Source organism: Eurypyga helias, unplaced genomic scaffold (assembly GCF_000690775.1).
Source record: "Eurypyga helias isolate BGI_N326 unplaced genomic scaffold, ASM69077v1 scaffold13833, whole genome shotgun sequence".
NCBI classification, from domain to species: domain Eukaryota; kingdom Metazoa; phylum Chordata; class Aves; order Eurypygiformes; family Eurypygidae; genus Eurypyga; species Eurypyga helias.
This window is the reverse complement of record NW_010243177.1, coordinates 18,763-90,851: the sequence shown is the minus strand read 5'-3', so window position 1 is coordinate 90,851 and position 72,089 is coordinate 18,763. Positions and strand designations below refer to the sequence as shown.

Sequence of the window (72,089 nt, the reverse complement as noted above, 5' to 3'; positions counted from 1 at the left end):
TCTCCAGGCCTGCACTTGGGCTGAAGGCTCCAGGTCCTGTCAAGGCACTGAGAAACTTGGTTGCTTGCTTGGCCAGCTGTTTGACTTTCCCTCTAAATATAAATTTTAGCTACATCTCTAGAAAATCCAAGATCCCCTTCAGCACATACCACCTCTCCCCTCCCCCCCTTTTTTTTTTTTTAAGCCAGCTAAACTGATAAATATCTGTCAACAAGCAGTTCATCAAATACCAGTGTGAGAAGTTTTGGTATATCAAAGGGAAGGAGATCATAGAACAGGCATTTGTCTAAAATGTAGCCAGATTTTCCAAAGAGCTCAAGGATAATTTTTTCAAGTGCTTAGCATCCACCTCTGTAGGCAAATTTTCAGAAGTGCTCAAAGCCATGCTTGCTGAAAGTCTCTAAGGATTCTGCTAGTTGTTTTGGCTCTTAAAAAGAAGCCAAGCTTTTTGAAAAGACTGTCACCTTTGAAATATTTCTGCTAAAGGATATTACAGTATCCCTCAGTTATTATTTTGGGTTCTATATATATATATATAAATCTCTATAAAATAATAATGTTGTAAACCCTATTTTTTGTTAAATAAAAAACCAAATGAAGATACTTTGGAACACAACTCTTTCATTTTGTTATTTTTGAGGTGGATTCCTAGGTAGTCTTTGCATGAAATACTTCATCCTTGTTTTTTGGAAACTTTATATCATAAGGATGTGTCCCTTTTTCACTGCATCTATTTATAAAGCAGGCATTCTATTTTGTTCCCTTTTCACACACATAGCTTCCTAAACTATAGCCTATTTTCCCCACTATATATCCTGTGACTTTTACAAAACAGATTTACATCGGGCATGTGTTAATCAAATTGTTCTATTGGTTTTTGGAATACTGAAACTTCATTTTACTAAACCCTTACTTCTGAATAAAATAAGAACAGCCCCAGAAAACAGTCCTGACTTGTAGTTATGGCTAAGAAAATTCAAGAAACTGGAAGAAAAATAGAATACAATTTAATAACAGGGTCAAGTGGAAGATGCTACACTTACACAGATGTGTTCAACTGTACAAAGACAGAAATGGGAATGAATGAATGTCCAGAAAAGTGTTTTGAGTACATGAAGGCAGGCGATCTCTTTGAGCAGAGGCTGCACTTGAGTGAACATTATGCTACCTCGACAATAAAATGAGAGAGGCTAACATCACCCTTGGATGTGTAAAGCAGAGCACAGCCTGACAGGCACATGAAATATCTGTTTTCAGTGTAAGTAAGACTTCAGCTAGAATACTAAGCCTAGAGCTGAGAGCCCCACTTCAACAAATGTGGCATCTGGAAGTGACATATAGGAGAGCCAGAAGGGGCAGAGGTCTTCAGAAGACTGCAAGAACTAGAGCTTGTTAGCCAAAATAAATAAATTTTCACTACACTTTCTGTTGCAAAAAGAATAGGTATTATCTCTTTAGCAGTGACACCTGCAGCTGGGAGGAGTGCAATTCCAAGGTGATAATCAAGTCTGCCAGAACTGTGAGATATATTGATATATATTTCAGGAAGGGGCACCAGTAGGTGACTGAATTATCCAGGAGATGAGAAAGAGAAGGGTTGCACTAGTGAACTAGAGCTGGGGAAGGCTTGGTGTCTGCTCATCAGTAGGAGTGTCAGGAATGAAACATGCAATCATGGTAACAGAGTTAGAACTAACACCAGGGTCTGAATCCCCTTAGGGGATGTCACTGAGGTGATCTGGTTTAGACATTGTGACCAGGAAGAAGGTTATTTCTTGTGCAAGATTCCAATTTTCATACAGATAATGCAGAAAGACTGCACAGTGTCTCTAACGATGGTTATGTAATGTTAGGTATTCCAAACAGCACAAACTTTTCAACAGTTTATGAAATGTCTCTCATAATATGAATAATTTCTGAAGTGTTTTGAACACAAGCAGATTTTAAGCATGTCTTTACAAAATCTTACACCAAATACTATCTTTTTCAGCTTTATCATTTAGGCAAATTAGCAGTGGGCAGGAAAGCAAGTCCAGAGAGGGAAGGTAACTTGACAACGCTGATCTGACCCAAAACTGGAGAAGTCTGTGCTGCCTTTCACAGCTCATGAAACATTTTTCATGCTGTCACCTGTCCCAGTTACAGTTTCTGCTGAAAATCGTACATCAGATGTAAGATGAATCCCAGAAGACTATCAAATACAAGATTATTTTCCCACTGAAATTATTTTTTTCCTTTATACCCAGTCAGAAACTAGAGTGTTTGAACAGGTCTCCAAGTAAAGCTGGGGAATGTGTGTCCTTGAGGGCTTTCCAGACTCAACTGAGCAAAGCCCTGTACGAAGTCTGCATTCATAGTTCACCCACTTTGCAATGGGAGTCAGACCAGAGACCTCCTGGGGTCCTTTGGTCCTTTCCCACCTTTATGAATCTGCGCTGACCCTATGAATACACTTTTCCTCAAGGACACCAGCTGTGGAGGTGCCTTTTCTAACTGGAAAAAGAAATCAATTTGTAAGAGAATGCTTCATTGGTCAGTGGGTACCATGGGGGAGCTGTCTGGGGTAAGCATTTCGTAAGCACACATCCACGTGTACTCCACGAGTGTGTCCACGCACTGGCATACATATGGACACAGGGCAATGAACAGAGGCTACATTCAAACTTGGAGGCTCTCCGAGGCCCAAACATCCATCATTTAGATAGACTTCAATGAAAGATTAAAAGAAATGCTTGTGTATTGCTTGGCTCAGAACACCCAGGAATAGAGGAACTACTCCGAATTGCCTGCAGGAGTTTACAACTAGGAGCAATGGGGTAAAGTGAGGTAAAGGAAAACAGTTTGAACATCAGTAAAATTTCCTGAGAGTGTTATTAGACTGGAATAATCTTCCCTAAGGGAAGCAATAAAAACAACGTCATTTGCATCTTTGCAAACTAGACCAGACAAAGCACTGGGAAATATACTGTGGGGAATAATCCTGTAAAATGATTGCACTAATTTTTCCCATCTATTCTTTCTTCATAGGATTGCTTCATACATGGAATGTGCCTTACTCTTCTTCCTATTACTTTATTCCCTTTCCTGTGGGTTAAGTAAAAAAAACCCTGAAGGAAATTATACCATTCTAACTGAAAAGTAACATATTAAGACAATTTGCATTTTTATTTTTAAAAAGACATCTTTTCTCTTTAAAATATAACCAGTGATAAACACAAGAGCATGTTCGCTAGGATAATGACACACTTCAGTACACTAGGCAATTAGGTTTGCCTTAAATTAATTATTGTTTGACATGCAGCTCATAGAAATACTCTGTGTAACAGGAGGAAGTCAGGTTGACCTTAATTATTGTTGTAAATAATCCCTGGGTTGTAACTAAGTAGTGCTTTTTAAAATGTAATTATAATAATACCAGAGTTACAGAGCTCATTGATTTATAATTACTTAATTGTTTACACCCATTAAACCACAGCCGTGATAGGTTCATCATGCCTCCATGCACTAGCCTGGGAACTGATGAAGCATGGCCACAAACTCCGACTAACGTTATCTCCCACAGCTAAATAATCATTCCAGTCTAGTCAAGGTCAGCAGCGGTCATCAGGTGGCTGATACTGTGGGAAACGAGCTGGTCATTTCAGTACACATCCTTCAGAACAACAAGGAGGGGGGAGCAGGATACAAAATATAGGCACCTTAACAGTCCTAAGCTCTTAGCAGCTAATTCAGACAAAAATCTACGTCTTTGAGTCTGATTTTTACACCTTTCGGGTCATAATGTATAATGTGCTATTTTAAGTACTCAGAACTGTACTACTAGGAAACAGAATACCCATGTAATTACAAATTTTTGTAATTTCTGTAAACAGACCACTCTGTTGTATTACACATATTTCTCCATTCTGAGTGGGAAAAAAATAGGAGATATAAATAATAAAGCATTTAAAATTAGCCAGCATGACACACTTTCACTTAAATTGTAGATCCCACCTGTCAGAGGAGTGGAAAAGCTAACAGCTTTCTCAAATCTTAATTGTGAGAAACTGAAATCCTGTATTTTACTGTAAAGATCCTAGTTTATTCTGAGCAAAATATAGTAGTATTTAGAATAATTTTTGTGGATTTTATAGCGTTAAAAGTTTGACTTAAACCAAGTCTTTTGCCATCCTGCAATGTAGTCAAAGCCACCAGCTAAGAAGCATGTGAATTCTACGTTACAGAAGTAGACCCTAGAAGGAATGGGAGAACTACGAGCTGGCCACTCAAATACCTATGCTAGCTGTAAGAGTATTCACAAAGCAGGTGTCAGGAATAGGAGATTATGTGTGTTCTCAGCATGCATTCAAATTCTTACGCATTTCTTAAAAGTACAGTATATTTTGAAAGCCTGAGAAAACTTGTTCTGAGTTACACCATTATAGAAGTTTCTACTATGAGTTTCTTCAGAGTATGCCCAAGACACTGAAGGTGAAATTTTTGTGCAAGCTGTCCCTACAGTTGAGGGGTTGAAGCAATTAACCCTTTAAGGATTTGAAGACCCTGTCCAAATCTCAAGCTTTCCTTGTATTACATGGAGGAAAAAAAAAAAAGAAAAAAAAAAGAAGTACCAGCGCTGTTAGTCTCAACTTCTGCACTCCTAAAAAAGGAATATTAGTCATGTATGTTCGTCAGTCAGGTTACGTCTAAATTCCCCATGGTAAATGAGACTAAAGAAATGCAAACTATTCTAGTACTGTACAATCCAGATGGAGTGATAATGCCCTGCTTGTTATTACCAACATTCCACAGCAATTAGGGAATTGCAGCAGAATCCTAAATCTATGGGAAGAAAATCAGATTGCCTCAAAGTGTGGTCCTGTCCCATCATGTGACTGAAAGTGTAGGATTAAAAGAATCGCTATATCAGTGTTTCTTGTGTACTTTTTAGTTTATAATTGAAAGAGTTTTTTTTTAAAAAAACTGTCAGTTATGCAAATACAACACAGGTCCTTGCCCTTCTGCATACCCTCACCAGTCATCAAGACTTTGCAGCCAAACCCTGCTCCCAGTTCTACTTGCACAGACCTATTCCTTTCAATTTTTCTGTGATATATCAACAATAGACAAAGAACAACTTGCTTAAATGAAGAGGCCATCCATTCCTGAGTGCTGATTCCCTTGGAAAGCTGATAATCTCTTCTTATCTATTCTACTTTTTCAGATACAACATGAAGAAAAAGGAAAAATAAAATTAAAAAAAAACCCCAAACATCATTCATTTAGGAAAGTTTCATTTATCTTCTTCAGCTGCAATGCCTACTGAAGAAAGTAATGTTTACATTGCTTGCATTTCATGATTTTCTTCTATGATCTGCTGGCATTTCTTATCTCAGACTATAAGCTCTCTAGTTCAAGCACCATATCGTTCTGTATTCCTCCATCATTTTAGCCAGAGCAAAACCAGTAAGAAGTAACTTTTTTTTTTCTTTTAAACAGAAGTATTTGGATGACTAGTTGATATGGGGAGTGTATCCTGAAAGTTAGAGTTTTATTTATATAATATGGACAGCTGGACTTTTCTTAGCTTCCAAACTTCTGAGTTTATTTCCTGTATTATTTTACCTTGGCAGAATGCAGCACTTAGCTGAGACAATCAAAGGAACTTTAGCCAATAAATGTCACTGTAGATCCAAAAGCATAAAATGCTAAAAGTTAAAATTGGTATCAAATTTCCCCCATGTAGGAAGTAGCAAAGACTCAAGATGTAAGCAAATTAAAATACAGTACGGATAAAAAGATGCAATTGTGAAGAACTGGTAATTAAATAATCACTATAATGCAAAACAGAGTTACTTCTTGACATTCAAAGGACCAAATGAAGGAAAAAGTAAATACAAAAGCTCTTTATGAAAAGAAACAGACTCAATTCTATGCTGGTAACTCCAACTAAGCCCAATGACAAGAGCAGCAGAGGTTATAGTTTTGTTCTGCAGCACCTGGTGAGTTTATAGTATTTTTGTGCGATATTTTAGAACAATAATTCCTAACTAATATCTAAGGGTGGTTCTTAGGTGATCACTAGACCTGCAACAAACAGCATTTTTTGTGAAAACTTAACTGAGTCAGTGCAGGATGGCCTTTAAGAAAACCTGAGAGTTGATTTTGATCTATCAAACCACAACATTCAGGAACCAAAGGAAACTAAGGAAAAGCAGGGAACTTGGAATCCTTGTGTTTTGAGTACATGCACTGAAATACTCTAAAAACCTTTTTTTAGTGATGACTACTTGAAGTTAAAAAACCCCAAACAAAAACCCTACCACATCAACACACAAGGACTGTGAACACTCAGAAATAAAATTTCCCAGGTCCACACCAAACCCTTATACTGGGATAAGTTAAACAGATAACACATTCCCCAACTTCCTAATAGAAGTCAGATACTAATTCATACAATATTTCCTTCTTCCCCACTGAACAAAAAGGACATAACAGTAAAGCATTCCCCAGTTCTGTTACCAGTCCCTACTCCAATATTTAGCCTATATCTAGGCAAGTCTTTATCTGTTTCTTCAACACCCTGTCTAACAAGGGGAAAACCTTTCTTCTTCCTCACCGCATGTGGGCATGCATGTGTAGGGTCCTGCACCTGTAACCCTCCCTATTAACTGTGTATGTGGAAAACCAACAAATGTATTGAAACCGTCCTCTTTTGATGGCCAGTCACATCCTTAGGGAATGCTATTCCACAGGGTGAAACCAGGCAGAGCGACTGCTGAAGGGATGTCCACAAGTACAGACAGAAAGACCAGTAAGACCATGTAATCCATTCCTAAGCTTGAACAATATGTGTCCTAGAGACCTGCTCATTGAAATGCATCAGCAAAGGTTTGATTTCTCCTGTTCCGGTACTGCATGAACTCAATTTTTCAGAAACATTATCTATATACAAAAAAGATAACCTGTTCACAAAAAGCCCCAATTGAATTACAGTAATACCAACAAGGTAGGGCCTTAGTTTTTTAAGGGATTTGTGTACATAACAAAGACACAACCCCCACACGAGAAAAAAGTATGATCAAAGCATAAGACTAGTTTTGATAATTGACAGTCTTACTTGAGGACAGCAGAGACACCTCCCTGTGTTTCACTCCTCACTTCATTCTCCCAGAGGGGAATTTCTGCAGGCATAACACCCTGTCCGTACAAGACCTATTAGTACAGGGTCTGGCACATCTTTAACCTTCTTCTAATTGAGCTCTGTAAGTAGTAAAATACAGATTGGTGTTGCTCCTAATTAAGTACATCTGTTTCCAATTTTGTGTTGCTCCTAATTAAGTGCATCTGTTTCCACCCAGATCACTTCTCTGTCAGCTTGAAAGAACACCCAGGACTGGCAAAACAGACTCTTTGAATTAGCACAGAAGTCATACATGCTGATATGCATATTATAAGCAGATTGTCCCACTTTTCCACCCACTGAATTCTTGTTGTTAATCTAATTAATACCCTCTGATTATTTCAGATGGTCATTTGGCAAACAACAGCAAAGATAAAATGCTCAAGTAACTTGCGACACATACCTGACTTTTTGTCTGTCCTATTTCCAACACACTTTTATTTCTTCTGTCTCTCTCCTCCTTCATCTCCCTCCTTACCGTTCACCCCTTGCAAACATGGTCCTTTTGCTTCCCAGCAGAAGTACTGAGATACAAAGAACCTGGCTGGACTGGAAGCCCTGTGTATCTCTCTCTTTTCCCTACATTTTTCAATTGATTGACTCTGTTCTCCTCTGTGTCCCTTATGCTTTTGCATTCCTTCTCACCTCTCCCATCTCCGGTACTACCTGCTCCTCACTTTGCCTGTGGGACTTTCATGCACTCCTCACAAATGCCTCCACCACTCACTGGTGTGATGTTGATGGAGAGGCTACAGAGGGCTGAGGGCCGCACTAGGGTGGGTTTAACCCATGGAGCAGGATAGTCCTTGCCTAGAGGTCTTGCCAACCAAGTATTTGAAGACACAAGGAGTGAAGCAAACAAGGAGGAAGCAAATTTGGTATGAAGTAAAGTATTTATGTTTACCATATTCTTGGCCATTTTCATGTGTTCTGGGAACAAGTAAGAGACACTGAATGTGTAGGGTGGTGGCTCCTTTGTTGAGCAGAAAGATAATATATTTTTCCCTCCTCATTTTCCCACTCCTTCACCTCAGACTGAGCCTAAACAAAGCCAAACAACCATGGTGAAACAAGCAGGGAAAATAGTAGAAGTTTTCAACTTGACACAACGTGGAAATTTTTATTTAGCATTAACGTATTTTCAGTAATAACAGCACACACACACACAAAAAAAAATCCCAAAAGGCCCTTCTGCCAAGGAGGCCTCTTCCCAAAAGGAGGGATACCAAACAACAAAACTCCAATTGTAATCCAAGAACGATAGTTAATTATTATGTAGATCTGTAATAGATGTCATAGAAAAGGCTCTTTTAGAGGTAATAAGTGAATGAAAGCAGTGCTTTAAAAATCATACTGCTCATTTATGGAGGAAACAAGAAAAGCTGCACAGACATAGTGTGGGAGCAAATAAGAGTGTCTCTGCAGAATGGACAGGTTCAGGAAAAGCTAAAGACACAGGAAATGGAGGGAGGAAGTGAATCAGAGCTTCTTTGCATGAAAACCTGTTGATTGTCAGTCTTTTATATCCACCATTCCTGCACTCCTCACAAGTGATTCTTCTCCATTCAGAAAACACTGCCTGCATAACGAACACTATTCTTACAAAATGTGTGATCCAAATTCAACCTAACTCAGCTGGGAAAATAAAGAAATTGTGAAGACATCCCAAAACGTTAAGCAAAATCAACTCAATGAGTACAGGGAATAAATCCAGTTACTATATTTTTTAACCTGAATTTCAAGTATTCCCATGGCAAGGAAACATAGTATGACTAATCAGGTTTGTATGAAAACATAGCCCTTGTATTATAACCTTGTAAAAAGGTCTTTCCTTATTTAGAGAGGACTAGTATAGCTGTGCATTTTCTTTTATGCAAACCCTACTCTAGTAGAGCAGAATTCCTTAACAAAAAGACTGAATGGTAAAACTCTAACTGTAACAAGCCCAGTATTTCACAAAGCTCTTGTTATGTGGGAACAATTTAACATGCTGCTGGCAATAAATACCATAACTGCTTTCTGTCAGACAAAAAAATAATGAAGACCATCATAGGTCATACTAGATCAAAAACATTTCCTTGTTAGTTGCAACATCCTATTTTCTCTTTGGGAAGTCACTAGAGGGCATCATCACCTACTCAATCTTGCCTGCGGACCAGGTCAGGGCGTTCATGCCCTGCTCTCCAGAAGCTCACCAGGAGACAGGACGGGTGAGACAGGATAGCACCTACACTGCTCCCCGTAGGATTGCCCTCTGCAGAGCCCAGAAAACTCAGCTTTCCAGTTGTTCTCACAGCCCTAGCAGGGAGGGACCTGTAGGGCACCATGAAAATTGCCTATTTCGGATAACAGCAGAGAGGAGAATTCAAGGCTACTTGGCTCTCACCACACTTTAGCATTCAGCACACACACCAGAGGAGCCTGGAACACCCCCTGGTTAGAGCTGTCACGTGTTTTGTGACCACCCCTGCACAGCAGCTCTCTTTCAAATATCTCTTTAAAATGGCACTACTAAAGAGAGATGACCATCAACTGCCTAATACTCTCACTTCCTGTAGAGTTATCTGTGAAAATACATCATGACTTTTCCAAATAGCTCTGGAACTTTGAAAAGATGAAATGCTGAATAGACCATGAGAAGATGATTAGCTTCGTTAGACTGAGGGCAGGAATCATCTCCCACAGACTCATCATAAACTATGCAGCAGTCCTACAACAACGCAGGTCACATTTTCACACGAGGGCTCTTACGGTGAGCATGCCAGTGGAAAGATCTGGGTGGTGCATGAACACAGGGGAGAAGGTCCAGACACTGACTTGAGTATTTGCATACAGCTGCTTTACCTCCATTTTTTATTTATCCCTTTCTCTCTCCCTTCTTGTGCTTCCTAAGTCCCAGGTGGGTAACCTCCATGGCGTTGTCTTTATCACCGTGTGTGTTGCAGACCAGATGTTCTTTGTGTGTTAGGCTGGCAAGCCGAAGTGTCAAAGGTTAACTCTTAGAATAAATATTATAGCAGTTGAGATGTTTTTCTGTGTCTTAACCTGTTTTGACGATGCTGTTTTTCGCTATGTTTTTTCTGTGCACACTGCTAATTTGATCAAGAAAACTCAAGGTTTGAAAGGTTTGATAACAAGAGATGGGCTTCCTTGCTTATCAAAAGCGGGAGGGCACATGCTCTTTAGTACCTCAGCAGTATCCTTGTAAGCTGAGAGGTTTTGGTAAATCAGCAGATGTTTAAAAATATTGTCTTTTTTGTGAACTTTGCTCATTAAAATGTCATTATAATACTAAAAATCACCCCCGTAGGTCAAAAACACCCTTGCCCAGGTGAAGACCTTTCCCTGAGCACGTGTAATAGTGGAAGTAATGTGTCTCTATTATAATTGTATGTAAATCACTAATCATTGTAGAGGGGATGGACTTGGAAAATTACAAATCCTGAAAGCTTTCTGTATAAATATAGCACAAAGAACTCTGGTGTGCATGCTAGGAGGAGATATCCCCCATGCACCCAGCGCTGCAGTAAATCAGTGTCACCTTTCTAAACTATCATTGGCTTTAGACAGTTTTCTTGGCTACAATTTTCAGTAACAAAAGCACAACCCCCACTATCCCAGGATTCCTTAATAACATCACTACTTGGACAACTTTGCTGGTGGTAAACCTTGTACGTGGAAATTGTGAGTCAGGGTGAAACCCAGGTACCTGCTGTCCCATGCATATCACTGCCACATCCCAGACCCACAACCTAGGAGTGGTGTGGGCATGACGCAGCCATGGGACTTGTGTTCCCCTGTCTGTGTCAATGCATGGCACAGGGAGCATCTTCTCCTCCAAAAAACGATGACCAGGAGAGTTTTCTTTCATGTCTCACTGCCTATATTTTCCAAATTAATTTTTTCTGTGGGTGGAGAGCTGTAGTGTCTTGAGAAAGGTTTTCATCTGTCAAAGGACATGGAATGAAGCATCCCTTTTTTCAGGAGATAATGGAGAGCATGGACAAGTGACACAATGGTTCACTGCATGCAAAATGCACCTGTTTCCTACTAGGGTCTTCCAAACACAGTTTTGGACCTTCTCCAAAGCCTGGAGCAGTGCCAAAAGTACCTGAAGTTCCAGTGTTGGAAACACCTGTTATACAAGGAACAGGTCTACAGGTCATAAACTGTTCGTGGCATTGGATTTTTACCTGGGATTTTCCCTTCAAAGGGTGGGTACCTGGAGCTGCTCTATCCAGGCTGACTCCCAGGTGTGTGCTTTAGTTTGGAGGGATTAAATAAATAGTAGGTGTATAGCATCCCTGCCCTACACTATTAGCACTCGTGTACCATGTGCAAGAGAGCAGCTTTATCAACTCGTTAGCAAAATTGATTGACTGTTGGAAGCACAACAGGAACTGGAGGAGGGGAGTTGGAAGGGGACATTGATATTTATCACTAAAACAGTAGAAGAGCAGTGGTATAAAAGGCAGATAAGGTAAGTAGGTGGTAGGAAAGAGAAAGAAGGGGAAAACATTGAAATTAGATCTCAGTTAAAGGGGTAATATATTCAGATTGAGGCACAAATAATTTTAGTTGAGTGTGAGGCCTGGAAAAGATGACACATTTGCATTATAAAAATCACAAAAATGAACTCAAGTGGGGTTGTAAGTCTTAATAATTTTGGATATCAGAAACTCCAAATGTGCTTAAAAACTTTTGTGAAAATTTCAGGGACTTTCTGTGAGGAATATTATCTGTGTTTTCAGGGAACACCAAGAGTAATTAACTTTGGAGCAAAAGCTTGCTTTTTCCTATATATAGTGAGAGACAAAGATTTCCCTGTACAGAAAAAAGTGGTTCCTACCTTTCTGTATATATACAATGGGAGGATACTTGGTGATTATTATTCACTACAGCTCCTGTACTAGGCAAAGATACAGTCTGAGTCACCCTAACAGAAACCCACCCATTCCCAGGCTTACAGCACTTATTCACAAGCCAGCATTTAGATATGCAAATAACAACATATTGTTATCAGCAGCTTGTCCAATAATATTCCCTTTGTTTCATCAAAAAGGCGTATCAGTTTTGTACAGTTGGCAGTGAACATGCAAAGAGGAATTTGAAAAAACAAGACCAGCCAGAACAACAGCCTCTGCCAGTCTGATTGCAGGCATCGCTGATGTCAGATGATGCATCAGAAGCTTAGGGTGCTAATGACTTGTTGATGTGTTTAACATTATGCAGCTAGCTATCCCTTAGCAGATATTTTCACAGTAGGTATTATTTTTATAGATGCTGCTATATTGCCCATAAGCTGGAAGTTTAAAGGGAAAATTTTGAAAACAGGATGAAAACTTGAGGGGACAGAGAAGTGAGAGAGAAAACTTGTCTGAATCCTTACATATACTTAGTCCAAAACACAGAAACTTAAAATAGCTTGTCCTTGGTCAAGCCTGCAATAGAATCAGAATACAGGACACCTGATTTCATCTTCTCAGCTGCAGTAATTTGTTTATATTCATGTATACGTACGTATATAATCAGCTGTAGTCCTTGAACAGAAGTTAAAACATATTAAAAAAAAAGGAGAAAATTTGAAGTGAAAGGTCTAACTAAATTACCATCCTGAAATAATCTGGCTAGTTTATCTTCTTTGCTGTTTTGTCTGTCTTTCCTTTGGAGATTTGCAAGACAATTTTTAGAGCCTAATTAACTTCTTGCATGAAGATGTACTTCTTTCATTTTGGAGAATTAATCGCATTTAATCTGCAGACACTAGCAATTATAACAAATCTGTCTGTCCACTGTGACAGATAGATTATGAGAAAATAAATGGAAAGTGACATTCACATTAGCCTGAGAGAGTTTTTGGCAACCATCAGCTGGCTTTTCTAGTTACCATGACTTTAGCCCATCATCACTTTTTCATTACAACTACCTGATTGAGTAGGTTAGGTTGCCAAGTGGCTTTTCCAGGCATTTATTATGACAGAAATGTTGTTTATGTTTGAATTTATCAACCCCCTTCTGAGTGAATTGCTTTCTTAAATACAGCGTATCTTGCTGTCAGCTAGACTGACTGTGTGGGGCAGTTTTGGAGTCAAAGCTCTTTAGGCATGGCTGGGCTACAAATCTAATTGCAAACAGGAGAGAAGACTGAATTAATGAATTTCGGATTTGCATATCCAAGGAAGTTTGTTCCAGTTTTGAAGGTGCTTGAAAAGATGACATATTCTTAAAAGGGACTTCGTATAAAACGAAAAATCTGTGTCCCTGTATGGGCAGGTAACTGAGCAAGAATACCAATGAAGTGAAATACGTCGTAGAAAATGTGGGGCAGGGGAGAACTATATCTTTCTAGATAAAAAGATGAAGAAGTATGGAGAAGATTTCCGTAATCATGCCAGCGAAAAAGAGGTACAGTTGTGGTTTTCACTTCAGCCAGAAACGTGATCAGTGCTTTGCAGAATACATGCAGAAACAGGGCTGCTTAGGAGAGCGTGTGTTCTAGGGTGATTTATATCAGCTAAAGACATAAAGGACTGAAGCAGTAAAAACGGGACTGAGCTATTTAACCAAGTGTGACAGCTTTGCATGACTGATTATTCATGAACTACTCCTAGGTAGTTAAGAAACATCAAATGTGATTCATAACATCTAGAAAGAAAACAAGCTATTTATTAAGAAACCTAACTTTGTGAGACTCCTAAAACTGGTATAAATATTTGAATTCCTTTCTAAAAACTTTGTTAAAGACAAGAATAAATACACACATTCACATAATACACACACACACATATATATACATACATATATTTCCTAACTGGCAGTTAGAAAGTAGGCACCAATGTATGCAAAGTAAATGCACATTCCAAAAGCATTACAGAATCAATTATAATTTCTACCAAATTCTTAGCATGTATTTTTATGGAGATCAACCCTATCAACTAAGGAATGCCAAATTAGCAGGCCTTTAAAATAGAGAAATGATCCACAAAATTATCCTCTGATCGGGCTGAAAGCTCCTCTTCACAGGTATGTAATTAAGTAGTGCACTAAATGATGACTGTAGACTGTATTAACAACTCTTCATTAACTCTTTGCATGCAGTAATTACATCTTGTGTACTCCACCAGTTGCACTGCAAGCATATATACGTGAGGGGTGGTTAATTTGAGAGCCACTACAACACTATGAATTACCAGGTCATTGCACAGTACCTAGGAAAGCCCTAACTACAGCTCACAATTCGGTAATGAACCAAACATATATACTTCTGCAAAGCAATCTGTTAATGGACAAAGTGGAAAGTATTTCTTGTTTATTCATCTGGGCATCACAGCAGAAAGAGTGAGAAGTGTTAATTTCCATGGATTGATTTGGGGGTTTTGTTAAATATTTTCTTTTTATTTTGTTTATTTGTTTGTTTATATTTCCCTTAACCTTTCTGCTGCTAAGTATGACTATTTCTCTTGGCTTCTTGGTTTTTTTCTTTTGCATTGAGGAGGTACAGTATGTAAATATATATAATTATGAAAAGTCATGGCATTATGAGCATGCTTTATTATGAGCCTGATTTAAAGTAAACATAAAACAAACACCAAGGAATTGCTATCAAAGGTAATTACCATAAAATAATGTTGCTTGACTATCGAATGTTGTAATTGCTACAGTTGCCAGTTCGTTTGCAGTTGAACTATTCAGGTATTATGTAGAAGTGATTTTCCTGGAATGTCCATCTGAAGCAAACACCGAATTTCACAGACTAACTTAAACATGGTTATGCCAGGTTTTCTTTCAAGGTAAAATCATGGCACAACTTCTGCAGAATCTCTTTTGGAATCGCTGCATTGTTGCTAGGTTTTCCTTCGTCCTATGTTACTCACATTTTACTGAAGACAAAAAAGATATTCTTAATGTACGCAAGCACCAAAAAAAAAACCCCAAACCAACCAACCAACAAAAAAAAAAAACCAACCCCACCCAAAACTCAAAAACCCCTTCATATTGATTTTTGCAATTATTTTCAATCTTACGTTGTTTCAGTATTTCATTAATAATTTATAGTAATATTTCTGACATTGCTAGATTTGTTCTGTTTTGATTGTAACTATGAAGTTCCCTGGAGCAATTTAAAGCTTACATTTAAAAATTCTTTATGTCATATGAATATAGAAGTTACTTTTAAAAATGCAGTGGCCCTTTATATGGTTGCTGCTATATTGTGACTCCACTGCAGCCTTGCTTTTCTTTGCCTCCATTTAACAGTTACAACTAAAGGAAGAGGACACATTTTGCAGGGAATTTGTGTTGGGATGTTCAGCTTTCTCTCCTTTCACTAGCTAAAGTTTTCGGTTCTCTTGCTGCAGCCTGGGGATAAATAGTCATTATAAAGGTATATATTCTCATTTTCCTCCTGGTAATTCTGTAGAATTTCATGGCTAAATTTCTATTTTCTTTAATAATCTATGAAGCTCTGCTACAGAAATATTGTTCTTTTAAATTTAGTAGGATGGATTACAACATCCTTCCAAAAAAAGCTATTTATGCTTGACTTGAAAATATTTCTACTGGATTTTATATGATTTACTCCCTTCATCCCGTCATCTTTTCAACATAACTTATCTACAGTGCTTAAATGCAGGTTTGAGTCCATGTCCCGAAAGATACTAACAGCTGTAAAACAGTGTCAGTAAAATCAAGGCAGACATACTTCCAGTAAAACATGCACGGTTATGCAAAACACAAATTAATGATATGCTCATAGCATTAGATGTGGGCGATACTCATGGTGGTTGTCTAAGCTGCCTCTATTTATGAAGGCTTGAAACATCTAGAGACTAATATAACCAATACCAGGGCTGGTTAACCTCGTGTGGTATCTGTTCCTCGGACAGCTGATCTTCCTGTGTACTGAGCACCTGCTCTGAATTATCCTTCAAACCTGCTTTGTTTCAAGAGGCCTTTGTAATAGCAGAACAATTAGCCTCAGTGTTTTCATACTGCAACATTGTCAGCCCAAGAAAGGAAGATACACAATGCAAATGATGTCCTGAGGACTTGGGAATTTAATAAGCAAAACCACCACATGCAAACTCTGGTGGGTAGAGATTCCTCTAATATGTATGAGTGTTGGTTTTAGAGCGAGGTAGAGTGATCTCGCTGGAATAAATAGTTGCATAAGCATGGAACGTCTCTGTTTGACCTACTGGTTTTGGACAGCCTGGCTCTGGGCCCACATGTGTTGCTTTGACCCTGAAGCTATTCTGCGGATGAACAGAAATACTCTGGAAGAAAGCCAATTGTCCAGTTTTTAGCCGGAGTCTTGGAATTTAGGCTGTATGACATAAGTGTTTGCATTGCATGATAAAAAGAGTTTGTGGCATCTAATAAGCTCATTGTCTGGTTCATTTAGGTACTCACTGCTGTTATTACTGTTGTGGTTAATAGTAGTAGTGCTAATTTCAGAGTAGCAACTGCCAGGCTCAGTAGAAACTGGGCTCTGTGAAAAAAAATAACTTAAAAGTCAGAATCAATCTCAAAAAATTTATGCTGGAATTAACATTTCAACTTCTATTTAGCTGCAGCTGAGGAGTCATGAATCACCGCTTCAAACCAAAAGCTAAAGAGTAATTTGTGTGCATTTATCAGTCTATGACCTAGAGAGCATCAGAAGCTGATCCTCTGCCTTGTTGTCACCCCTGATGCAGTGCAATAACCCCTGGTAGACAGGTGTGGCAGCCCATCATACTGCTAATCTCTTCGATCAGCCCAGTATGAATGGGTAGAGCTCATGAATCAGAGTCCAAAGGGCGGATGTGAGAGCGTTATGTTGCTGCTACCTAGAGAAATGGAGGTGGCATTTCTCCTGTAAGCAGGACCATTTCATCTGCATTGGTTCTTGCCCTCCAGAGCACATGGACCTCCTTCGCTAGGAAATAAAAGCAACAGAATAAATTTGGCACCTTTAGGGCAAGAAGGAGCTTTGCACTTTGCAGGGGAAATGAACTTCATATTCTTGCCATAAAGGTTAAAACCCCAGTGCTGCAAGCTCACTAGGGGCTCAGCTAAAAAGGCATCCTGGGATGTTCAAGTGCCAGATGATTTTGTCACCCCAGCTTCCCTGGGACTGTGAAGCCCACACAGTTTTCAGATCCTGCCACTATGCTGTTACAGGCAAATTAACCCTACAGTCCCTGGGACCATCAGACTCCCTTACCCCACACAGGCTGCTAGTGGGGAGCGGCTACTCCTAAAACATGCTGGGAACTGCTTGAGAAAGTGGCAAAAACATGTGCCAGGGATATTGTGAAAGTGTAATGGCACAAATGATCAAGTGAGGGGTGTTTCTTCACTGTTTAATTTAGTAGCTCAGATATAGCGACAGAGGCCATAAGCATTTAGTTCCCATCAAAGCTTCCAGGGTGAAGTCCAAGTCCAGCTCTGTGCAGAATGAACCAAATCCACTTCTATCACCCTATTCATTTTGGCAGAATTAGCGGAGTTTGGTTAGGTGAGAGAAACTGCACAGTCCATGCTGGCTTGAACTGTTCCAATTCTAGAGACTATACTGAAAATACCTACTAGGAGAGACACTAGCTGCTCTAAAAATTCTCATCATTCTCCCCTCTAGCCCTGGTTAGATGTGCTTTCTGAAGGGGTTTTTGGTGTTTGGTTTTTTTTTTTTTTTTCATTATTGTTTTGCTTCAGCTTGAAATTAAAACTGAAAAGGTTTTTTTAAAATGTCTTTGTTTCTAGAAACAGATGAATGCATAACGATAGAGTGGGTAAAGAAAGAGGGGGGTTTTCCTTACAATCAGCATGCCAAAATTAATTTTGCAGTGAAATTATTCTTTCTCCAATTCTGCTTTCTTTAATTAAACTCACACTGAAATAACATTCTTAATCCCCAAGAAGCATCAATATTTTTGCAGCAAATTGTTGCACAACTTGTGGTATGGACTAATGCCATGCATTAGCCATGAAGCAAGGTTTGACGTAGCTAAAGAACATCAAGTACAATACCACATTTTATCAAAACCAAACAGCAGAACAATGCACACAAGGCTCTTGCAAATATACCAGACCCATCAGATTTCAATCTGATAAAGTCAATACAGAAAGAAATATAGGGTACAGTTTGTCTTCATTAACACAGAAATAGGCCTAGCTGTTCTACTCTCCTTATGCACTGTACTCTTAACCCAGCAGACCTGGTGACCAGCCTCTCGGGCTGAAATACTGGGATTTTGGAGTTTAAATTTCTGTGCTTTTTTTCACTAGAGCACACATCCCTCAGAAATGCCAATAAAAGGATTTGCCCAACTTCTCCCCCAGGCGGAAGGACCACACAGTGTCTTGGTTTCCTGGGAGTGCCCCTCTGGAGACCTTCAGCATGGGACTGACCTCTGTCCCCAGCTCTGCCCGCAGCTAAAAGGGAGGCACCCACATGGATAATCAGTTAGCTGGAAGAGGCTTAACGTCTGCTGTATGACTTACCACTTCTTAATGTACCTTTCCTAATTAGAAAGAAATATGTTAAAGAAGAATGTGGGATGCACCGGAGTGAAGAGCTGGAGAGCAGTTGTAGGGGGTCAGGCCGAGCTCTGGATGTTGATCGTGACGTGAGGTGGCTCATCAACACTGCAGCCGTCCCTCGCCATCCTGCCATGGCTGTCAGCACCAGGACCACCAAGGGGTGCATCCCAAGGGTGTTCACCAGCTACTTTCACCTGCAGCTTGCAGGTCTAACTGTGGTTGCATGGAGAAAAAACGTGGGCTAATTGCCATGGGGTTTACCCCATTTCCCAGACAGGTTTGGCTGTTGGCCACACACTCCCAGTTCAAATGGCACCAGTACCTGAACAAGCTAAATGAAAGCCACCTCGAGTTCATCTGCATGCCCAGCTGACATATTCTGTTATGACATGGGTTGTTTACATTGGCAAGTTAGAGGAACAAGTGTCCATGTGCCTTTTATTGTCCCATTACAGGGACAAAAGATCTAATCATATGGATCAGTTTGTCTGTCAGAGTGCAGGGCAGCACCACACGAAAGTGTGCAAGACAGTCCAAACCCCAGAAACGCCATCACTCTCAGAGCAGCAATCTACCTAATGATGTAAGAGATGTACCTTTCTAACTAGGGAGCTGCAACCACCCTGAGCAGCAAGTGTAAGATCACCTGGGATGCATTTGTGCTGTACCGGGTGCTGTGCACAAGCAGTTCAGCAGAGGTGCTGTGCTAATTTTGTGGCTAGCCTGCTGCTAGCCCAGCCTGGCTGCTCACGATGACCCAGGACACATCAGCGCTGCACCCTACCCCAAGCTACACCCCAGCTGAACCTGCTGGCTCTGACACAGAGAGAACCTCAGTGTACCACAACACTTCTCTTAAAAACAGAGATCTTGCCAGCATCACCAGGTTCCTCACTCACTTTTTCTGCTCGTTTTTGGGAAAGATGTATGGGGTGCATGTTTCAGAGGGGCCTGACTGCACTGTATAACCCGGCACAGTCCATGCTGGGCTGTGCTTCTCTTTGGTGGAAACCAGAGGTTTTGGGCTACATTCCCTAGAATCCCATCTTTGTGAATTGTGTTCTGGTTTTTACCTCCAGTTCATGGCCCAGAAGGTAGAGGGATGGAAGGCAAAGTATTGACTCCCAAGACTGGAGCCCAAATAATGTAATGCACCACTGACGCGTATAACAAAAAAAAAAGATAAATCCTCAATTGGTATGTTAGGCACATGGTGATTGGAAAAGCTGAGCAGAGACTTATCTTAAGGTGAAGATAAATGAGGAAGCACACACTGCTGAAACTCATGCTATGACTTGTTTACAGTAGAGCCAAGGTTTTGCTTAGTTCAGTAAATATCCCAATTTAGACACCAATCTAAACCTCCTTTAATTAATGACACAGATGGAAATCTTGCAATAGCGTTCCAGTACTCCTGACTCCGGAGAATTTGAAAGTTATACTGCAGGAGTGATTTTCCCCACCATGTATCCTCTTTCAGTCACGGCTGAAGCTAGATAACACAAAAGGTGAGTGCAAATATTTTTAAAAGGAAGAGTTTCTAACCTTTATTGCATTTGTTATGGGCAAAGACCTAGTGTGCCTGAAATGGATTGTACTGTGCACTAACCAAAATTATTTATTTTCTCAAGTCTCATTTTAAAAGGCAGGTAATGGACAATTTGCTATTTCATTAAAGAAGAAATGCACATAGACCAAAGGTTGGCCTGATTTATGGTTGAGCTGTCTGGTATATGCTGTGTCTTGGATTTATATTCAACCATTGTGACTTAGAGTAAATTAGAGACCATAAATGGAAAATATTTAAAAGACCATTAGATAACTGAATAAATAGGCTGAAAAGGTTGTCTGCATGCCTCTCCCACACACATTAGCTGAGGATGATGGCTTCATCTGAGATTGAATCTGATCTGTTGCCGCTATACATATTGCCAGGCTACAGCAAATATTACAAATCACATATAATTATGTTTTAAAGAACAGTGAGTGAAAACAAATACAATCAGATAAACTGGTTCCTTTTGCAACTTCACCGTCTCCTCATTAAGTGTGCTCTAGTGTCACTACATGTAACATAAAGAGACAAGAAAATGACAGATATAAAGGAAATTACCTTTTTATATACAGAAACTAGAAGGGACTGTTACTGGGGGTCAAAGGTTTACCTCCCAGGTGCTTGGTTTAGCACCCACATTTCAAGGTAACCATTGGGTTGTGCCACCAGCCACCAATAGAGCAGCCAAGAATTTCACAGCTTACATGGAAAGAAACACAGGGTCCAAACATGAGGGACTGAGAGCACAAAGCCACCAGCTTCACCTTCTGCACTACGCAGTGCTGCCTTGCTGCCAAAAGCATGCGTGACCATAACCAAGAGAAACAACGTCACCTCAGGAAAAGACTCCAGCTATTTTTGGCCCCCTGATTCAAAAGCAACCATAGCATTGCTGGCCAAGCACCAGGGGAGGGAGACAAGCTTGTGTGACCTACAGGGACTCTGCAGCAAACACCATGGAACCAGAAAGTGCCCAGCCTCCACCAGACACTCAGTGCTGGGATTTTGTCCAGACGCATCCAAAAGACTACAGAGATACATGTGTTATTCCTGGGCAGCTCACCAGTTTGTGGTCACTTGGCCAAATCTTTCATCCTGGCATTTAAAAAATAGTGATTTGCTCACATTTTCTTGTGTAAACCTCTCAAATGCTTGATCACCTGCGTTTATTTTTAAATTCTTCCACCTCTATTTTGAACTGCCTCATAAATTTCACCCATCCACCAGGTTTTTGTTTAGACTGTATTCTTGCATACGATGAACAGAAATGTATTGGATTAACAGAAACAAACCACAGGAACATCCTTGCCCCAGCGCTGTCAGCATGGCCCAGGACAGCCCCTCTCCTTCCCTGTGCAAATGTGCAAACGAGCAGATCTGCCTTTGGTGAGCTACACTGTTGTCTGCCCGGCAAGGCTTAATAGGTGATGGGTGCTGTCATGTCAGCCGTGAGGTGCTAAGATCCCAGCTATAAGGCTCATTTGAGGGTGGTTGCTTCAAGCATCAAAGTGCATCACCTGGCATTTCTGTTCTCCCCTTCTTGTCAGTTCCTGGGAAGGGTTTAAGGTCTCTCACTCAGCTGTGATGACTGATTGTCCCATGTGTCCCTACAACTTCCTTTTACAACAGCAAGGTAGATCTGTTATTGGTACCCAATTAAATAAATATTAAACTACTATTAATTTAATAAATATTAATGACTTCATATGAATGCTGTTTGTGAAGATTTCTCCCAGAAGATCTATAAAGAAATCATAAGCAAAATTTCACTTTAACATTTTCTAGAAGTAGAACATTTAATGACAAAATATCATGACTGCTGCTGGTCTGGAGCAGGGAAGGACAGGGGAATTCACAAGCTATAAATTTTTTCCCAGATTGTCAGGTAAAAAGTAACAGAGTCTTAAAGCTGTGAGAATCATAGTATAAGAAGATAAACAGTCTGTTTTTGAAGTGAAACAGCAGTGCTGTGAGGAGTAATTTTATTTGGTAATTCCTCCACTTTCTTGTATCTTTGAAATGCTTCTCATTTACTTTCAGGATTTCTGCAACTTTTTTGGCAAGAGTAAGCATATGCAAACGGGTTTTCTGCTCTATTAATTCATTAGTAATATCTAACTCTGCCAGCTTGTGTGTTTAAATCTGCATCTATAGCATAGTTTGTGGTCAAGATGCCAACTGTTCTTACACATACATTTAATTGCCCTGGATGAAATGCTGATTCAAGTGGACTCAAAGAAGTAAATCATTTAAGCAATGGAAATGAAGCTGTTGCATGTGAGAGATCTTCTCCAGTCATCTCACTACTGCATATTAATGGTGCAGTTTAATCTCTACATCTTTTGTTTGGTCTGATTAGGCATATCCTGGTTCTTATTAGACATCAGGAAGAGAGCAAGTTATCCTTAGAAGATAGCAGCATGAGGCTCAGTCCTTGCTTCCTGACACACCCAAATCCCACATCATTTCATGTGCCTGAGGATGACAGTACCAGGTGCGAAGTCATTCTAGATATCCAAAATCCTTTTTGCTGTTGTCTGGCAAGTTCAGTAAGACGTTTCTATCTTTTTAAGTCTTGGCTCATCCTCTCTTTTTTGATTTTACACTGATGTTCTCCAAACACCAAGGCAGAGAGGGGTATGTCCTATGTAGTAGGACTAAGTAGGACTAACTTAGTAGTACTAAGTAAACTGATTGTCAGCACTTGCCTAGAGTTGCTACAAACTGATCTGGTCTGACATCATATATGTTTTGCACTAGCGTATGTTTTGTACCCCTGGAGTGCTGCGCCGTGTGTGCCGCTTACCTGCGGTGAGTTTGCTGACTCTCCCGACGCCGGCATTACTTATCCTGCATGTCCCAAACACAAATGCAAACACGAAGCTTTCATTGACTACAGACAACCCTCGGATGATTAGTCTTAGTAGGCTATAGCCAGCCTTTTTTAACCACCTTCCTAAATACCAAGCATTACTCAGCTTTGAAGATTGATGTGGTTTTTCTTTTTTTTTTTTTTGTATCGTCTGTATTCTGGATGGCTAGGTCTCTTTTCTTGTTGCTTTGTTGATAGTGATATGGAAGTTCAGTAGTGGGTAAGATTTGGCAGCTTCTTTTCTGTTTAGCTACTTATTGACAACTCAGCTGAAGACTGAAACTGGAGAATGAACTAGAGAATAAAGGATTTTTGCAGAAGAGATGATCTACTCTTGGTATGTGACAGGAAAAAATAGCATTAACTCCTTTCACCCTTACTGTTTTGTTTGAAACTGTTTCTTCCACTTATCTGCCTTTCACTGGGACTCCTTTGTCTCCCACTGCTCAACAAGAAGAATGGGATTGGTCAAAAGTTTTAATTTTCCTAATTTAATTTTCCTCTTGTCCTATCACCAGTTGTCTGGGAGAACAGACCAGTACACTCCTCCCTACAACCTCCTTTTTCAATAGAGGCAGTTATTTCTAGTGCATGATGCTGACAGTGTAGAAGTAGTGGTTAATGCTCCCCAAAATCTAATGACATTAAAAACCTCTCTTAATTACTTTTAAAACTTGAACTTGCTTTATCAATCACCTGCAGGGAAACAATACACAGTAAGCAATTACCGTAACAGGTTAGATAGGTGAGGCTCAAGCATAACTCAGAGTAGGTCATTGTGATTTGTTCTCCACCTTGTCCTCTGCAGCCAGTTTGAATTTTGCACATATTCAAATTTAAATGGTATGTCTTTTTCTGTCTCAGAAACGCCTATAATTTCTTGCAGAGTATAGAAAAAAATGACTGAATACAACAGGGAAATTGTAGCAAAAGGCAACTTTAAGAACTGTTCATGCATGCAGCTTGGCCAAAATATTTTGAAAAAATATTTTTTAAAATATATAATTTTTGAAAAAAAAAAATCTATAGAGACATTCTTGTTTCATCAAAGCCTACATGACTCATGAAGACATATTGCAAAGTCATAAAAATCCAAGCTGGAAGAGAACTAAGACTGTGCCTGTCTGTCCGCCACCAGAAGAAAAGCTCAGGCTTCTTATTTCTCATTTTGCCTCACTGGGAATAGGGAAAGGTTTATCCCCTTTCTGGTAACGTTTTATATGTTTGAAGACTGTAATAATCTTTCTGTAAAATAATCCTGATTTTCTAATCTTTCCTCATAAAACAAACCTGCTAGATCTTTAGCTCTTCTTGCTACATTACCAGGCCCCTGGTTTTGTTTTGTTGGTTGGTTTTGTTTTTGTTTTTTAAGTATAGTGTCCAAAGCTAGACATGATATTGTAGATAAAGCTAGTCTTACTGCTACTGGGAAGGCTGGAAGGGCAGTGTTGTTATCTCACAGTTGTCACACCTATTTATATGCTCTCCTATATTTTTTTCACAACAGCATGGCACTGCCCACTCATGTTTAACCTGTGTATGTTTAATCCACTGCAATGTTATAGAATCATAGAATCGTTTGGGTTGGAAGGGACCTTAAAGATCATCTAGTTCCAAACCCCTGCCACTAGACCAGGTTGCTCAAAGCCTCATCCAGCCTGGCCTTGAAGACATCCAGGGATGGGGCATCCACAGCTTCTCTGGGCAACCTATTCCAGTGCCTCATCACCCTCTCCGGGAAGAACTTCTTCCTGATAACCAATCTAAACCTCCCCACTTTCAGTTTAAACCCATTACCCCTTGTCCTGTCACTACAGGCCCTTATAAAAAGTACCCCCCAGCTTCCTTGTAGCCCCTTCAGGTACTGGAAAGCTGCAATAAGGTCCCCCCAGAGCCTTCTCTTCTCCAGGCTGAACAAGCCCAATTCTCTCAGCCTTTCATCATCTCATCTGTGGATTATACTGGTTCCCTTTGGCAAACTATTGCTTTCTGCATATTAGTACAGAAAATAGAGGTGTATAGATTAAACAGAAAAGGCATTGCAGAAATAATCTTTTCAAGCATATCACATTCCAGAAATAATTTAGTGAGACTAGGTGTTTCAGCTAGGTCTCTCACTTCTCGCACATATAAATTTGTCGTAAGTCAGCTTTGTGCATGCAGTGCTTCAGCTACAATCACATGGGGCATGGAGAAAGATTTGTGTCTGGAATACAACCTGGCACAGCGATAAACTGGAGAGCCTCTGAAATGGCTGATACCATCCACTGCAAGATGCCTCCAAGTGATCAAAACCAATACAGTACATTTTATGTTCCCACGCACATAACAAGTCCCTTAATAAGTAACCACATAGCAGTCCACAGAGGTATGAGCGTACTACCCCGTTTATCAAAAACTGGATCTATTTGGGAGAAACACATTTGCAATTACACTGAAGAAAAAAAGAATGAAGCTTCCAGCTCCATTATCTTAAGACAACAGCTGGAGAAAAAAATTCAGACGTTGCCGATGAGAAAATGAGGACGCATGCTGGAGTGATTAACAAGTTTGGACTTCATAGGTAATTGGTTTTTCCTGGGAAACCACTCATGTATGATCACATGGGTATATTTTCACATGAAGGCAATGATACAGGTCATATTTCTGATTTATGCTTTATTGCATTTGGTAGATAAAAACAACGTACTCAAGAACATCTTAAAATAATAAAACTTTAACTCTTTCAATGCTATCCCTTTCCATTACAGGGCACCCTCAGTGCACTTGCCTACTTTCTCACGGGAACATAGTAGGCATAGGAAGATGGACAGTGTTGCTGGACTATCTCAGCATCCCTAGCTTTAAAGAGGTCCGCTTTCCGTTAACCAAACATTTGAACCATAGACTTCTTACTGCCATGTGTTCTTTATGTAGAGTGAAAAGGATACTTGTACCTATTTTGTTTCAGAAGAAAAACCCTCAAATTTATTCAGTGAGGGTTACATTTTCTTTGTGGCCTTCTCCTGGGAGCAAGTAACATCTTTTACTCCTCAAAGGGCAGTTCCCATCTCTCCTTTTCCACCGCCGAGTAGTACCGTGATGCCACCTGACTCCTGCACCCTTACTCTTGGGAAGGACATGCTTCATTCTGCCTCACTCCTTTGGACACATGTGTAAGAGCAGGGAATAATCTAGCCAAAATAAATTAATTGTCCATAACTAAGCCTTTGCGCTGTTGTGATGATCCACTCCACTTGTGGTTTCTTTGGGTTTTTTTCAACCAGGCCCTTTGAATGGGCTGGGGAATGAAGGTGTGGGAACTGATTGAGGAACTTTTTATTTATTAAACAGTGTCTTTTTTATTATTATTATTGTTTCAACTAGCATGTCAGGTGAACACATACAGCCAAATAATACAATTTTGCGATGGAAAAAACCATAATAGGTCACACCTATCCTATCCATCTGCTGGTACCAGATTGTTATCTGCAGTTCATTTTCCATTATGGTTTTTCATGGGATAGGTGATTGCTCTCTGCTTCTGAAAATCAGGCCCTACTGGTGCTCAGCGATGAAGCCTCAACCACTTCCCTTAGGAGACATGAAGTAATTCTTCTCAAATATTAATATGCAAATGCAGCATCCAGAGTTCAAAAGGACTAGATGCTGCACCCGCAATTTCAGTCATTATGGTTATAATGGTTTCTAATTCTGATTGTGCACTGCAGTGTGGTGAGCCAGCACAGGTTTGCAGCCCAAACTCCTGCTGCTACACAGCCAGCCCTTCAGATGGACAAGATGCACAGTCAAGAAGTTATTCCCAAAACTCATCTTTGCAGTTCAAGATCAAGGTTTTAAAATGGTGACTGAGCTGGGACGTGTACTTCTGATAATGCCCCATTTCCAGCCCTGCCTTTCTCCAGCTGAGGAAAAACTTGCCTATGCACATCCTTTTTGGAGCAGGGGACCTGCTTAGAGCTTCTCTGCTCACAGATCCCCTGTAACTTGTAACCTTGATGTCCGACCAAAATACCAGTCTGTAATTTCTCCTACAGTGTTGCCAGCTGTTACAGCTCAACATTTTCTTGAAATATAAAGAGGCTTTAAAAATGCTGATGGCCCTTGGGTGTAGCCACATGGAGTCATTATCTTGTGAAACCATTTATTAGAGGTGACAGCAAAGCTTATAGCTGTCTTTGTTCTTAACTAGAGTATAAACAAATGGGTTATCCATGCATAGTGAATTAAATTCTTTCTACACTCCAGAAAAACAAAGGGGGGGGTTAAAATCTAGCGCATAACTTTTCATTTTAAGTGTATTAAAAAATTACATCTGATGGAAACCAAGATAAAGGTCAGGTCTCATTACAATTGTTTACGGAGACCAAACTTCACAGGGAACAGAACATACTTGGGATGAGACCGTGCTTGCTCAGATCCTGTGACACTGACAATGGGTCTCTGTATTCTGCCCCTTTTAAATTTGATAACACTGGGTTGCTCCTCACCAGTACGAGCACACAGCCCAGCTTCTGAATTACTTTCCTTCACTGAAGCAGTGAGCTCAGGTTTTAGGGAGCCAATTGTCAGCTTCAAAATTTATTGCAGTCCTCCAATCCTTCACATTTGCAGCACTGCCCACCCTAATCCCTTTTTTTACAACAAAATTAAAGAACTCTTCCATCTGACTGCCAGTGCTGCCAGTCTTCTTCAGCCACTGATAGTGGCGGGTATGAAGCGGGCCGACACAATGGGGTGGTTTGCTCAGTCACCTATGCCAGCTCAGTCAGAGCTCTACAGAAGGGCAGGCAGCCTCCAAGACATGGGTACCATCATTGCTGGGCAGGGGTCACAGCAGCGGGCAGGAGACAAGCTGAACCAGGGATAAGTCTGTGGAGGTGAAAAGATGAAGTGTGTCCCTCTTCAAGTGGCAGCAAGGTAATAGACTGAATTAGCTTTATCAACTAATTTTAAATTTCCTTGAAAGCAAATATAACTTTTATTGACCCCTCACCCCCAAACCTACTGGAAAAGTGAAGTATCCATAAGGCATATGTGATTGTGTGACAACTGCTGAATATGACACCACATCCCTGTGCAGAATGCCGTTCTCCATGACTCCTGGCATGCCAATGATTTCAGCCTGAACATGCTGAAATGTTTCACTCATGAACTATAAAATACTGAAAAATATTGGTTTTGCATGAATAACTGGTGAATCATAGGCATTTGTAATTTTTGGGGGGTATGGACGTAGTCTTGGCTTATTTGTATTCTGGTTTCACATGAGAACATTGATATGAAACAGCAGTAATTGAATCTGATAAGCTCTGGTGAGCCTTCCCCCAGGAGAGGAGGTATGATTCAGAGAGAGAGATAAGAGTACAGAGGCAACTATAGAAGGATGCATGGAGACTTGCAGGTTGCCTCACATCGCAACTCATAGGTTTTATATACTCCTAAAATGAGTGATCATCATCACAGGCAAAGCTAATTACCTGAGACATTATGATTGTATCTGCCATGAGAAGGATGGAATTCAAGGCGTTCCCCCCAACCCTCTTGTGTTTTGGGTTTTTTTTTTCTTTGTTTTGTTTTGGTTTTAATTAATTGTCTGTCTATTTAATCTTTCTTTGAAAATACAGGGATCTTAGACAGCATAAGACTATGAGTCTTTGGTGGTGAATGTTGTTTCTCCTCCTGTCAGTGCTTGAGCACAGGCTTGGTGGGATGACTGTGTTGAGGAGAGGTACTGTAGTCCACAGAAACGGGGCAAGATCAGACCTCTGCTGTGATCCTCTATTCTGCCTGAGCTGCAATGACTCAGTAAGAGAGGCCCTGGCCACAAATTTGGTTTGCCCCTTTAAATTTCCCTGAGTTGTCAAATTCACAGCTTATAACTCTGTCAGATTGACCCAAAAGGCTTGTTTGGTTTTAGCCCATGAAAGCCAACTCAGAAGACCAGGGGCCAAACCAGCAACATTATAACCACCTCACTTGGGACAAGGGGATTGGTGGAAAGATTGGAGGCTGGAGCTGACAAATAGTGAGTAAAACTGGCAAGACTTGAAGGAGAAGGTGCAGTCCACCCTCCCAGAGCACTTAATGACCTCCAGCGCAGGGCTGTGTCTCAGCATCCTCATGACAACATCACCTCCAGGAGTTTCAACAGTCCCACCAATCTCCTGATCCTTCTGCGCTGCTCTCAGTCATGACATTTGGGGTGCTTCTCCAAGAATATGCGTGATCTTCAGACTACATCTGCCTGGCACATCAGAGAAATGCAGGACCCACAGCCTGGAGATGAGGGTGTACAGTGACATTAAACTCCTGTACACAGGGAATCCTACAGTGTCCAGAGGCCATAACCTGGATAAATGCATCACTTCTTCTCACCCATGGATTTCTATGGAGCCACACTGCTGCCTTCCCTGGAGAGCTGTGAAGCACAATAATCTTCTGGCCACACAATGCTGCAGGTCACACTGTTGCCCAAAGTTTTCAAGATTCAGAAAGGAGATTTAAAAAGCAGCTTGTGAGGTGTCATGTTTAACCCCTGAACATCCTCGGTACCAAGAAGGAGGCTTTCAGAGCATTTTTGTGCTATGATGGTCTCTTCGCCATTCTTAGAGGAGAGAGGGGGAAGCTCCTCTGCAAAATTCACCAATGTGTCACTGGTACTGAAATAATTTTTTCAAAATGCCTTCACTCCTCACTGAAATACCCATAGCTTGAAATGAGAAAATCCAAGCATATACTGCATACCATATACTTATCTAAAAATCTGGGATCAGTCAAGAAGCATCTGTCAATTGAAATAAAGTGATTTTCACAGTGAGTAATGTTTGCAATAAATAGTCCACCTGCTAACCTCATTTTAACCTCATATCAAAAAATATAATGGCTTCTGTCACATCTGCTGTGAACCATAATACTTTAAGCAAAATACAATTCCAGCTGCCAGGTGCAGTTGATTTTTACCCAGGAGTTTTCATGAATAAGATTCTCCTAGAAAGACCTCAAACCATAACTAACTTTACAGCAAGGGGCAGTTGAATTCTGAGCTACTTATGTCAATGGGATTTTCATACAGTCTTGAGCTTCATGATTAAACATCTCTATGTTTATCTTTGTAACTTCTAAATGCAAGTGAGTCACTGAAGAAGTACAAAAGTGTTACCAGAACTCCACTTGGAGCTTCCTTTGACAGTTTGTCTGCTTTTGGGGATTCTCACCATGTTTGAATTTATATTGTAATTGCTGAATAGTTTGCTTAACAGATCTTTAGTTGAATTGTATTAATGTAACAGTTTCTTTAAAAGATTTACTCAAGCAAGTTCCTGTGGGAACGTCCCATCCAGAGTATGTTGGCATGCATATATCCCAAATGTATGTGCCTACTTTACAGAGAAAGATAGTCAACAGGTACTGTCAGTCTTTTAAAGTTTCCTGTGGCTTCATCTGCTCGATAAGGTACAGAAAAAAAAAATATTCTTTAAGGGTGACACCATTCATTCAATCAAATTCACTGCTGGTGCAATGACTATGATGTAAGAGGCAGAAACAAAATGGTAAAGGGAAGGCTATTACACAACCTTTTCTCAAAAGTTAAAAATAAAATGGCAAAAAAAAAATCTTATTTTTTGTCATTTATTTTCCTGGCATGTTAGAAATCTGTTTGGTATTTAGTAATAAAATTTGCCAATGGGAGATTTTGAGCATGAAAATACTCTTGTAAAATATGTCTTCATGTTGGGCTTTTCCTGCAGAAACAATACAGGGTTACTTAAATTAAAATCCAAGTATTTGAGCATGTTTCAAATTTCTTACAGAAATAATCAGGCTTTTTAAACAATATTTAGCTATTTAAGTCAACAGTCTCATCTCAAGAAAAATAATACTGCATGGTATAGTAACTGACTAGGGCAAATGCATTAAAACCTCAGTTGTAGAAAAAGAAATATTTTTAGATTTGCAACCTTAAAAATAAATTTATTTTTCCTTTTCATTTTAGTGCCATCACATATTTAGACTATATTTATCCCCAACCTCACACAAAGCACTTTGTTCCCAGGAACAGTATAAGCGCTGAATAAGCAACCAAAAAGCTTAAGAAGTTACAGTTTGCCTATTTTGTTTTGCAATACCTGCTACAGCACTACAGTTCATCCATCTCCATCTTCATTCCCTGTGTTTGGGCTGAAACTTATTGTTGAAAATTCAAGATGGGATGAAAGCAAAGGGGAATGTCACAGCTTTCTGAAGACAGAGGGGGGAAATTCTTCAACAGAAATAGTATTTTGATCATTTTAGTTTCATAATTAAGTATTTTTTTTAGGTTCACGAGATTATGGAGTGCACATACGTTAGCATATTGCTCTAATTTCTTGTTCTCCTTACAGATATAGTTAGACTTATAAACACCAATTTATGTTTAATTTTTGCAACCAACTTCTGATAGAGTATAAATAAACTGACTTGGGTTTCAAGGTTTTTTGTGCACACACCCACTCTATTTCATAGAATCATAGAATCACAGAATGGTTTGGGTTGGAAGGGACCGTAAAGACCATCTAGTTCCAACCCCCCTGCCATGGGAAGGGACACCTTCCACTAGACCAGGTTGCTCAGAGCCACATCCAGCCTGGCCTTGAACACTTCCAGGGATGGGACATCCACAGCTTCTCTGGGCAACCTGTTCCAGTGCCTCACCACCCTCTCCAAGAAAACTTCTTCCTGATATCTAATCTAAACCTCCCTACTTTCAGTTTAAACCCATTGCCCCTTGGCCTATCACTACAGGCCCTTGTCAAAAGTCCCCTCCCAGCCCCCTTGTAGCCCCTTCAGGCACTGGAAGGCTGCAATAAGGTGTCCCCGGAGCCTTCTCTTCTCCAGGCTGAACAAGCCCAACTCTCTCAGCCTGTCCCCATAGCAGAGGTGCTCCAGCCCTCTGAGCATCTTCGTGGTCTCCTCTGGACTCATTCCAACTGGTCTATATCCTTCTGCTGTTGTGGGTTCCACAGCTGGACACAGTTGTCCAGGTGGGGTCTCACGAGAGTGGAGTAGAGGGAGAGAATCCCCTCTCTCGACCTGCTGGCCCCAATTCTCCTGATACAGCCCAGGATATGACTGGCTCTCTGGGCTTTCCACACAGAACTGTTCTGTGCAGTGATACCATCTGGCCATCTACTCAGTGTCTTTCTCCTGACACTTTTTATTTTTTTTTTCATTCTCTATCATTCTGTCCAACATTTTCATGTTTTGAAACAGGTGACTTTGTTTCAGGTGATTGAAGGATCTAAATATTTTGGAAAAGGCAGCAAGAGTGGTTGTCGGAGGAAATTCTTGGCTGGCACGAAGGTCTGGACTTAAACGGCATTGTGCAAAACTCCACCAGCAAGGGAGCAAATGCTGAAAACCCAGATAGATTATCTTTCAAATTATTATAATTATTCCACTTACACTTCTTGGAAGCTATTAGTATTGGTAACTCTAAATTGCTCATCTTTCTGCAGTACCAGATTTCAACTACCTCACTCGTTCCTGATGCAGACATGCTCACAAACTTCTGTCAGGCTTAGATGTAGCGTGGTAGATTGTTTACAGTGCTCCTCTTATTTATTCTCAATTTATGCAGGATTTGCAAACTCTGAATTTTGTCTTGAATTTTTATTTCATATGGCTTCAGAATGCATCTGAAAGCTGATTTTTTGCTTGATTTTAAGTCACAACCAAAGAGCAGTTTGGGATTTTTTAAGTGTGCATTTATTTGAGTGTTTCCAAACAAAATTCTCATTCATCTTTGTCTTAAATATTGGCCTCAGCTTGCTTGAAACAAAAGGCACGACCATTTACTGGAAAACCAGATGTGTGCTTATTTAAGGTTCAGTCTGAACTTGCTTGAAATTCATTTCCATTTCCTTTTGAAACCTGGCTTGGGACTCACAGCTATGACAACCTTTTGGGGCACTGGCCTGGTTTTGCGTGCTAAACAGGGGGTTGTAGCTGTGTTTAAAACTCAAACATATTCCTCTATTTAGGTGAGCATAATTTTGGAACCCCTTGAAATTCTGGGTTTGAATATAGGCTGACTCAATATAGACTGAACACTTTCAGAGCCACCATCCCCTAACACCCATATACATAATTTCAAACACAGTGGAATCACTTGCTTACTCAAAATCAGAGCACGCTTGCAGATTATAGGACATGACAGTATGATTTGTTTGATTGCAGTGAGGATCCCAGTTTGAGTTTCAAGCCCAACTCCAGATGCGCTTGCACAGCGACAAGCACAGGTCACCACAACAGTCATGCTCCGTGGCTACCTCGTTGGTGTCCCACGCTGCCAACCAGCTCAGGATACCCAGCGAGGCAGCAGCCAGGGCTACAAGTTGGCTCATTGCAGGTCCACACAGTGCACCCTCACACCCTACTGATACAGCCACAGTCACCCACAGAGGGTAAATGCCATACAGCCCACTTTGGCATTCTTTTAACTATAAGTGTTTTCACTTTCTTCCCTCAAGATGCAGACCGAATCAGGAGAGATGTTCTCTCTGTTCATGGAGTGTTTTTGTGGCCACCACTTAGAAAAATAACACAAAGGCCGGGACTTCGTAGTTTTAGCTGCTTTGATTCAGTAAAGGAAATGCTTAGTGTGAGTAATGTCATCCTTAGTCAGCCTAGCCCTTTCACACACTTAAAAATACCTCGAAGTTAAATCAGTGCTGAAGAAAGGCCTTTGTAAAGTTTAGCAGCCAAATAAGAAAGGTAATCTAGCTGAGCTGACACAATCAAGTATTCTAGAAAGGCATGTGAGATATAAACCAGGTTTGGAAATCCAATATCTCCACAACAGATGGACTATTAAGGATACTAGTAAATTTAAGCTATTGCATTTTGCAGTAGTTAAATCACTCTTTTTGCCAATATTGAAATATTTGCCAATATTGAAATATTTTCCAATATTGAAAGAATTTATATTATCCAATCTCAAGACATTACAAAGTGAAGATTAGCATTCATCAGAAAATTTCTTTCATGGGTGTTTTATTTGAATTTATATCATATCCACAAAAATATAAACAGTCTTCAGTACCATTTTGTGATACATAGTCTCCAAGCTGAGATTTACAATGGCAATAGTGAAGTATCTAATGTGGATTTGTCTCCACACGTGTACATTGAAGATGATGCTGTGAGAGGCAAGCAGGAATTATGCAATGTGCTGCAGAAAGAAAGATGAAAACATAACTAAACATTTTAATGTCTGTGTAGTTCATCAGCCTACATACAGTTTCTCAGGGTTTTTTTTTAGAGTAAGTTGCTGTAATTTTGTGCAGAAAATATAGTTTGAGAGGGCTCATGCCAAGACCTCTGACACTGTGATTTGCATGTAACTATATAAATATAATATACTTTCCTATCTAGAGCTTTATACATATGAAAAATTATGGTACAATAAAAATCTATACACATGGTGCTACCAGTTCAGCAGCTGCTAACTTAAAGGATACATCTAAAAATACGATTGCTCAGCCTCTGAAATATAAAATAAAAGAGCAATCAGAAATGCTTTTTGTTTAAATAGTAATTTACATAAACATTCATCTCTTCATTTTCTCCATTTGCTTAAGTCTGGTAAAAAGACTCCCTTTGGTTGGTTGCATCTGTCCTTGGCAAGAACTGTAGTTTTAAACAGTCCTCCGTGTTTGTCTTAGGCAAAGGTTAATATATTTGTAAAGCAGAGTAAATGTTGGCTGGCTTCTATTCCAACTCTGTGCTATTGTAATGCTGAATGACAAGTACCTAGTCTGAAAAGTCCTGCAGAGTGGGAACAGAAACTTGCACGATCTCCACGTGCTGAAAGACGTGACAGTGGAAGACTGGCATTTATACTGTACCCCAGTGTAAATTACTCTCTAGATGTATACAGTATGCTTCTAAATAAAGCTTTATCTTTCAAAACCTTTAAAAATAGGTTTAGCTGCTGCTCAGTAACCAAGTGGTGACACGTGTATATCACAAGTTCATTTTATCTCCCAAGAAGTTTGGTGAGAGATCTGATAGAAAACATATTTATGAAGGTATTACAATCAGTTGCTGTAAGATGTATGTTAACCTGAGATAAGGCACAACAGTGTTGTGGATTTGTGACGGTTCCACTGCTTTCAGATTTTCACCCAACATGTGGATTAAGGGGTGGGGGGAGGAAGGGTGGAGAGCATGGAGCAAAGGGCTGTAAATAACCATGGGATGGTGGGGAAGGAACAGTCTTTGGTGCAAAGTCAAGTTGCTCTCCTTGTCTGGTAGCCTGGTTCTTGTTATATGAACTGCAAAATAATGGAAAAGGAACTGGAACGCAGCTAATCAAGCTAAAAAAAAAGGAAATTACTGAGTTGCGCAAAAGCAAGCAAGGTTAGCAGTCAGTCAAAAAAAAACAAAAACCAAAAAAGAGAGAGTGAGAGATAGACTGAAAGAAAAAAAAAAACCCCAACCCTTTGAAGTACAGAGGCTTATTATTTGATTTGTAAATAAGATGAACGTCTCTCCACCCAGGTTATGAAAAGTAAAAATTGTCATGTATGTGTAATTGATGGTGACAGCTCTGGCATACACAGTGTAGGAGGTAGTGTTATTGTTTGACATGCCCTACATGTGTAGATAACAACTTAGGCTCCCAAGTTTGCCTACAAATTGTTGCTAAGCACATTTGATACCTTTTATATTAATACTTCTGTTGTCTCTTGGTTTCATCTCTATTTCCTTTTAAGGCAAACAAAAAATGGAATATCTTACAACCTCCATCTGCACCTTGCTGCATTTTAAGCTAATGTGGATTCAAATCCAGGGATGCCTGAGGAAATGGATATTGGATGGATTTAATATTCTTAATTTTATTTTTATTTTGTTCTGGGCTTCTCAGTCCCTATTATTGTTTTCCAGATTCTCCATCCCTGAAAAAGCAAGTTGGAATTGATCTTGGTTTCACCTTTGTTCACATCACCAAGAAAATCCTGTTTCTCAACTCCCACATCTCACGTACTCAGTGACCTGGCGACGTGCTGCCTCCTCAAGTTTTTATTTCCCCATATTCTGCATGTGCTTGGTGCCAGCAGGAAGCCTTTGTGACTTGGAGAAAGGAAAAGCTGCTGATGAACATTCAGTCTCTGCACAGCACTGCCGAAGATGACCCCAAAATACTGATCCAGATCAGTGTCTTTATGTTGGTGTTTTTTTCTCCAACTAAAAATCCCAAGCACAGTTGACAAATACAGATACAACATAAAGTTAGACTTCAGAAACGCAAAGAGGACTAACATTTTACACGCAGTGGAGCTTTGAATTTCTCAAAGGATTTTTGAAAGTATCTGTCCTAGTGAGAATTGACTTGCCAGGAGTACTATACGACTCAAAGGAACTAGGGACACTGTTCCTTCATGCCATGGGACTAATATATGTTCTGCTTGACCACCTTCCCACTGCTTCATATGGCATGGATTTGAATGTTTGAATTAGGAATGTAAGTAGGTGGGAGGAGTATGAATAATTCTGCTGGGAAACCAGTGCCTTTTAGTAGGCTTTCCCAGTCAGAAAACAGTCATCTTCCTTCCATTAAGGAATATTGAAGGGCTTTTGGCTCCTGAGATTTACTCTCATCCTGCACACCACCTCAAAGATGTTGGTTAAAAACACATAGACTTTTTCCTGGGATGAGCTTAATGCCTTTTAGAGATTACAGAGAATACTTAGTACCAGGTAAGGTCAGGTCCTAAACTTCTGCCTACAAAGGAAGATCCCAGTGGTGGAGGTAGCATGGATTCTCCCAAATAAATGCTGAGAGCCACCTTGCAGAGCCACTGCTCTCTGTAGCTGGGACAAGCTAAGTGAAGAGGAACTCACCATCTGACTCAACAAAAGCAACTGGAAGCCAGCAAAGAGCTAAAACACTCAGAAATCAAAGGAGGGAAGGAACAAGTGATATTGACCACTGAAAGCTATAAACCATCTCACTATGGAAGAAGACTACTTGGCTCAGAGATGCTTTACTGTTTCCTCCACTTACAGTTGCCTTCCAAAGTGTATTATCATACTCCCTAAATGCCCTAGTATTTTGCTCCTTCCCCTTCTTTGCATGACTCACAGCATTGTCATAAATCACATTATGCCTGTATGATTAAAAAAAAAAGAGAAAAACTTCACAAGGAGGGAAAAATAATCATAATTCTATAATGTTATCTTATATCACAGAAAACTGTGTACATTTTTTCCCCATACAGGACATACTTCAAATAAAATAATTTTAACACCAAAAATGATAATGTTCCTTCTTCCCGACAGAAGTAGAATTGGTTTTTCACCCCAGTTTGGTACATAAATATAAGAAAATAGTCTTTGCATATTTACATTCAGGTGTTTTAAATGTTATATCTTGACATATTTAATTCTCATTTTCTCTCCAGCCACGGGCATTCTTTCCAAATTTATATACTAATCTCCGACCGTCCACACGCTCCAGGATTTCTCTTTTATAGTAGTATCTGTTAAAATAAAAACATAGAATAAGATTTAAGATTACATTCACCTACAGTCCTAAAAGGCCACTGCCAACTAGGCAATCCCTCAGCTAGCTGAAAAGTCCTTGTTTTCTATTGGTATATATATAATACCTAAGATTATTTTAACTGAAAGACAGAGGAGAAAAAAAAGAGGTTTTCTTTTTGTATCTTTTATGTCAATTATTTAATTAATTGATTATCTTCTAAGTTTTAATTTCACCAGATAAGCCAGAATCTGAAATAAGACCAGGAAAGAATCTCACCTTCCACTTAAAAACACATTTTGAACTTGAATAGATTATGGAAAAATGCTCAAAATATTAAAGCAAAAAGCAAAGAAAAATGTCACATAGAAGTTTTAAACCTATTTTAAGATGATGGGTGTGCAGTATGTCTAGTTTCTAAACATTTCTGGAAATAACAAAGTCTCTGGTCATTACTGAGCCATTTAAGCATTCCTGGGTCAGTAGCCATGGACTTTCAGTTTGCTACAACCATGTTTCCTTCCTACATTGGTTCTTTGGGTGGACAGCAACGGAATGTGCTTTATATATATGCAACATATATGTATGTTATGTATATTATATTGTACAGAAACAGGAGAGGAAGGTAAAAACTGAAGAACTTAATGTCACAATTTCAAAACTAGTGGGAGAGGCTCATCTGTCAAAGGAAGCAACTGGTGCTGCTGGTAATTCATTTTTTAGAAGTCAACCAGATTCTCCATCCAGGTCATCTCTTTACATGCCGCAGTCTTCTACAGCAGCATCTCCGCTCACCTCATAGCACGGCTGAGTTTCTCGTAAGTCATGCTGCTGTTGTTTTTCTTCTTTCCCCAGAGCTGAGCCACAGCTTCGGATTTTAAAAATCTGAAGACACCTTCTGACCGGTCTTCCCACTTGATTAACCCTGGATTTTTCTCAGGATTGAGAAGAATATCTCGAATAAATTCCCAAAGATGAGTTCCTCGAGGGTCTGAAAGAGGAAAGGGGGTAGGAGGAAAGAGTGTCTAAAATGGTCTCTGGGCTGTGCTTGCCAGTTTTATGTCATGTTCTTAGAGTGTGTCATCTACAGATGGTGACCACTCAGTAGAAGCAGGCCATACTTCCAGGGTGCGGGACCCCCACCTCAGTGATACACAGGCAAAAAATGCTGACAGCCTTTACAGTGGGGTTGGAGGTGAGTGTCAGCCTTTGGCAGTTTGAGTTCTGTGGCAGGCAGGTAGGAGCCCTAGCAACCAAGGAAACCGAGTCCAAACCACCCACTGCTTCCTTCTGCCTTTGGCAGTATTTCTGCCCTGAAGATAATATGTTTAAGTCTTCCCCTCATCTCATTTGCCCATTTTTCCTGATGTTCTTCTACAGCATGGCACGTAACCTGATATTATCATGCGGTACGTGAAACAGCCAAGATAATTGTGAAGCAGGCACTGAATCTCGTCACAGTTACAAGACAACAGAAGGCATAGGAGGTGCATCAAGGAGTATTCGATCACAGGTCCCTTAGGTAGGCTTAAAGAAGCAAGAAGTTTTAGAGTGGATAGAGGGATAGTGACAAAACTGGCTAGCCAAAACTGTACAAGAAAAGAGTATAAAAAAGATGGAGCCTGAAAAGGCAAAACCAGATCTCAAAGTTCAACAGGTAGACCTCCCAGTTTAAACACAGCCCCATCCCACAGTTACTGTAGAGATGGCACCAGAAAACTCAAGTCAAAAAGAAAAAAAAAAAAATTAAATAAATCCACAAGTCAGATGTAGTATTTTATGAAGAATAACAAACACAGTGATAAGGTGGGTCAGAAAGATAGTAGCTCTTTGGTCTGAATTCAAAAGCATGCAAGGGTTTAGACCAAATTAACAAGGAAACAAGCTAGACAAAGATGTGAATGTAAATAGAAAATGCTATGCAGTGCAACATGGGTTCAAGTAGATTTCAGTCCACGTATCCAATATTTTCTTTATTATAATTGTTTTCTAGAACCAACAGAATATGGTGGACCTAGTCTATCTGGACATCACTGACATACTCAATAGATCATGGTACAAAGCAGTACTGAAGAAACTGGAAATGTAGGGGATTAGCCCAGCATGGCAATTGATCTTTTCTGTATGCCAAGGCTGTGATAAAGTTCTTAGAATCATAGAATACGTCAAGTTGGAAGAGACCCATAAGAACAGCAAGTCCAACCCCCTGCTCCTTGCAGGACTACCTAAAAAGAAGCCACATGACTAAGAGCTTTGTACAGATGCTCCTTGAACTCTGACAGGCTTGATACACTGATTACTTCCCTAGGGAGCCTGTTCCAGGGACCTAGCACCCTCTCAGTGAAGAACCTTTTCCTAATAACCAATCTGAACTTCCCCTGGTGCAGCTTCATATCCTTTCCTCATGTCTTGTTGCTGGTCACCAAAGGAGATTGTCTTCAGAACAGTTCTAGCTAATCCTTTCATTAGCAACCTTGATACCACACACCCAAAAAAACCCAAACCAAACCAAACCAAAAAAAAACCCCAAACCAAACCAAAACCAAACTATCGGCATGCCATAAGAAGTTCAGGAATTCTGGTTGGACAAAATCACAGAGCAGGGTAAGCAAAGGAGTCAGGAAGAGACAGATCATCTCGAGATCATATTGAAACAGGATGAAATCAAATGCAATGAAGGACCAATATTAAGGTTTTCTACCATAAACACAGAATGCAAAAGACATACACAAGATACTTTCAGCCTAAAAATCTCAGTAAAGTACATTAATGGAACTATGTACCATAATTGTGATTTCTGGGCGTCAGAGTCAGGTTTGATTCAACCGAGTCAGGTTGAATCAAAACTAGCAAAAAAAGCAGATGAGTGGAAAGACTGTCATATCTGAGGAGAATAAGGTGGCAGGGTTGAGGGGCAGGTCCTTGTTTGTGGTCCTGTGCATGAGAAGTTCTGCAAGGAGATACATGAGCATGGTCATGCCCACACACAGACCTTCCTGATTTAATCCTGCGTCTTGTTCATCATTCCTTTACTCCAGCCCACCAGCCCAGATCAACACAGGGCAGAGACAACTGGTTTCTTCCCCATAAGTCCTTACTGATATAAACAATTTGAAAAGTATAACAACAGTCAAAAATAGCATAAGCAAACAGTACTAGAAGCAGTCCGATCCTTGGAAGATTCAATCACAACAACGACCTAACAAGTTTTGTTTTAAAATTGTTCCCTTTTCCCTTCTGAAGGGGATTTTTTTTAATGTTTCTTTTCCTTCAATCAACCAACCATCATAAACATGGATATTGACTTACTATGCTTCTTGGTGTGAGACTTTGGAGTATGATCTTGCGATTTTTTCAGATCTGAAGAACCTGCAGAGAAGGAAAATGAAGTCTATTTGTAAATTTGATTAAAGGCTTTCCATTGACTAGCAGGTTGAAAGAAATAAAGCCACAAAAAAGAATAAATAATTCTTTTAAAGATAATCACTTTCCAGAAGGTAATCTAAGTGAGGAGGAAAGGGGAGAGTTTTGTTTTCTGTAGTCTATGTTAATCAACACACTTCACAAAGAGACCATTAATGAATAAAGAATGAATGCAGAGGTAAACATTTGGCTTTTGAAACCTAAATTTGATTAACAAATACCTCACCTCATGTTATGTGTGAGAGAGCAAAATAAGACAATCATGTCTATAACAGGATTCCTGGGTTGTCCCATTATGTCTTAGTCTTTGCAGAAGCATGTATCTTTGGGGGCTTATTTGTTTCTGCAGAGATGACCTAATATGAAATGTATGCACTGGTACCAATGCACAGAACACCTACCTGACTAAAACATAATGAATTGGCAAAGCGTTGTTGTTTGGGGTGGCAGGGTGGGGGAATGGGGCTGCACTGGTAGGAATTTTTGGCATCTGGACATGCATATATTGTTCCGTGGCTCAGAGCCATAGAAACAAGCCATTTCTCATCGATGGTACTTTATCACCTGCAGCCAGCCAGGGGAGGAATAGGGTTCCTGGCACAAGTGTTTCTTCAGAAATGAACAAAAAGAAAAGTTCCGCCTGTTTATGTAACCTACATGACTGTAACCTACCTCGCAGTCTGCACGTTCAACCCTCCCGCCCTCAAACCACTGCAGCCTGGCCCTGCGCTTGTCATTAATGAATAGCTTTCATCTGATTGTTCTGAGTCTCAAAAAATCTGTGGGATAGTCCCGAGAGGGTGCCCCTTCTGTGTTTGCTTTTCAGCATACTTCGTGCCTGAATTCCATAAAGCAATGCTTAAGGTCCCACGCACGTTTTCCCAGCTTCTATGAACGCACGATTATCATACTTTTCATGGAAACAGCATTTGCATGGGAAAATGACTCACAGGAAATATTCATTTGCATAGAAACTTGTCAGATTTGCACAAGCAACTGCAATAACTGCATGTGAAAAGGTAGATGCAAAACTATTCACACACTGGCTTTATTCATACATAACTGGAAACATAAACCAAACAGGTCAGTGAGGATAAGCCTAACCTCCACTATTCTTAGCCTGACATAATTATTGTCCTTGACCCCCAAGCAGCAAACCTGTTCTGAGTCATTCTGCCTTCCCACTCTCAAAGAGCAGGAACTAGCCTGAACCTCACTCGGCTTGGGGTGGAAAGTAAGATGAGGCTTATTTCACTGTCTTTCCTCAGAGTATGATTCCCCTGACGTTATTAAATGTCTGTGGGAACTCCAGGCAAGGATAGCAGTACCTAGTCCTTTATTTGCCCTCTTCTTATTTTAAAATCCCACAATTTTCTTGCAAATGTTTGTTATGCTCCACTTAGCTGGAGACTTATTCTTGGAAGTTCAGTTGCCTTCGCCTAGCTGGTGATTTATTCTGGATTTCAGCTGTGTAAATAGCCTCCCGCTCTGCCTCTGCTCCTGCGTGGAGACCGGTTTCAAACATGCCATGTTAGGAGGCTAGGGCCTGACAGATGAAAAGAGTTATGATGCAGTTTCAACAAAGCTGTCTTGCAAAACTTTTGACAAAAGGTTGCACAGTATTTGCATATGATTCAGGAATGAGCCATTTTTTTACGGGATATACAAATTTAGTTTTTACAGGAGGCTGTGCCCTTGGGTGCCACCCTAGCTCTAGGCTTAAGCAGTCAACGGGTAAACACACAATACCAGGATCTTGACAGGTCCCCAGTCCTGTCAGAGAGCTCCGAAATCCTGGTAGACATCTTGTGAGAGTGGGTGGAGGCAAAGGAGAAAGCAGAGTGTTGGTTGGGGTTTATTTTATTTATTGCTGAGTGTATGAGTTTTAACTGTACGTCGCTTGGCAAGTCCAGCTGTGCTGGAAGGCTGGGGGATGCTGCCAACGGGCAGGCACAGAGGCTGTGTGTGACTGCTGTCGGTGCGTGGAGGCACAGGGCTGCCCCCAGTGTAGAGGATGCATCTACAGTGGTGTGCTTGCCTGTCTCACCTTCCCATGACTTCCACTGCTTTCAGATCTGTTTAGTTCACAGCTTTCTAAGGAGAACCTGCCTTTCCTTCTTCCTTTTCTTGCCATCTCTGCTGTCCTATTTTCCTACTGCCTTGTTCTTTCACCTGTAAGTGCCTGCCCCCAGGACATGGCCCACGGAGTGCCCCAACGCATGTGCCCGAAATGCACTTTCACCGAGTACTACAGCAAATGGGTTTGCTCTTTCTCCTGCCCTTTAGCAGGCAGATTGTATCTCTGTCTGGTGAAAGAACTGTGGAGGGCTGAGGTTGTGTGTGGTGCCTGCCCTGCTATCAGCTCAGATGAGCTCTAGTAGGACGCCCTTCTCAGCGTGCTGCCCTACAGCTCCCCCAGGCCGACCCAAAACCAGCCCCAAACCTAGCAACCTAGCATGAAACACTGGCTCACAAGGGAAATGCAGCCACTTCTGGGGTGGAATATGGCATTCATTTTCCCATTCCCAGCTACACTACAGATAAGAGTTGGAACATCTCATCTCTCTGACACTAACGTCTTCCCCTTTGACTCAGTCACTTTAAAAGATACTTGGAGACTGAAGGTTATTTAGTCTTCTTTGTCTTAACAGAGAGAAGATAGAAGGATTTCTTTAAAGCAAGATATTGTAATAATGAGAGCCAAAAAAGCTGTCAGAATCAGCATTGCTTGGCTTAAAAATACTGGAGGCTCAGATTCAATCCTACAACAGAAGACCATAGAGACTATTCTATGTCGGTAGCTCTGGGACAAGTAACAAATAATTAATGACATAATTACATGTTTCTTACCAGGAGGCTGGTGACTAGGTGTCGTCATGGAAATCTGAGCGCGACAGAATGTTTTACTGTCCAATAGCTCTGGGAATTAAAAAGAAGACATTTAAAGTAATAGCCTCAGAAAACAATAGAGCTATCTCAGAAATGCATGAAGTATTGTGATGTTAGTTACCTACTGTGCTACCATAGCCACTGTCGTACAGGTAATTCTCTTCTTTCCAGGACACCATTAACGATGGATCTGAAGGAAAATGAGCAAAAGAAAAATCAGATCACTAAAAGAACATTTTTTAGCACAGACGTGAATGTACAGAAAAGGAGCTGTGAAGGGAACCAAGAAGTGAAGGGGCCATGCGCAAAATTATTTTCTTTCTCTCAAATTATGGATGGGGTTTTGCATACTAAGGCAAATGTAGTTACACAAAGCACTGAATTTTTTAAAATGATGTAGTAGGCTCTTCCTTTTCCTGGCTAATATATCATTTATGCCTGCCCTTGAAGGAGGTTTTCTATGCCAGATCAACCATAATTCTACCCAATCCGGTCCTGAATTTTCAGCCCCTGGTGATTATGACGGTGCTTTGGTGCCATAGAGATGAAAGTGTTCTCAAATATCTAGTAAAACAGGAGGAAGCTTATAATGAGTATTTATTTCTATAATGGCAGAACTCGAAAGTCCCCTCTGAAACAGAGCTTCATGTGTAAGCACATAGTGAGAAACATCAAAGCTTAACCCTAGATGAAGGGCCATTTTATTCCAGACATGTCAAGTCATCATCCTTAACCTAAAAACCACCTTCATGATTAAAGAAGAATAATTTTTAGTGACCTTCTGGTCAGATGGATCAATATAAGCAGAACAGAAGTATTGTCTTTATGTCCTGTACAGGAAATTACTCTCGTCACAGAGCATATCTGAGGTCAGAAGCCCTAGAAATCTCTTTTTCTTTTGAGTCCAGGTCAGAAAGGATGAGATGTAAGGTTCAAGTCTAGGATTTACTTATTTTTTCTCATGTTCATATAAATGAAATCCAAAAAAACAAAAATGAGTTATGGCTAAATCATCATGTTTGGCTGAGTTACCACTTATGACATAGGAATTTAGCAGGCATGCTAAGTAATAGCTGCATGTTTGGGCACCCAGAGCTTGAGTTCCTACAATAGCACACACCCTTTGCTTGCTTGGACACCCGATCTGCCTAATGTTGCCTCTGAAAACAGGCCTTACCTAGCCAGAACATGGGGAGACAGCTTGTCCTATTGTTTTGGCCTTTTTCAATACCCACGTCTTTTCAGCTGTGACAGTCTACTGAAGTGAGGCAGGCTTCCCCTCCAAACCACCAGCCCAGTCCCTCCTGGCGTACGAGGAGTCCTTTCCTGAGCAGCCCCAATCCGCACCGTCTGATCATCCCTATGCAGAAACTAAACCCACTCCCACTGCCCCACCAGGTATGCCTGGCCAGAGCCCCACCACACCACTCCTGGTTCAGCACAGCTAGGAGAACCATCAGTTTGTCCTGGGCTTTCGAGATTTCCAGGATTTCCAGCTGAGGTACTTTACACTGCACTTTGTATCTCCAGTGGAAGGAGGAACTAATATTATACCAAGATCTCATAAATCAGGACTTAAAGGGGTACTGTAGTTTCCTACAGGGCAAGCACTGAGGGTGCTGCATGCACATCACCTGCACTACGCGGGCACGGACAAGGAGTTGCAGATTGCAATGCTTGCCCACTGCAAGGAGAAGGTGAATGGTGTCCCTGGCTGGAGACGCTGGGGTCCTCCCTGTTAGCTGAATAAACAGGCTGGCAGTGTTTGTTAAAGACATTGCACACTACAAAATTTGTATTTGTTCTGACAGGAGATATCAAAGCATGGCTCATCAACACACACACCCACATACAAAGAGGCTGGGACTGGTGGGACAGAGAGCGTTTGGATGTGGACAGAGGTGGCCTGGCAAAGGAACCAAGAAAATAATCATGTCTGGAGAGGAGATCTGAACCAAGCCGAAGTTCTTTTCTCAGTGAAACAAAGTCCCAGGAGGAAGGGGATCTTGCTGGAAAAATAGACTGTCATAGGAAAAGTGCAGATTTGGTCAAATCAAAATACTACCTGAATTTCAGTTTCAATGGAAGTTGTGAAGAAATTGAAATACAGCTTCTTTTTTTATCTCAAAGTTCTTTTGTTTGGAAATTTCCTCATGTTTTAAACACTGACAGCACTTCACAACAAAATATTTTTTGTCTCATTTTTTTTTTTTTAAACTGAGAATACTGTGAAAATAGCTGTTTTGAAATCTACTGAATGAATCATAGAATGAAGTCCTTTACAAAGCTGCACTCATTGAGCACTGCAAACTATTCCAACACTGAACATCGGTGTAGACTGCTGATACTGCAGAGGTCTCCCAGGAAAAGTGGCCACATGCAAACTAAGACACGATGGTACTACCTGAAACTTCAAAAGGCAGACATTGACTGATGTTTTTGTTACTTCTTTTATTCTGCATGATACACCTTCCATTTTATTTAATGATATTTTGATATCTCTCTGTTGGAATCGACAATTTCCCCTTTTTGTCACCATCAAAAGTCAAGTTACTGAACTGTCACTCACCTGTTTGCTCTGTCTTCACAATGACATTATGAGATTGGTACATGTCACTTCCGCACTGGCCTACAAGAAAGCATATGGCACATAGGACGTATGACAATGAGCACAGAAGAATCAAAGGTATTAGTTCCAAGCAGCAACTGCTACAGATGATCCAGAGGGCTAATTTTGGAGTGGGAAACCCTTTCCCCTGGCCCTTCAGACTCCTGCCTTATGTAATATCCAAGCAATTCAGCAATACAATGAATAAGGTATAAGCAGTACGGCACATGAGATCTGCCAGATAGGTCGCTGGGGAATGTAAGTGACTTCTGAAGATCCCAGATTTCAGACCACTGTACGTGCATCTCTGCCTAATATCTATTTACCATTCCATTTTAGGTGCTGAAGATTGCTGTAAAGCAGTTGCCCTGCTGTCCCAGCTGCCTGAGTGAATTCCTGCAGGCTCATACTGCACAGATGTTCCCCATTGATATCAAACTCCTGGAAGGGTATGCAGTTGGCATCCAGTTGGTTGGTATCAAGGAGATGCTGCAGCCACTCCCAGACTTGAAACTTAGTCCAGTACTGCGGGTGTATTTCATGCCACTGGGTTCCATAAAAGCTGCTGGACACTGCAAAAGAAATTATGTATTTACTGTCTCTGTTAGCACCACAGGATTATGTTGATGACAAGAAAGGTCTACAGCTAAATTACATGCCCAGAAGTCTACATTTCTAGATTCTTTCTTTTTTCAGTCCTTGACACTAGCTCAGTAGCTATGGCTACAGAAGGCATTGTTATTTTTTTCCTCTCAGTTTTCCAATTAAAAATATGGGAATTATTACATTACACCTCTCTGGGCATATTGAGTATGTTGAAATTAATTTATTAATGTTGGCTAAATATACCAAAATTCTTTCATGGAAGATAACCTTACAGAAGAACTGTTGGAAAGGTATGTTGATCCTTGTGGGGGGAAATAATTTTAGTGCATCAGAAAATGATGGAAAAGCCTTTCAAAATTCTTATAATATGACATGGAAATTTTCTTTGGGTAAGGACTGAGTATGAACTGTGGGATTCAATCAAAGAATAGTAAAAGCCAAGGCACTCTCATAATGCTCCACAGTAAAAGCCTATCAGAACAGCCTACAGCTCCTGATGAATGCATGTGATTTCTGTAGCCAGATAAGGTGATTTCTGAATGCAGCTAATAACTAAACTCATTTTTAGTTACAGAAGCTGCCTAATTTTCTTGTTAGGATGTTTGAATCTTTTCTTGGCAATCTTTTAAACTGCTCTCAGTTGTATGTCATTGCATGAAAAAAAAATTATGTGTGCAAATGAAAGAAATTGTATGTGGGGATAGGATAATTATGAAGATAAGAGCAAAGGCAGGACTGCTTTGGTCTGCTCTCACAGAAGGGCTGGAAAAAGAAGTTCAATGCAATTCATTCCTTGGGAAAGGAGGAAAATGGAATATGCCAGGCAGAGACGATGGTGTGTTCACAAGTGCATGAAGGGTTTAAGGATGAGGGAATGAGATTGCAGAGGTGGTTGAACTATGGAAGGAGGAAAGGCTGCCAAACTCTAAAGTAGCCGCAATCCCAGACATGACACCAGTCCATTTTCAGTGTCCCCGAGAAAAGATTACCCACACAGCTGTGTGAAATACTGACAACAGTGGATATTGCTAGAGGGCCACAGGCAATAAAGTTGGCATATTTTAGGAAATCACCTCCCCTCAGGTCCCACTAGACCTCAGGTCTCTTTTGTTGAAATACAGTGCACAATGCTAGTTTCCAGGTAAACACAAAAAACCTCACAGTTACGTGACTTCCAATCAATATTAGCCAACAAGGTCTGTGTCAGTAACTTAGGAAGTTTACAGGACAGTTTCTCTGAAAGTTTTGGGGAATGAATGTGTGGTATGTCAGAAAGTAAAGGTTAGATGGAACTGTCAAGTATTGCCTGAAAAGGAGGATGATATATATTCCTAGCATCACAGAATGGTAATGGAATTTCAGAGGCCACTAGACTCCTAATGTAAATGGAGAGCCTTTAGTGGAAAAGTAGCTAGGTAAAAGGAAGCAAAGTGATGGTTATAAAGGCTGGTCTGAGCATTTGGCTTCCTGTCCCTCTAAAACAAGAGTGAATCCTGAGGAGTTTTACACTGGAGATATGAAAATAGATCCCACTGTCTCTCTTCATGAAATCCTGTGTAAGGTGAACTCAGCCAGGACTTTATTCCCCATTAATCTGTCACAGATAGGATGGCACTTTTATTAAGTGCACTTATGTATTCCTGTGTATTTAGAAATTAAACATAGAAAAGAACAAGAATTTCATTGAGTGGGAACTTTCATTTTAAGTTTTCTTGTAACATTATTTGGACTAGAAGGACAACTGCAGTATGTGTTCGTCTGCTTAGATTTTAAGGTTTACCCATTGAGCGAGTGTTGAAAATAATTTAAAAGTTATATCAAACACTATATATAAATGTATGATGATATCTCTATTTTTATACTGAGACAATATATGTATGAACACCTTTTTATTTATACAGCCTTATAATTAGAAAACAGTAAGAAAAAAGAATAAAAGAGTTCTCAGATCACAAGCTATCTAGTGCTCTAATGCCAGTCTAATTAGAAAAGCATCTAGTTATTTGAGCTGAAAAAGCAAATATAGTCAAGGAGCAAAAAGTCTATTCCCCTAGAAAGCCAGAGGGGTGATTATCATTGAAGAGTGATGTTGGTTCAGAGAAGGCGTGAGGGGTGAAAGTAAGAAAGAAAGAATACTGGACTGAGGAGAGGGAACTTTTGTCACTTTCAACACTACTAGATTTGTTTTAAGAAAAAGAACCAGTAAGGAAATGGACCATAAACTGGTCATTTTCAGGAACTTAGTGTTGCAAGTTCAGCTTTTTACAAACAAGTAAATAATGGATTTTTTTTTTTACCAGAAGTGAAACTCCAGTAAATTAATATTACTGAAATATATAATTGTGCATACTTAAAGGTGTAGTAGCCCCTTCCCACCCACCTCCCTCCAAAAAGCATGACTGAATTCCTCCTACCATTGCATGTGGAATATCCATCTGTCCAGGAGGGCTGCTGGTGGAGTAGATTGCTGCTGGAATTGATACTCATTCTGCCAGCTCCTTCCAAAATCATGATCTGTAAGTGAATCGAACAGCCAGCTTAGTGAGCAGTGTCCAGTCCAAGAAGTAAATGGCAAAAAAAAAAATCCACTGAAGGTGAAGCGAGGAAGCCAATTCCATTTGTAGAAGATACAACTGAAATCAAGAACATGTTGCCACAACCCCTTTTCCGCTGCCACAAAATCTCCTTATGATAAACATTACCACGATTGATTTGCATATGCAAGAAGCAAGTTTCTACAGCTGCCCATCCATAAATGAATAATCTGTGATCAGAAATGAAGCTGAATTAAAAGACAAGGCTCCTGACAGAGCAATACAGGAAAGCTGCCAAGCTTTGAGAAGTTAAACACTAGTTTTAAATATTTTTTTTCTAATTTAAAGAGAAATGTGGTTTACACATGATTTTCTCTTTTCTTTTCCTTTTTTTTTTTTTATTTTTAGGGGAGAGAAAAGACTTTCCAGTAATTGCAAATGAAACTACACAGCTGACAACAACCCATGTTCAGAAACTCCCTTGCACAGAAAGACCCACATGTTAATGCGGCAGAGAGGTAACATTACAGGGAATATCTTCTCAGCTGACCCAGTTTCTTATCTGATCTGTGTCAGCAGTGTCCATAACACTTCTCAGTAACAAATATCACAGATCATACATTTCAAGCCACTGAAAAATCACATGGTCAAAGATCTTGTAAATGAGACAGCCATTGTTGTAACAGAAACAGCACTTTGGATTGACACCACCCCTATGACAGCATTCCCTCTTATGAGTGGCACAAACTTGCCTTTCTACTTATCTTAGCATTAGCACTGTGAGTAACACTGTACTTTTTTTTGTTTATACTTTTAAGGAAAAACCTACTTATATGATATTTTAGAAAAATGAAACATATTTATCACATGCTTAATCATTCCAGTGAAAGTATAAAAAACTGTCCAATACAGTTACTCTTAATATTTTACGTTATCTTTCAGTGTTTTAAAGTTGCAAAATTTAAGAATATGCATTATAACCACAGTCATTCTTCAAGAGTTTGGGAAAGTAATTTGTTAAAATATTATAAAGGCTTCAGATTGTTGTTTTTATATAAATACACACAAAAAAGAACAAACTGTTGTTCAAAATATTCTAAATTGAAAGCCACAAATTCTGTAAAAACAAAATGTTAGACATCAGGATGGCATGCGGATGCAGCTAGAGTTCATCTTGGAATTAAAAAGAAGGTGAAATATAAAATGGACCTATGAAAGTTAAAGTCACTGGTCTTGGCTGCTTACCCACTGAGGCCAATGAGAAAACTTCCATTGAGAACACAGCCTGACCACCCTACAAACTCATACCAGCAACTTTTTGGCAAGAGAAAAGGAGTTAACAGAAACACTCACGGCCTTGATTTGAAAGAACAGCCTGAAAATTACATGGGTTGCGATTTCCTCTGTCATTTAAAATAAATTATGTAACTTTTAAAAATTACAAGTCTCTCTCTTCCTCCCACCAATATATATATTTAGAGAGGAAGAGAGAGGTTACTGAGAACTGGTTAAAAAGCCAAAACATTAGGAAGTTCATCATAGGGAATGCTGCTTTACAGTAGAAATAAGTTGAGGGCCTTTTCCGTAGCTATAGAGAATGGCAAAATCAAACCATAGATGTTTCAACCGTTGCTTTCCACCCTTAATTCTAGCCAATCTGTGACTCTGTGACCACCAGCAAGGAGAATTTGATTTCTCCTAACAGGAATGTGGAGGTATGTAATATTAACAAGTTACCTATTGTCTCACTTGGGCCAAATAGATGACTGTCGTAACATACAATAAATTTATACATGCTAGAAAAGAATACATTTTTTAGTACCATGTTAAAGCCAAGTGATATTATGAGGGAGAAAGTTTAAGGAAGCATTTAAATTTGTTATGCCAATTATAAAGATGTGCAGCATATAACACAAATATAATTTATCCCATATACTTGATATATAAGAACTATTAAGTAATAATGCATATTTGACAGTCAGTACATACACTTTGGAGATTGTACAGGTTGATGATCTACCAAGTTATTTATTTAACTTGGGTTTTAATCATTTAATACAATTATATATGAATGAACAAAGTATTAATGTTAAAAAACTTATTACAGTATCAAATAGAGGTGAGGTAGAATACCAGCTGTTCTGAAAAAACTAAAAAACCTGAGGATTAGCAAGACGCTCTCAGTAACTTAGCTTGGTAAATTCACTTCTTAAAAAATTACAGTATGCACTTAACTAATTTCAACTGATTGGTCTGAAGTCACATTTTCAGAAGCCATTTCCAAATTTCAGGTACCATGTTACATGGTTTTGTCTTCTGCAACTTCTGCAGTTTCTGGAATTCTACATAATCTTTATGCTTGACACTTGTGCAAACAAAAACGCACCTGGGAAAATGTGTGCATATGAATGGAAATTATTTCTGTGTTGAAGCTCCTGTGTCATTTTGCCTTGAAAAGTCAGCTCAGATCAGGTGAATTTCCAACCCAAAAGATCCTACGACACTTTGATTCAGCAACTGAAGCTATGGAAAGTTAAATAAATCAAATTATGTGTCTTGCACAGTTTTTCCACCCCAACAGTAACCAAAACCAATGCACATTAGAGGTCTGAGAAGAAGCACTCTGATAGCCTTTTCCCTAGACTCAGATTTTCCCTTAGAATCTTCTTCCCCCATCACAGTCTAGCAGACAATTGCTCTCCACAGTATCCCTAAACAACATGCATAGTATTTTCAGCTAATGTGCCTGGAACTTGATTTATAAATCGATCAATCAGCACATCCCCTTTATGAAAGTTATACAGGTCACCTCAACAAGAATAACTTCATTAATTTCCAGTATCACCTGTGGGCACAATTGTGCATGAAGGGAAGAATTTGCAATATGACATTAATCACAGGAACAGGACTGATTTAGCTTTTACCCAAACTCTCCCAAAGTTCTACATATTATTCAAGGTATTGCTTTTTTTGTGACTTGAAAATTGTCACGTCACCTCCTTTATCTTAATTTAACAGGAAGTCATTCTAGCACTTTGTTCAGGGTGAGTATAAAGTCTCACTAACATAACTTGCACACCTCTGCTCGGAAGTGTACAGCATCATGCTCAAGAATATTTTCCCTATGAAAACTAAACTGTGATTTTCTCCATTTCATCCTCTATATGCCTTTGATACAAGTCCATGGCAGATTTATGCTTATAGCAGTGTCTCATCCCATACTTGGAAAGATTTTGAGTCAGGATATTGGAAGGGGTGTGCTCTTCATTAGTTTAGGGCCAAATCCTCAAATCTCCCTTGTGTACAGACAAACCTGGTTAAAGGGTGTGAAGCCTCAAGGGGAAGGACACATATTATGTTCAGTTTTCTTTTAATCATATGCCATGTATCAAAGTGAACAGTGGAACTAATGAAGCCTGGTTTCCTATGAATGTGTATCTTGTGGTTGGATTCTCTAGTGTCTTATCTTCCGAAAGATGTGAGCACTGATTGAAGTTTTTCCCACGGTTGGGGCATTCATAATATCTCATTGTCTCAAAGGAGTGAGCTCAAACTTCACTCTTTCTTTCAGATGGAGTATTAATAGATTTTCCTCCTGTACTTGGCAGGTAGTTTTCATTAATCCTGTAAGATCTTCATATCTTTGAGACTTCTACACCATATCAAATTTAATTAAAATTAGCAATGGGACACATAGATTGTTACAGGCCAAATGCAAAAAACCAGCACACAGACAGGATAACCACAAAAGCCTCATTTCCTCAAGAAACCACGTTAAAAAGGGATTCTAGCTGAGCTGGGATTTTGGAAAACGATATAAAGATCTTGGGATCTGCCTGTCTTCTAAGACATAGTACATTATAAATGAAAGCACACATGAAATATGTGTGTATATATACACATGAACTTATATACACATATATGCCTCTGTGCGTGTGCATTGCAGGTATCTGTACACATGTTTCCATTCTTTTCCACTGAAGAGGAGCCATCTCTGGAGTACAATCTCATAACACTACTAGGAACATTGCAGTTACAAGAGGAAGCAAGTAACACTTTATCCAATCAGCAAGGTTAATTATAGTTGTGCACTGGTATTCAGCAACATTTTTTCTAGAGAAAGCCCTCTGAGAAGGACTAAATGCATCTCACCCTCCCCAGAAAAAAAAAAAAAAGGATTATATTTGTCTACATTCAATGTACCAGGTGGTCTTTAAAGACCAAATCCTGAAGGACTCTTTTAGTGAAAGTGCTCACTGGAGGCAGGAGGATCTTTGACCGAGCCACAGCCCAGCAACTTGGCAGTAACAGGAGGTCATTTGCTCTGTTCTTCTTGTCTTCCTTGATCGTCTGACCACTCTGAGTAAACAGTGGTAATGGCAAGAGCAAGGACCAATGGCCTGCCCGTGGAGCAAATCCAGCATTGCAGAAAAACATATTTGCAAATCCTTGAACCTTGAACACTGTATAGTGCACTCGGTGTAAATTATTTTATTGCACTACAGGTGTGCTCTGAAAATAAATTGCTCTGATCCCCGTTTCCACATTCAACCCAATGAGTCTTAACAGCCAGATAATGAGTTCTCCTTTCTTTGAACCAGAATCTTTCAAGAACAACTCATATTAAATTGCAGGAAAATATTGAACACAGTATGAAAGGCGAATAAGCAGTACAGAGAAAACGAGTAAATGCAAAACTACTGCAACCAGTGATTGTTTTGATGTTAATTTATAAGGTTTCCTATGTTACAACACTGAACTGAGCTAAGGGTCTCATTAATTACAAACATGAGGGGTTGTGGAGCCCATAGGGGAAGGGAGCCTACAGCCTTCTGGGTTGTAAAGCTATGTACTCTATGCAAAACGCAAAAAGAGATGTCTAAGGCAAAACTGACTGAAACTATTAAACTATGACTCCACCTGTAAGCTATGCAAAGTCTAAGAGTGACTTCTAGCTGAGACAAGCTCAGTGCAGCTCCTCCTGGCATGTCCAAAAGGGTGGATCTCTTTTGGCATATTTACCTATGGGATCCTTCCCCATTTTTCCCCTTTTACCATCATGGCTGAACTTCAAATGTAGATTTCACCTGGGCCTGTTTTCTTTGAAGTATGTTATGTACACAGTGAAGACACAATCCATGCTTTTCAGGGCTTGGAGTTTATGGAACAAGTAACTACAGAGTATGTTAAATATTTTAGATCATTACTGCACCTTGGATTACAATCAAGCACTTAAACAGCAATCTAAAATAAATGATACTGGGTAATAACTGCAGCTGCAGAGGAACTGAATCTGATTTTTAATCTTTTTCTTGAAAAATCAAAAGACAACCAAGTGAGATGAGTTTTCAAGACACCGGAAACAAAGGACACGTACAACAAAGCAGGTAGACCTGCTTTAGACATATGTTTACTTCAGAAACATAAATGCATTGTACACATAATGTATTTGATCAATTAGCTGCTTTGCATTCCAACCACCTATTTTACATCCCCAGTGGAGGTAAGGTCAGGTACAAACTGAATATATGAATGTCGAGAGCCTGTTTGCAGGCTACTGTGTGCTTTGGGTCTTTGGGTTGGGTTTATTTCCTCTCACTTAATGTCTATTAGTATGAGGGTTCCAGGGTCATCTTCTGAGGCAGTGTACCTATACATACAGTTATGGCTGACCCCAAGATTGCCCTGTGATTTCTGTCTATTTTGCAAAGGTCTCAGGTTCATCCTTGGTGTCTGTGCCCAAATCCCAGATAAGATACCATCCCTGCCACAGCTCACTTTCAGATATGACCTTTGCTGCAGTGTGTTAGGATCTGGTCATGTAGATCCACATGTAGCCATGACACACTTCCTTGTTTCCATCTCTTTGGTTTAGTGCCTAAATAGCAGAGAAGCCTCAAAAGAAACAACTCATCTGCAGGCTGATTCCTGGTAGAGATCCACTTCACAACAAAAATCTCACCTTTGGACCACTTTGCTACAACCTGCAAGGTACCTTTCAGATGACAGCCTATGCAGCTTGGCCTGGCTGATGATAATTTCAAGGTTTACCACTAATATTATTGCAAACATGCTTCATAAGATTTGTATCCAAATTCTTTTAAAGCTTTGAAGAAGGTTCATGTGAAGCACTATGATCACACTCAATGTTTGCTGTATAACAGAGTGTTTGATGCACTTCATTTTTGGCCCATCATATGTACATTTGGGCCACATTAAATGTGTTTACGGAATCACATTGTGAGTGTGAAGTTCAAGGGATCATTTTTATAAGAAAAATTTCTAAATAATCTCCAAAACACTTTGTATTCAGGATTTTGCTTTGGGGCCAATCTTTGTCCCGTCTGCACCTCTCTGAACTGCGCATTCCTAGGCTCCCATGTTTTTGGTGTATAAAGTTGCGGTTCATATACATAAACCCACCTTTGCATGTGCATAACTGACTGTTGGTGAGCTTTCAGAGACTACATTGAAACCTTGATCATTTAATGTTGTGGGCTTTTGGAAAGGAAGATTTGGGTTTATTCTTTTGTTTTCTTTGAACCTTGTATATTAAATGTATACATGAAGGTAAACTGAAAGACCAGAAAAAGGAAGATGAATAGAAAAGGAACATTTAACATTCACCTACATTACAGATAGGATCATGATAAACAAAATCAAATAAAGCTTGATTGGAATCTTTTATTACTAAAGATCTGATTTTCATGATGCACTACAAGGCAACTTTTGTAAGAGATATGTGGTAGTTGTTTTAACATGTTCATATGGATGCTTCAGAATCTTGCATATATATTTTAACTAAAGAGAAGCTTGGGTAGAAAAGTGAGGATCTAGATCTGTATCTGAGCTATCCCTCCGCTCCAGGGTTTGGGTTTGGTTCTTATCTCTCTTTTAACAATGCAATTTAAAGACAAAAACATAGTTCAGTTTCCTTTCTGAGAGAGAACAAAGTTCTTAATATTAATTTACTGGAGTTTCACTCCTGGTAAAAAAAAAAAAAATTTACTTGATGATATGCAAAGTCTTTTTTTTTTCTTCTGCCCCCTTTTTTCACAATCAACAATCGTCATATGAACTGACTTCAGTTTCAAGGTACTCATTAGCATAATGAGAATAAAAGGAAAAATTTTAAAAGAGCTTTTGTATGTTTGTTTGTTTGTTTTTCTAAATCAGAAATAAGCAGAAGGCCAACTGTGAACAGAGTCCTCAAGGCATAGATGTGTCTGACAGTGCTAACTGCCAAAGGTGGGTACTTCCACAGATTTTACCCACAGTTATGTTACCTTAGCAGAGAAAGCAGTGAACCAGAACCTGCCACTTAACGAGGATCCAGTTTGAGATCCATGCTTCCTTGCCACATCACAGGCTAGATGTGTCTTTTCTTGCCATGCCACTAGTGTTTGAGTATGAAAAAAAGTATCTCATCATTTATTTTACTGTCAAAAAGCTGATTCTCCTCTTGCAGATCTCTGCACAGATCTATATATTATTAGTCATAGAGCTAAGACAAAAGTGAGTCAAGAAAAGGTTTTATTTCTTGTGATAAATGTTCATGTCATTTTTGTATTAACATATCTTTAGAATGTTTGGAACAAGTAGACATTTGCTAAAAATTGGCAAAAAAAAGCAGGCATTTTTTATTATTATTCTTTGGAGTTGGTGCTGCAAAAAATGGCTTTGACCGGCGCATAGCACTCCTCTCATTACTGTCTGCACCTTCTCAGCAAGTTCATGATAATTTGTGTCAGCCATTTTTCGTGAATATTTAGAAGTCATTTGCCATAGATTCATCAGTCTAGCCTCAGGGATACACAGCCTTGGAAAACACAATAATGGGAAAAACTGCCTTTGCTCTTTATTCTTCTTTCAGCACTTAATACCACACCTCATGGAACAACTCCACACCTCCTTTCATGTCCTTGCTATCTCTCTGCTACATCCTTCCTCTAACCAGGAGCCAGCTCATCTCCCTAATCTCCTTTTGCTAAACACCTTTCTTTGCTTACAATACACTAAATATACAAATGGCCAAAAAGCACTCCAGATGCCCCTGTATCCTGACAAGCCACATGTCTATAATTAGGCAAGAACCTCATCAGCTAACAAAATAGTACCATCATGTTCTAACACCTTCTTCTTTCCCCTTGGCTCTCATTCCCCAACCACCTCCTTCTACCTCCCATGATAGATTCCCTTTACATTGCACTAAAGACTAACAGCGTACTGCGGGAACTGCTTTCCATACTGTTAATGTAGCCTGTGTGACTGTTCAGTTATTAGTGAATAATGACAATAATAACAATAATAACTGTGTTTGCATTCCTGTTTGTCTTTCATTATGGGCTGAAGTGTTTCTGACATAACAGCTACTCAGATACAGACACTGACATAGGATGTTGCAGCAGCCAGTATTTCGCGCATAAGTTATGGGACTAGACTGGTATTCACCAGTAGCAAACACTAATTTGCCTACTTCCAAAATAAAAGGAACCTTTTTTTTCTCTCTTGTTCTTTTTATAAACTCTGTTTCATATATTTTGCTTTTATAAAGAGCATCTGCATGGAAAATGCAGATTTCCTCTTTGGGGTTGGTTTCTGAGTGAGAACTAAACAGAATATGAGGTAGAGACTAAACAGAATATGAGGTAGAGACCAAAACCAGGAAAGTGTGTTGGGGAACATGCAAATTTTTCCACTGGGCCTACTATTTTTTACATTATTTGATTCATTCAATCAACCAACTAATTGTGCTTCTTCATTAAATACATGAGGGGGGGAGGGGAACAGCACAAATTAGCTGGTACGGGGAAGTTGGAAGTTGAGCGTAAAGCATTTCGTTCTAAACTAGGTAGCTTTCTAGAGGACTAACCCAGTCAGTAGCAGTGTTTATATCTTATTACAACCCCCTGCCTGACTAAACACAGTCTGATCACACTCTTTTGCTGGCATGATAGCAAAAGAATATTTCAAGGAGGAGATGTAGTAGAGGCAGCGCAGGGCTCGTGGTGGGAAGGATCATTCTTTGCAGCTGACAGGAAGGGTTTATATGACTGACTGTTAACTTCTCTGCCCAGGTCAGCCACCTTCCCTAGTGCCAACTTGGCACTCAGCAATCCCACCTGTGTGATAGGTCCAACCAGGATTCCTGCTTCCCCTGCATTCATCTCTAGACTACGAAGTATCCCATGGTGGGCAGCTGTTTGCAAAGGGAAGTGTCCCCAGGTGGGCAGCTACCACTGAATTAGGTCAGTGGAGCCCCGACCCTGTTTCAGACACCTGCTGGCAGACCATGACTTTGACTGTCTTATATGTTTGTGTGTGTGTTTAGTAAATATTTATTTGGAACCCAGCTGTATTCATGTGGTTTCTTCATATTGTATTTGTTGTGTAAAGAATAAGAGATTGCAAGACCACTGCCATGGCATCCTGCTCTACTGAATGCACAAGAGCTGTCTGCTTCACCCCTGGGTGTAGCAGCGGGCTCGCTTGCCCCACACACCCAGAACTTTGACGAAGTCCTGAGTGTCCCAAAACCACATGGCACTGGGACAGGAGCTGACACATATGCTGGAGCTCATTGATACTCCCTGCCTTCATTAAAAACAACCACAAAATGGGGGGAATGATGTTCCCTTATTCTGCAGCCACCTCTTATAGGTAAGGAAAGAAGCTGTGGGAAACAATGTCTCTCTGTTTTGTAAAAGCAGAGAAAAGCTTCCTCCTCTCTCCTGCCTGTGGTTAGAGGAGTAACACCAACACCTCTATGGCATCGTTCCTTCTCACCTGGCACAGCCTGAGCTGCCCATCCTGTTTCCATTGCTTTCTCCAGTGGTTGTGTTAAACAATACAATGGAGTATTTATGTGGCAGTGTTAGGATCAGGTTATTAAGTAAAACCCACCATAAATAGAGCCGTTAATTCAGTTGCTGGCATGGCTCTCTGTTATCTTCTCAATACCTCCCAGAGGGTATTAGTCTTACCCTTTCGTTTGAGTTGGCAGCAAAGTTATTTTTTTGCACCTGCTGCTCTACTCCGATAACAACACAGGTCAGCTTTGATTTGTTGGCATATAAACAAAAGAGCAAAGCCAGGCATCTGCCTCAACAGCCTGGGCCGGTTTGACGATAAAGCTTTTCGCATTGGGTTTTGTACAAATGTACTCTTTCGATTCTTACGTGAACTCTCTCCCGCTTCATAAATAGTCCTTTGCTACAGAATAGCTCGGTGTCACAGCAGAGCTCAATACTGTACTTTTCCATCAACTGAAACCTCAACAGGTCAAAGTAACACACTGTTCTAAGACAAGTCAGAACAGGTGTTATACGAAATATATAAAGAAAAATCAGCTGAGACACCGCGGTTCAAAAATTAGCAGGAAAAATTAACAAATTTAGCATAAACAGTAAAGGAACTCTCTTGAGAGATAAAGAAAACCTGAAGCACTGGTAGGGTTTGTTTTCCCTTGTGAACTTACACTTCAAACCTTAATCTACTATTAAAAAAAAGAATGAAGACCATGAGGAGTAGGTACTCAGCTGGGTACTGGGCTACTTTTAAGTTCTTCTGAAAATTAAACCTGCAGGGCTCATCTACTGTAAAAGCATCTGTGGTGATGGAAGAACTCCTGAAACACTGACAACCACAGAGCAGAAAAGGAAGAGTCCACACAGACAGTGAAGGCAGTAAATAGCACAAAGCACAGAAATGAAGGAAGGAACTAACATTACCTCCTTATTACAAACAGGAAAATTGAGACACCGAGCTGAAATTATTTGCTTAAGTCATATAACAAGTCAATGAACAAGTCATTCCGACTCATATCTTCCAGCTCAAGCTCCATTGCTATACATTGCATCACATATCCAGCAAAAATTTTGACTTGCAGAGTTAGGGTGAATGTGGGGTTTTGGGGGACAAAGAGAAGGTATTAAACAAAGGAAAGAATTTTCTATAAAAAGAGACCTGTTCAAACTAAACCCAAGATTTTTCTATGTATCATGTGGAGAGTTGTACCAAGTGGAGAGTTAAACATTGTTAGTCAAACAATTAAATCTACATTTGAAGTATTAAGTCGAAAAAGCTGCCCTTAACCTATGTATGATCCTGAAAATGAGCTAGCAATTCGCAAGTAGAGTTGGCTGAAATTCAAAATTTCTGTTCTGTAGAACTGTGACTATTTCAAGGCTTTTTTTTTTTTTTTTTCTTCCTGGTTTGTTCTTTTTTAGTCACAAAGAAAGAAAGGAATTTTTAAAAACAAGTTCCCTGGCAGCAGACAGGGACAACCCCATCCCAATCAACTGACATGTAACAAACTATAGTAAGTTTTCCAAGTAACAAAAGTGCAACTCAGCCTACTATGTAGAATTGTTTATAAAAGACAGAAAATGTCAAATACCAAAATAAGATATTACTGCAAACAGGCAGAGCAGCTGCACTACAAGCAATAAACCTGCCTAACATGGCTGCTGCGCACATGGTCACCAGGGAACCTTCTGCAGAGCCTCACCATGATAATCCTGAAATGCAGCCTCTGTGGACTGCAGATTTGACTGTCTCAAATGGTATCTAGGATGTGAAGTCTGAGACCCTGTTCTTCCTCTTTCACTGATCGCTGCTATTCCTTCTCATCCTCCTTATTTCTTCTATTTATCTGGTTTTGGGGTTTGTTTCATTTTTTCCCTCTCTTTCTCAGTTTTTGGTTTGTGCTCAGTCAAACTGGATGACCTGGACAAGGAAGTTTCTTTCAAACACCATCATAAGTCTCTAAACAGTAAAACAGAAAAAACCATCATCTTCAAATATCTGCCTGTGGCACAAGAATGACACATCTTATATCAACTGAGAAGTTTGTGACAGGTCTCTAGGGTGAAAGTTGGAGGAGTCAGAAAGAGTGGAAAAAGCTCACTTCCCTCAGTTCTTTTTGTTCCTCTGTACAGGTATGTATTTCTGTCTTCAAGGTAACTGGAACAGGTTCCACCAACAAAATCAATATAAATATTTCCAGACTATTTCAAACAACTATTTTCTTCAAAAGGAAATTTATTACCATGCGAATTATTCTAAATTTAACATCATTCTAAGAAAAGAGTGTTAGCAGAGATCCTTATAACAGCTATTTTCAGGTGTTGGGGAGGGTTTTTTCTTTTCATCCGCGATTCAATCTTCATAAGGTTTTTAATATTGAAGATGTATCATAGCATAAGGCAAGCTGGTTCTAAATGACCCAAAGCTCTGTTAGCTTTTCACATGTACAGTAGCACTGATTGTGTTAACAACTTTGAGCCTGTGCATCCCTCCATTTTTATCAATGCTAGCATAAAAGAGCCTGCATCGTGCTAAAGCTGCAGGCCTGCTGCTCATAGTCTGGAGTCTGGGGAAGGGCAGCCCTGGGCATAGCAGCTCTCAGGCTGTGTCTGTGCTCCTGCAAGAAAGCCTGCTGTGGCACAAGGCTGAAACAGCACACATGGAAGTTTCAGACAGCTTGGACCAGGACTCTGGGCATGAGTAGTCCCTTGCTTGCTGCAGGGTGACGTTAGTCGCTCATTTATACCTACTGATAAAATACACATATATACCAAACACAAATAGCTTTGCATTTTAAAGGATTAAATTGAAGGACGTATCCCAATTTGCAGACAAAATTGGTTGAAATTGAGGCAAATATTTGAATTCTTATTTTAAAAATTAGACCAAGGCAGTCTGTGCAGGAGATTAGCAATGCACATATACATGTAGTTCGTGCAGTATGCTTTTGTGAGCGTACGCGTATCGGGAGTGGCTGCAGGCAGACTGAGAAAAATATATTGGATTGACCAAAATTTTACTATAATTACAAAATATTTAATAATTTGAGATTTTAAAGAAGGAAGAGAAGTTTCTACCTGTTCTTACAAAGGACTACATCTCCAGCAAAAAAGTCTTAGGGAGAGTAAGGATATGTACAAGGGACTAAATGAATGAAAAACTTTATCTATTTCATTTTGTACACCATATTTTGATAAGTATGTAAGGAAGTCTTATTCATCTAGTCACCTCTTAATTCAGTTTTATAAAACTTTTTCACCTTCCTCTGTCAGGGCCGCTGCCTGGTAATATTATAACTGACATTTTTCACAAATAAAAGTCTGGCATAAAGAAAGTCTGGCATAAAACAAGTTCTAGGTGAATAGTGTCCCACTGCAAAGGAGATGAGAACAGCGCCCTTGAATGTGTCAGAATTTGACTCCCTGATAAAGGCCCTCAATGGCCATCCCAATCAAGGAGACAATTGCTTAACCAAGCATACTTTGAAAGTACATCATCAAGATGCAAGCTTCTAAATTGTTGTGTAATAATAATTATATGTTTCAGTAAAAATCATTAAGAAAGTTTGGGGGTAATCATTATATCACAGACTTAATCTTATTCCTGACAGTTTTACATGGGTTTGTTAGTTATATAGCCATATAAACTTGCTACCTGCTCGCTGATAGATGAAAGCAAACCCAGATCAGTTTTAAAAATCAAATCCAATTCTTCTGGTGATGGTACTAGTAATTTGGACAAGACCGTAACTTTACACATAGTTGCTTAATCCTTACAGACTTGTAGGGGCTCAGGAGATTGTTCTGGCTACATCTGATTGTAAGCTGAGGAAATAGCTCAAGTGTTTATGTCTGTATCCTTCCTCCATAGTAGGCAGGAGCTTTTCTTTTTATTCTACGTGTTTGCAGACTCTGTAAGTAGAATGACTTTCTTTACACCACTGCAAAGCAATTTTATTTTATTGATCTTATTGGTCTATAACCAGCGATTATCCAGCCTCAGCTAGCTGATTTGTCTACTAGTTCTCATACTCTTTCCTGTGGAGCACATTTCACAAGATCAGCAGATGAATAGGCAACGATAACCATGTGCAGTGTCAGCTTTTGGAAAGGGAGCCTTTGAGGGGGTCTTCCTCAGGGGGAGACATACAAAATGCCAAATGCCAGTCGATTGCTCCACTGGCTACATGACTCCATGCTTACTCATTCTCACCTGTCTGTAGAACAATGATCAGTAAACGTCCCAAGTATTTTAGACATTCAGTGAGGGATTTGGTGCAACCTGCATCCCCAGTAGGTCTCAAAGCAGCTCTTCTACTAAAAGAGACTCCTGATTACTTCCACAGAAACCAAATTAATCCTTACTTTTCCATATACCAGCTGTGTGAAGAAACACTTCTTGGATTATCATGTCTATCATCACCATTACCAAGTTTGCTATGTACCCTTTTCTTGAAAACTTACTGAAATAAATCCTTTGTTCACCAGGGACCAAAACACATGTAAGCTGTAGGGGGTAGCTGAAGGCAGGGACAGGGAGAAAGAGAAGCAGACATTTGTTGTTAGAGATCTTGAAGCGTGCTTGGCTGGCCAAGCAGCTGAAGCCAGCACACTTTGCCGAAGATGGTTTTGGACTTTGCTAGTGCTCACAAGACACTTACTTTTAGGAAGAAAACTCCATGAGTTTATGCTTGAAAGTTCAATAATAATAAGCTGTGAGACTGGGCAGAGGCTTCACTAAACATCACAGACTATGCAAGCTACAAAAATTGTTAGCATTTCTGTTCATTTCCTCATGTACAGCAAAGCCTTTATATTTGGCTCTACCACATCCTAACATCATGTGTCATTAGCGACGACAACTGGCAATTAAGTTTGTGACCCTTTTCTTTTTATGTGCTGCTTGCCACAGGAACACCTAGTCCTTAACAAGAATACCTACTTTACAACTGTAGGAAGGCTGAGGAGAAAGAGAGCATTGCAAACCACAGAAAATCCTGTGAAGATTGGTGGCATTACCAACAGAATAAGAAGGGGACCTATGGATAGATTAGCTTCATCTTGACACACTGACCAATTTTTAAGCCGGACAAGTCTGTTCTGTAGCACCCACTTTCCAACCTGTCTCTCCATACGTCATTGCTCCAGTTCAGAGAGATGGTATTCATCATACTGCAGAAAGAGCTCCAACACTTGTGTGGGAATTGAATCTAAGCAAATAAACAGCAATAGAAAGCACATAACTGTAAACTCCACAGATGAACAATACAATCACTGGAAAGTTTGCCTGGGAGAAGACTGAATAGTTTTGTCCTGAGACTAAGTTAGACTTGTTTATAAACCGAGTGTAAGGGGTGAAAAAAGGAGGTAAGGTAAGCACCAATTCTGGAAAGGTGTCATGGCTCATGGACAGTTCTCTGAGTTCACTGAGGCAATAAAATCATTAATCCTCTTCTGTGAGAATTGTACATAAATATTCACTTCTTCGGCCGGTGTAGAATTTCATCCTTGCAGGTTTTTTTTTTGGTACAAATTGCTGTGAGACAGGCAACAGGCTAACACTTCAGTCTTGTCTGAACACAGACGCACCTACAGAAATCCTCCTTTTCTCCTCTCTAATCGCTCTTCATCCGTGTCTCTGGATGATTTTTCCTTTTTAGTTTGATCTCTCTCCATTGCAATTTGTTACCTTACACCTCCCAGGCAGAACAAGTACTGATGTTAATAATAAAACTCATTGGGAATAAAAAAAAAAATAAGGAACTTAAGTGGGAGCCAAACAATTTAATTTCATCTTTGTCCAACTGCCTTATTGTCCACCACTGCTGACAACTCAGAACACCCTGAGAATATCTGAATTAATATGAAATTACTATGGCAATACCACAGCATATTCTCTCAGCTAACAAGAAGGTAACAATATCCCATGTTAAACAGACCACATTCTTAATCTCACCAAGAGTGGGGTAATATATACTATTGTCACCCTATAAATTGCTTTGAAAGGCTATCTAGTTTGTGCCAGGGCAAACAAAGCATTATTCTGGTCTGATATGAGATCCTTTACACTATGACTTGGGAAAAATACACAAAAATACACCTTTTTTGCCATTCTCACAGGCATTACAAATGACACTAGTATTAGAAAAAATGGGAAAAAAAATGCAAGCAAACACCATCAACTCTGCTAATGATAACCTCACCTCTGCATGTAGGACCAATGTTCAAAGGCAAGAAGGGATTCTGGAGAATGATGACTCTAAGAAAGCCTTGCGAACACTTTATAAACCCCTGACCCTGAACTCCCAGTATAATGACTCACATTACCTTTGTCTTTGACACTGCTGTTCCTACTGCCTGTGTCCAGTCCTGACATACAAATTTCACATCAGATGTTGAAAAATCAGAGGCGATCATTGAGGTGATTAAAGGATAGAAAAGCTTACAGTAGAACAGGTTGAGGTCCTAGAGGTTTTTAATGTAGTGTAAGATTTTCCCATGATAGGGAATAGCCTATGAGGCTACCAAAATTATCGAAGACTAGGCTAAGGAAAGACTTGTCCCCAGCTATCTACACAAGGAACAGAAATTTACCACCTAGGGCAACTTCACATTAACTTTTGAAAGACAACAAAATCATGTGGCTAAATGTTGAAGCTAGACCACATCAAACTACAAATGGCAAACTATTTTTAGGAGAATGTTATTTAATTTCTGGGAGACTTAAAAACATTCTGGAGAATTTCCCATCACCAGACCCCTGTACTCTTTTTATCAAGACTCGAAGTTTGTTAGAAGATAAACTCTACTTCAGATTACCTGATTAAACTGAAAAATTCTGCTGTCTTTTGTTGTTATCACAAAAATCACTTCTGGTATTGAAAACTGTAAGAGCCAGGGATTAAACTGTCATTAATTGTGATATTTGTCGGTGAAACACCTTAATCCTGTTGTTTTTCTAGTTTTAATTGCAACTGATTTCTTTGGTTTCTGCATTTGCATTATATATAAAACTGCTTTATTTTCCAGCTCTCGTATTTTCTACAGTGCAAAATAGACGTTGGAAAGCTGGCTTAAATTGCTACCCACAAATTTGCTATCAAAACAAAACTTAAAGGAGTTCTTTTTTTAATTCCACTGAAGTTTGTACAAATTACAGGAAATACTGATGCAAAATAGATATATTTCTCATTGTTACATGTGACTCAAGTACAAATAAAATTACTAAATGAAACTTTTACCTCAAGCTTCATTTCTGTCATTATGAACTGGTTTTATTGTCTAAAGAATAGGAAAAAAGGACAGTTGGATATACCCTATAAGCAAAGTATGATATTTTTAGATGAAGTAATCCAAAACTACATTACTGATAAAATTCAGTAACTTTATGACCATATACACTAGACTACGTGCCTAAAATGTCTCATGTGGTGAAACGCAAACATTTATCATTAAGCCCATTACATATATTTTCAAAATCATCATAGATTTTAATCAACTCTTTCTTTACATTCACTTCTACCATTACTTAAACAGCGGTGTCTATACCTTAAGGGGCCAATTCTAGTTCTAGTCAAATAAAATTACCCTTGGAAGGGAAACAAATTATAAACAGGCAAAGACACTGCAGGACTCAACTCACACTGTATTTACCTGCCCAGTGCTTGAGCTGGGTTCTGTGTTGTGCTTTAGCTTAGAAGGGATTAAGATCAGCAGACACACCACCACCACTAAAGGAACAGTAAAGAAATTGCCTTGAGGATAAAACCAAACCAAATTATAAATGTACTTCAGGACTTTTTGTTATCAGCACAATCACCATCAACATCCTCATCACTAAAACTGAAACACTGTCATTATAAAGTGTTTCTCAGTTCTGTAACACCAGCACTCTCAATAGTATTTAACTTTCTTGCCCATTGCTTTACTGAACAGATGACCACTCCGTGGACAAAAGCAGCAGATTTAGAACCCAGAATACTATTAGACACATCATTACAAAAAGAATCCTCAGCAAAATTTAAGTAATCCAGGCAAAGCCACTGCCCTAATTCAAAGTCAGTGACATTCTGGGTAAGTAAAGGCAGCACATCTGGCTGCAGTCAAACATAAACACAGCAGAAATATTTAAACAGAAGTCAGACATGAGTTCAGAATAGGAAAACAGAAGTCTTTATTGTAACGTTAAAATGCCTTTTGATCAAATGAGCTTAGCTGCTGTTCCAAAGTGGGAAGGGAGGGGCTCAGTAGGGTGGGCATGAGTCCAGTAGACACCTCTCTTTTTTGTTTTTTTTCCCACTGGTGTTAATTTAAAAGAAGCATATTAAAGGGGAAAATAAAATAAAAATAAAAATTTTTAAAAGTGCCTTACCTCATTTAGCTGCAGATTCTGGAGTGGAAATCCTTAACTGAAGCAATAGGAAAAGTATCTACAGAACAGTAGGTTGGGTAAACAACAGGTACTAGGTTATGTCTCCTAAAGACTCACAGGAGTGAAGATAAATGGATGTGATATTAATTTTAAAACATATTGCTGAACACTCAGGCAGCCAATAGGGAAATTCCTTAGGTCACTTCCTGTTCATCTGATTGGGTCTGCAACGACAACAACCAAGATGAGGTTGGAACATTTGCATAAGGCCAGCTCAGTCCTCAGTATTCACAGAGAACAGGTCTAACCAGGTTACATATGTGGCTCGAGAACAAAAGAAAAAGCTGGTAATGGATGAGAGATTGATTTCTTTGTAGGTGTTTTTTTAAGACCATCCCTTTTTTTTTTTTTTTTAATGGAGGTTATTTCAGGTAGATAGGGAGATTATAATTAGAATGAGGAGAAAGGAAAAGGAGGAATGTCCTAAATTTAAATTAGTCTGGAAATAACATGAGGAGATGCATGGAATGGAATAAACCTGTGCTGGCAGGGAGGTGGACTGGGTGAGCCAATATCATGGGCTCAATTCTTTCTTTTCATACCTTGAGCATCCTGTGAAATGCATGAGTCGGCAGAAAGGGGAGTCTCTTGGTTTTCCAGTTTCTCTGGGTATCTGAGACAAAGTAAAAACAAAATGAGGGAAAAAAAATGTCACTGTATGTGTCTATGTGGCTGAGTGTGAAAGCTCAGCTACATGCAGGTTAACAGGGCAGAAAACCAGCAGATGAGTGCTCAGTTTTACATTTCCCTCCTTTTAACCTTTCTAGTTCTGAAGGTTAAGATCAGCAGGAGAAAGATAAAACTTTTCTTAAAGCACCTGCTCCAAAGCCCACAGAAGTCAGGCAAAATATTTTTGCTTGTCCCTCTGAGTCACAGCCTGGACATCACATTAGAGGCCTTTCCCTTATCCAGTCATCAGTTCAACTCTCAAATGGGATGAAGAGCAAGAAAAGGCTGTTTCCTCATGGAAGATCTGTGCTTGCAGTACAGTTCTAAGAGTTGTGAGTCCAAAGTTTTCCTTGACCATGTGTAAGTCACCCCTCCAGCTTGTAACCATGAACCTGCGAAGGAAGTGAGGCACCTGAATGAGAAGATGAACGCTCATATGTCTCTCATTATTTCCCTGGTCAGAAAAGACACCTAACATGAAGACAGCTAAAAATGCACTAATATTGAAAGATTCTGAGGTTTCATTAACTTGTATGCATAAAACACAAGAAGTGCTGAATATTATTGTACAGTGACTGTTCAGTAGTCTGTGTGAAGTGAATTTTCCAGGTTTTGTACACTTTTGTTTCCAAGGCTCATCATTAATCTCCCTCCCGACAGACGCTGAGAAGCATTCTTAATGCTAGATTTACCAATCACACTGAATGAATTGTCCTTCAACATCTAGAGATACTATTAATTATTAATCAAGGCTCATTGCCAGTGTAGGGGAAACCTTTAATACATTTTACTTACACTGAACCTGATTTCAAGATAAATAGTGGATCTCAGACTCATGGAATGTCACCTTTGTTCCTATCATCCACACTAACATGAATTACATTAAAACCAGAGTTGTTCACACAGATAAGGTGCACCTGTGTACAAGTGTTGCTTGCGAAGTTCCCATCTGTTTTCACCAAGGTTATAGCAAGCTGCTTACCTTGATTTTCACCTATCAAAGAAAGTTGCCTTTGAGGAATTGGAAGGCTGTAAGTGGCCTTCTTGAAGGACAGTATTGTCTTACAGTTTGCACAACAAGGTTTAAGGATGTCACTGAAATCAGCTAGGAAACATTTTGGATTTTTCCTAAGTAGGTCTACTACCTATCAGCTTTCTCTAAGCATTCATGACACTGAGTCTAAGTATTTGCATACCAGCTCATGTCTTGAGAAGTATTTATACTGAAGTTTTCATCATCAGAAAAATGTCTTATCATCATATCAGCATGGATGATCAATCCAGAACAGGACTACAGGAAAAAGCTAAGAAGTTAGCAAGGAATGAAAGAGAAATAAAGAAGACTTCCCTTCTCAGGAAGGACATCTTTAACGAGGAAACCACCTCTTACATCATCCCACTGCCCTAAACATGGGAGATCACACTGAAATGTATCTTTTCTGTGTGTGGAGGATGTGACCACTGTATCTCAGCGTACCTAGGCAAATCAGACTTTTCCTACTGCTAGAAATGACAACAGCAAAAGCAGCAGAAATTTGGTTCAAATACCACTTAGGCCAGTGTGTCACACTTTCTGTTTGTTTGGCTGTAAGCCTTTTCTGTCTCAGCTCCCAAGGGCAGAGACAGCCCTGGTTGCTAAGACCAAGAATCCTTCCAGACAGACAAAAAAGCACATTGTACCAACAGGTCTGGGCAAGGTGAGGCTAACTTGGCCGGCGCACCAGCATGCATTATTTAGTAGTGTGCTATTTTCAAAGGCAGGGTGCCACACAGGGTGGTGGCTCCTTACATTTACTGCCCCGCCTGGCCAGCTATGCTGCCCCCATGCTCCAAAGAATGCTTATTGACACTTACATGTGGTTCAGCACAGAGGGGATTATGGGTGGCTTTTGGAGACAGGGAGACCTTTCCCTCTGCCTATCCTTCTCCAGCACTGCAGCCTCAAAATTAACATGATTTTGGTCCCCACACAATTCTAGGTGGCAGAGAAAACATGAAAACCTCTATAATTAAGAGCTAGGAGGCCACATTCACAGTATGACAGAAGTCTCAGTGCAGATTCCCAGAATTAATTTAATTATAGCAATCAAGCATCGAGGAAATTATCTAAATCTGTCTAGATTCTTAAATTGGCGTCTGTTACTGTAGTGTCTGAAACCTGATGAAAACATAGAACAAATGTATGGTAATTTCTACTTTGCCATTAATATTAATCTCTGCTTAGTTTGTTATATTCCAGTGGAATATCAAAAGGAGAGTGTAAGATGCTGATATATAGGTTAGACATGCCGAGAATCAGACAGTTCAGGGTATGATGTTCCTGTCTTCATTCTGTGGCAGCAAAATCAGAAGTGATTCATCAAGTTTGCTGTAAAATAATATATTTTCTGTTAAAAAATTACTAGAGAAGCCAGAAGGAGCAGGATGGATGCTATTTCCAAACTGTTGGATGTTAGAGGCAAGCACTAGTTATTACTAAGGTTGCCCATTACTTAGGCTTGCAAGACCTTGTGATTTTTTTTTTTTTTAATAGTTTGCCAAATTCTAGCCCTTAGCTGTTTGGCTAAGTTGAAATCTTCCATCATGGGAATTTGCTTTGTAAAAAAATCTGAATAATTTTCATCCATAATAGTATATATTTTTCTGAGAAATTAAAAAAACACAAGGTAAAAAAATGCTGTTCTTTTTCTTCTTAGTAAAAAATATTCCTACCTTTTCTTTGGAAAATTCAGGGCCATTTATGTTAGAAGCAAGGACTGATTACAGTGGAGTGTCGAGTTAAGAGTGTGCTATTTAACATTCACAAAAAACCTCAACCAAAATTAGCCAGTTTAAAGCTCACTGACAAATCATAGTCCACACAATGGATTCCATGATGAAGAGACACATTCCCTGCTGCTTCCTTCTGCACTGAGTGTTCTCCACTTCTTGGCTTCACAGGGCTTTACCAGCAGCTAACAAAGACTATTCCTGTGCATCCACCCTCCTGAAAAAGCAAATTTTCTTGTGCATCCCCCATTTTGCCCAGCAGCTACTCCTAGTATAGCTGGCAGAGATATATACATGGGATCTAAGAGTTTCATTCATGGTCTTAATCCACAGGATATCCAATGCTGAAACACCTGTCTTTGCACATCACTCATTCAAAACCTAGAAGCCATACAAAAGAAACAGAAGTAGAAGAAGGCTATTAACATGTTGCCAAGTTAGGAGGTACTGCACTTAAGGCACAGACAAGAGGGTACTCATTCGAAGAGAAGCTGGCCAATACTATGCATTCAGGGAGCGGCCCTGAGCTGTATTTGCTGCACATGAATCAAGCCTACTCTGAAAACTTCTGTTCACTTCCTCATTAGTTTTCTTATAGTGTTCATCCTCATGGTATTTGAGGTATTATAGTAACACATTTATTTATAATGTAAATAAACATTTAATATATGTGCATTAGTGTATTAACTTATGTTAATACATTAACACTAAT

The 72,089-nt window shown here is 39.7% G+C and overlaps 1 protein-coding gene across 3 annotated transcripts; it reads right to left on the bottom strand.

Moving 5' to 3' along the window:
* Window positions 1–37,309: 37,309 nt before the first annotated feature.
* On the bottom strand, window positions 37,310–67,962 carry EHF (ets homologous factor). Of its 3 annotated transcripts, XM_010149313.1 has the most exons (9): window positions 67,880–67,962; window positions 49,583–49,682; window positions 46,889–47,134; window positions 46,524–46,583; window positions 44,076–44,144; window positions 43,916–43,984; window positions 40,952–41,011; window positions 38,438–38,633; window positions 37,310–37,640 (listed from the first exon to the last, which is right to left on the bottom strand). In XM_010149313.1, the coding sequence occupies exons 2-9, from the start codon at window positions 49,677–49,679 to the stop codon at window positions 37,541–37,543; spliced, it is 897 nt and encodes a 298-aa protein (XP_010147615.1). In that variant the 5' UTR covers window positions 49,680–49,682; window positions 67,880–67,962; the 3' UTR covers window positions 37,310–37,540. The 3 variants fall into 3 exon arrangements, with proteins under 3 accessions (XP_010147615.1, XP_010147616.1, XP_010147617.1); XM_010149314.1 differs by lacking the exon at window positions 67,880–67,962 and having other exon boundaries at window positions 37,541–37,640; window positions 40,952–41,002; window positions 49,583–49,679; XM_010149315.1 differs by lacking the exons at window positions 43,916–43,984; window positions 67,880–67,962 and having other exon boundaries at window positions 37,541–37,640; window positions 49,583–49,679.
* Between the last annotated feature and the right edge of the window lie 4,127 nt (window positions 67,963–72,089).

Coding starts and splice junctions, on each gene's coding strand:
- EHF (XM_010149313.1), bottom strand. CDS start 49,679: ATGATTTTGGAAGGAGCTGGCAGAATGAGTATCAATTCCAGCAGCAAT. Junction 46,584..46,888: donor TCAGCACCTAAAATGGAATG/GTAAATAGATAT, acceptor GCTTTCTTGTAG/GCCAGTGCGGAAGTGACATG. Junction 43,985..44,075: donor TGGCTATGGTAGCACAGTAG/GTAACTAACATC, acceptor TTTAATTCCCAG/AGCTATTGGACAGTAAAACA.